This window comes from Lutra lutra, chromosome 7 (genome assembly GCF_902655055.1).
Source record: "Lutra lutra chromosome 7, mLutLut1.2, whole genome shotgun sequence".
Classification (NCBI taxonomy): Eukaryota; Metazoa; Chordata; class Mammalia; order Carnivora; family Mustelidae; genus Lutra; species Lutra lutra.
In genome coordinates this window covers 137,573,442-137,643,784 of record NC_062284.1, presented here as the reverse complement: position 1 = coordinate 137,643,784, position 70,343 = coordinate 137,573,442, and the positions used below count along the sequence as shown (strand labels likewise).

General features: G+C 50.1%; 2 protein-coding genes across 3 annotated transcripts; both read left to right on the top strand.

Moving 5' to 3' along the window:
• The first annotated feature begins 29,129 nt into the window (after positions 1-29,129).
• SERPINA12 (serpin family A member 12) lies at positions 29,130-42,404 on the top strand. Its single transcript, XM_047737860.1, has 5 exons — positions 29,130-29,311; positions 34,733-35,383; positions 37,042-37,312; positions 40,281-40,428; positions 41,897-42,404. The coding sequence occupies exons 2-5, from the start codon at positions 34,750-34,752 to the stop codon at positions 42,086-42,088; spliced, it is 1,245 nt and encodes a 414-aa protein (XP_047593816.1). The 5' UTR covers positions 29,130-29,311; positions 34,733-34,749; the 3' UTR covers positions 42,089-42,404.
• A 9,340-nt stretch (positions 42,405-51,744) lies between these two features.
• On the top strand, positions 51,745-64,673 carry SERPINA9 (serpin family A member 9). Of its 2 annotated transcripts, XM_047738331.1 has the most exons (5): positions 51,745-51,844; positions 54,853-55,503; positions 60,738-61,011; positions 62,927-63,074; positions 64,442-64,673. In XM_047738331.1, exons 2-5 carry the CDS (start codon positions 54,870-54,872, stop codon positions 64,643-64,645), a joined length of 1,260 nt encoding a protein of 419 aa, XP_047594287.1. In that variant the 5' UTR covers positions 51,745-51,844; positions 54,853-54,869; the 3' UTR covers positions 64,646-64,673. The 2 variants fall into 2 exon arrangements, with proteins under 2 accessions (XP_047594287.1, XP_047594286.1); XM_047738330.1 differs by lacking the exon at positions 51,745-51,844 and having other exon boundaries at positions 54,834-55,503.
• Positions 64,674-70,343: the final 5,670 nt, after the last annotated feature.

Below are 70,343 nucleotides of genomic sequence, written 5' to 3'. Positions count from 1 at the left end.
ACCGTGCTCACTCCAGGGACATGGTCAGTACTCGGGGGCCGACACGTAGCAGATGCTCAGTAAATATTTGTTGAAGGTACGCATGAACCCATGTACCCAACTAGCAACAACTCCAGCAGACCTGATTGTTCCAAGGAAGCTGGAAATCTGGATTCTTTTTAATATGAACTAACCCAATTTTTAAAGGCAGGCTCCAAACTTAAGCGAGTTTTAAAATCTGTGCACATGAAATAGAGCCGTTGGCACGGTTCCTCCTTTTTGCTGCCTGTTTGCAGTGACCTTGGTGCCAGATCTTCGAGGTCTTTTCCAGCTCTGCATTTTCGGAAGAAAAAAAAATTTATGACTCACTGGGTCCCATAAAGTATTTGAGGCTGATTTAGGGGACTTGTCCAGATTTAAATCTAAAGGCAAAACATTTAAAAATCAGACTCACAATCAAGAAAAATATAAATTAAGTCAGAATTCTGGACAAAGCAATGGTTAAAAAAAGAAAAGAACAAAGCTGATTTCATGATCCTATAAAGAAAGGCACAGTCAATGAGCAGAAACAGGGTGCCACCCCTTAAAGATCATATTAAGAGCTGGCTTACAAACCAGAAGTTTTCACGTGGCTATTGGCCCCTACACTGCCTAGAGACCACAGTCCCGAAGGTCGTGCCTCCTACATTGTCCCAGCCGCTTGTCTGGGCAGGGATGAAGCCCTGCCACTGGTGGAGACGCCGGCCCTTGGCATGCCTCTGGCTCTGGCTGGCTGCACACCCGCTCATTCCTGCTTCCCAGGACGCAGCGGGCAGGACTGTCAAGATGGGTGAAGCAGGTTGCTAGAAGGGCCTCCCTTGGGGCAGAAGGCTTGGCTGGGGTCAAAACGCTCAAAGGGCATGCTCTCTCTGTCAGCGTCAAGCAGGAGGGGAAGAAGGAGCGGTGTGTTCTGGCCTGTCTCAGCTTAGGGGAGAATCGGGAAAAGGGGGCCCCCTATGGAGGGAAGCCCCAGCCTGAGACGTGGGACCAGAAACGCCCTTCCTCTTTGCTTCGTTGCCTTTGCTGCTGCTGTTCCCTCTGCCTAGGATGGCTTCTCCTGCTCCTGCTGGAGCAGGAGATGTCCTCGATGTCCCCACTAGCCCCCCACAACTCCCAGTGCGAGTAAGAGATGCTCCTTCTAGGGCTTCATATCATTCTGGATGTCGTAGGTCAGAAATGGCCAGTGTTGGTGATTTGTGTGGTGCATTTTCGTATGTAGAGCCTTGTGTCCTGCTTGTCCCGTTCAGCAGAAGACTGTGAGCAACACCCACATTAGAAAAGTCTTTGAAACGTCCATAATATCCCCTCTTCAGAATCTGCCATCATCACTGGTCTAGACAATCCCCTCCCACTGGACACTTCGGTTACTTACGGATTCTTTTTTGGTCTTCTGTGATTATGCTGGGTGTACTTCCTTAGACCAAAATGCCTGCCCATCTCCTATCTCTTCCTTAGGACAGAATCCTAGAAGTAAGATGGGCTTGGATGCTGTGTTCGTCTCCTGGGGCTGCCATAACATAGTACCGCACGCCGGCTGGTTCAAACCAACAAAAATCTATTCTCTACAGTTTTAAGGCAAGGAAATCCAAAATCAAGGTGTCATCAGCATCATGCTCCTCTGAAGCCTCTAGGGCAGGATCCTTCCTGATCTCTTCCAGCATCTGCTGGCTGCCGGTGTTCCTGGGCTGTGGCCGTATCCCTCCAGTCTCTGCCCTGCCTTTACGTGGCTTCTTCTGCAGGTCTCCTTGCGTCTCAGATCTCCCTCTGCCTGGCCCTCTGTTTGCTAGCTGGGGTGCTGCTCCATTCATGGATTGTTTAATAAAGCCAGTTAGATCTTTGAAATTAAAAGATCTGTTCTTTTCTTGTAAGGTTACCTGTCGTAGGATTTAGGACCCACTGAATAACCCAGGATGCTCTCATCTTGAGATCCTTGATTAATTACACCTACAGACACTCCCCCACACCCCCCAGCAAAAGGTCATATTCACAGGTTCTGGGGATTAGGACTTGGACATATCTTTTTGGAGACCACGTTCATCCCACTATGGACACCCTCGGCCAACTGCCCTCCATGGAACACCCCCCCCCTTACATACGAACAGCATGTACCAGAATGCCCACCTGTCACCTCTTACCAATGGCCTTGGGGAAACCCTTTGCTACCTGAAGCCTCAGTTTCTCCTCCATCAACCAGGAATAATAAACCCCGGTTCTCAGAAGCTCAAAGGAGATTGGGACTTTGTGGCTACACAGGGGCCCACTGTGAAGTCTGCAGGTTACCCTTCAAGGGCGACTTTAGGGCACCATCTTTGAAGCACATAGGGTAGGCTGTGAGTGCAGCCAGAAAAGACAGCCCAGTAGGAAGTGGGGCGTCTCGGGGAACTCCCTGGCAGGCAGCCAGTGCTGGGAAGCAGGTGGGGGTCACAGGAGGTCTTGGCCTCGGGAAACAGGTGCAGAGGGCCTGGTCTCAGCTTAAGAGAGGGAGCAGGTGAGAGGCAAGGGTGGCCCTCTGTGGGTGGAGATTCCCCAAAGCTGGATACCCAGAGTGGGGAGGAAGCCAGGACAACCTGCTGGGCCTGGTGGTCTAGAGATTCTTCACTGGCAGCCTTGCTGCCCAATTCTCTGACTCTTAGCACCTCTGCTTGCAAATAAAATGCAAGCACTCCTTCCGATGCGTGCCCGGCCAGCCTCCAGGGCAACATGGCATCAGTGGGGTTCAGAAACTACTGCAGTACCTGGAAATGGGTCACCCCAGCGGTGCCATCAGGGGGCTGAGTGAGTGCCCTGAGGTCACAAGCCTACCCCCCAGATCTGCCCAAAACCAAGGCTACTTGACCAGGCTCACAGAATTCCCACAGAATCCCCAAAGGTGGAGAAACCTTAACAGAGCGATATGAACAAGAGACAAGGGAAGATAACAAACCCACCTTGTTTGTCCTACCTATAGAGGAGACATTTATACCACTGTTGCAAATTCACCTTGCTTGTCCTCAGTGTTATAGACGAGATATTTACCAAGTTCCCTGGTCAGTTTTCTATAAAAGAACAAACATAAAAGCCCCCAGTAGCAACCCACTGGGGACCCCCCCCCCCCCCGGCTCTCGGGAGAGCTTTCTTTCCTTTCGGTTCTCACCTTCCCTTAATAAGCCTTCACTGCACTTCACATTTTTGTGTCCACAAGATTCATTCTTTGACTCTGAGAAACAAGAAGCCTGCAAATTTGCAGCATTGAGGGCTCTGTTGAGAGCATCGTCTGTGGTCAGTTACATCTGGTCTACGTGCACGTCTGTCTCTCAAATCTCTGTCTACATAGACATGGATGCTTTATATTATGGTTTATATTGTATTCGATCAGATTGGGTTTCTCTCTGACGTGCGAGCACATGCATGTCTGCACGCACACAGGGAGGAAGGAGAGAGGATTCAGAAGCCATGACTTCTCCAGACCTAACATCGCGGGGTTTTCCTCCCCCGGAAAACTAGCCAGTGAGTGGGCCTCGAGGATGGCTACCCGACTCCTGTAGGAGGTGTTTAATCAAGGACTGAGGAGATGTCACGCCGAGAGGCACAGGTGAAATCCGTCGGCCACAGGTGTGCAAACACACACAGAGACAACTCAGTCTCCAACGGGCGAGACGGACATCGAGGGACCCCGGTTTTCTGCACGCAGCCTCACATGACTCAAGTACTTGTCAAGACAGTGTGCATGCAAGTCCTTGATGGGGAGAGGGCCACTTTTCTCCAAGAATGTTCCAGACCCTTTTACACTATTTCTTTCTTATCAGACCTTGACCTTGCAGTTTGTCAGCAAGCACCCCTGAACCACTGAGGTTGGGAGCCTCACATCCTCTGCCAGTTGGGGGGACAGGCACAGGGAAGCAGGACTTCCGCATCTGGCATTTCCTTTGGGGGATTTAATCCTGCTGGTGTGCCAGGAAGCATCCCGCAAGACGTGCTGTCCTTCCCGATCACACAGACCATAGGTGCTCTCCACATAGAGGCCACCAGAAGAAGGTGACCCTTCAGCAGGCTTGTCTTGGCGGAGCCCTAGCAAGTTGAGGCTTTGGGCACAAAAGGAGAAATTCCAGATCCTGGAGGGGACACCTCCACCTTATTCCCAAGTGTTCTGTGGCTCCAAGCGGCCACACTATGCAAACTTCCCAGTAGATAGACCTGCCATCAGGTCTGGCCTTGGCACTTGCTGTTTGCATGCCCAGAAGCAAGGAATATCCTGTGGGCCTCAGTTTCCACATCTGGAAAATGGAGACTGCCCTTCCTGCCACAGAGGGTTTTTCTGGGGATTTGTTAGAAGAGGAGCCCTAAAAAGCTTTGTGAACTTCAGGTTCTAGCCCAACATATGGTACATGGTCTATCTGACTCCTTGTCAGCTGGTCCACTTTAGTTGAAAAGTTGAAAAGTTCCCACTAGGTCTTCCTTTTTTTCCAGAAGCTCGGCCCTCACTGGGATCTCCTTTCACTAACTACATCATCAGGTCCCTGAGAGCACATCCTTGGCCACATACTTCTGGACACACTTCTTCCCTCCCCCTACCAGCACCCTGGAAGGGCCACCCTGCTGTGTGTCCTTGGGTTCCCTCCCAGAGCATCAGTAGACTGGACCAGGGAGGCACGACCCTCTCACAGCTTGTCCTCCTTCCCTTGAGGGTTGGTGGTCTAAAGAGGGCCCCAGGAAAATGACTGTCCCAGCCAGTGACCCAGTAACTGTTTGATCCCCTGTTTGAGCTCTCCAGGGGACACAGAGCCTATTAGTGGAGGATGACGAGATCGGGGATCCATAAGGCGGAGAAGGAACTGGGGAGGTAGAGGTAGCAACCGAAGCAGCAGAAGTGGGAGAAGTGGGAGAAGTGGGAGTCAGCTCCAAGGTGGGGACATTTCTCCCTCCTTGGAGCATGGCAGCTGGCCAGTTCCTCCCAAGGCTGTCCCAGTTCTGTGTGGGAGCTGGTAGTGTGGCCGCCAGGCTCCTCCCTCCCTCCCCGATTTCCTTGGGGGCCCTGACAATAAACCTCCTTATCAGAGGTGTCCGTGTGTCTTTCTTCTTCGCCAGTCACCTACCGTCAGAGTTTTAGAAAGCCAGCCCTGGAGCTCCTGCTTTCCAGTGATAGAGCAAAGGTGAAATGAGGTGACAGCTGAGAAAGGGGCTTCACTCAAGGCAACCCCCACATACAGGCCACACCACCAGCCGATATGGCAAACACAAAATTGTTCTGTGGAATCAGCCCAGCTACCCTCAGAGCTTCATACAGCTGGCATCATGTCCATTTCCCACAAGAGGAGACTGAGGTTTCCAGAAGTCAACTGACTTTCCCCCGGTCGCCCAGTGAGAAAAGGCCAGAGCCAGCATTCAAGCTCGGTCTAATTCCAGATTCACAGCTTCGCCCCTCCTCAAAAGCCCCCAGGGAGCCACTGGCTTGTCCACTCAGCACAGGGCTGGGGCTTTGGGAATCACCGTGTAAATGCCCACTGCTGGTGGGCTGCTCGCTTCACCACGAGGGAAACCGACCCTTCTGGCCAGATATAAGCAAGACTGCTCTTGCTCTATTCCCTTCTGATCCCGCTACTATGAACTATTCCAGACTCATTTTCTGTAAGTTCTGGGCCATTCCCGAAGGTTCTGCGGGTGTGTGTTAGAGTGTCTATCTGGGCACCAAGACCCAGGGCCTGTCCCGTGAGGCAAGGAGCTCTTCGCTTAGAGCAGAATTGCTCAGCTCAACACTACTGATGCTTGGGGCTAGATCACTCTCTGTCGGTAGGCCGGCGGTGGGAGGGGTGCTGTCCCATGCGCTGTAGGATTTTTTAGCAATATCCTGGGTCTCTACTCCCTAGGGGCCAGTAGTGCCCCCCCTCAGTTGTAACTACTCCCAAATCCCCCCAGACATTGCCAAATGTTCTCAGGGAGGCAAAACTGTCCCCATTTGAGACAAGTGGATGTAGAGAAGCCTGCAGTTTTCCCAGCCAGGGCCCCACTAGCTTTGGTTTCTGTCCAAACTTGTGAACCTTCTACAAAGCACATACATGAGCCTTTCTCTCTTTGCCCTCCCAGCCATTTCCCCAGGCTGAGCCGAGCTGAGCCTCTGAGCTCCATTTTTCAGGTGTGTTTGCCTCCCACATGGAGGGGCAGACACCAGGCTTGGAGAAAACAAGGCATGGGGGGCTGTCAGCAGATGGTCCAGAAATGCATCCAGGGCCTTTGACGACCCAGATTTTTTCTGTGTCCTGATGAAACACCAAGAACCAGATCATGTTGGGGCTGAGGGGAGCTTTAGTGCCCTGGTTCTCAATCTGGGGTGAGTTTGCCACCCCCCGCCAACATGGGGACCATTTGGCAATACCTTTGAGACATTTTGGGTTGTCACAATTGGGGGATTGCGTACTACTGGCATCTGGTGGGTAGAGACCAGGAAGGCTGCTGAACACCCTGCAGATGCACAGGAGAGCACCAGCCATGAGGAATGTCAGCTGTGCCCTCGGGGGGTGGGTATCCCTACTTTCTGGTGTTATGATGGGTGAACAGAGAGATGGCTTGACTGCAGGGTGGTGTCCTACCATGGTTAGGAGATAGAATGAAAACTCTCTGTGATTTGCAAGTCCAGGGGGAGTGCTCTGGGAAAGCTGGCTGAACTGGACTGTCAGCCCCTCCGTGCCTGAAGACAGGCTACAGGTGCATTTTGGCCCTGCCTGTGGCTGCTTGGAGCTCTGGACTGAGAAGCACGGGACTCAGTAGGCAAGAGCCCTAGGACCCTTAGTCATGGTCTGCCATGGGTACAGAACTAAATGATCAGAAAATCAGCCTTTTTGCTGATCCTAGGAGAGATACCAGAATACAGATTGGGAAAGAAAAGATTCCGTTAGAGAGGATTTTTCTTAGAAACCTTAAGTCCTCTGAATTGATTCATGGAAAACAGATAAACATCAAGATGCATGTAGAGGATCACGGACAACAGTGGAAATGGTACACAGGAAGGCTCAGGGTTCATTTTCCTCACTCTAGCCCTGTCTTTGCAAACCAGTTTGGTATGTTACATTGTTGCAGGATGGAGAACACATCCCGCACCAGAATTACTCTTCTAGGGATTTCTGTCCTTGAGGAAGCCCTGAGCAAACTCTCTGGGCTCTTGCTCAGGTTGGTCTGTCTGGTTGCTCGGGAGCCACCTCCCTTGCTCCCCGCTCCACCTGTGGCATATTGGAAGCTACCCCTCCAATATATTCTGACTTTAGTCTTCACCTCCGTTGAGGTTGGCCAAGTGCTGTCACCCATGCTAGTTTCAGGTTGCTTGTCTGCAAAATGGGAGTGATCATATTCCCCTTTGCAGTTCCGTTGGATGTATTTCTTGAGATAAGGGGTGGGGAGGTGTTTCCTACATTTTGAAGAGCAGAACGGCTACTTGGAATCGTCCATGAACCGGGCAGCAAATTTCCTGCTGTTTCATGTTCTTGTAACAAGCACGGAGGTGAGGGATTTGTTTTGTCTTTGTTCCCTCATCCCCCAAGGCCTTGAGGCTGATAACCCTCTGGAACTTTTAGCCTCAGCCCCCTGCTGCTGTCATTTTCGGCTGTTATGTTTTTACCAGATCAAGATGGCCTTGGCTGGATTAACTTTTCCAGGCAATGCTATTGCAACCGTTGACCTGGGTTTTCAAAGCTTTCCGTCTTCCCTCCTCAGTCTGAGCTGCACGCTCACCCCCATCCCCACTCCTGGAGCATCTGTGGATCTGACTCCCTGAGCCCGCAGGCCCTCCCACGGCAGCTCCCATGGCCCACGGGGGTACTTTCCATTGTGCCTTGATCCAGAGTGGGACCTTTAACCCGAACCACATTTCCGAGGGCATGCGAAGCCTCACGTGGGGATGGGCTGACTGATTCCAATGCTTTGGGGAAACTGAGGCAGAGAAAAGTTTGTGAGGATTCACAAGTGAAACGGGGTCAGGGCCCGTTCCCTCTGCTCTCTCTCTGCCATGGGGTTCTAGGGCCACATCACTGTCCTTTGATGGGATGGGGCTGCAGTGGGGGAGTTGGGGAAGCAGGGGCAGGTGGTGAAGGGGGAGCGATGGAGCTCATCCGGGAACCAGAGAACAGACAACTGCCCGGCAGGAGCAGCGCTGATGAGACTGTGAGGGGCTCAGTGCGGTCTCTCCGGGGAGCAGGCGTCTGAACGGAGGCCTCGGAGGCCAGCCAGTATCTGGGTCCAGCCTGGGCTTCTGGGAGTGCTGGGGTATGCAAACTTACAGAGCTCAGCTCTGTTTCCAAACAACAGGGGACATTTTAAATCTCTAGCTGCCTGAGTTTCAGGGTCCTCCTTACATAAGTGGGGACACTGCCCCCATCGGGTTACTGGGAGTAGATTCAATCATGTGTGTATCATCTTGACACCTCATAGGTGCTCGGTGCATGTCACTCTCCTTGTGTCACACCCATAAGTTGCATTAAAAGAAGAATAGCATGTAGGATAAGGGAGATGAAGTCCCCCATCTTCTGCCTGTTTCCAACCTTGCCTGGAGCCAAGGTTCCCATAGAGGGCAGCCCCCTCCTGCAGGCACAGACAGGAGACCATGGCTGGAGGATAGGACAGGGGTTATGAGGGCTCTCAAGTGGGTGTCTTGAAGCCTGAGTAAAGAGAAGGTAGCATTGACACTGGACAAGAGAGGATGTAGGCGCTGTGCTGAGGGGCACCATGAAATGTTTGAAGGCCAGCCAGCCCTGTACTCACCCAATACTTAGCAAGCATGTCTCCCTGCCAGCAGCATGTACGCTCTGGGGAACAATGTCATTCCTATCTCCCAAGGAACTTGCAGACTCTGCAGACTTCTCAGAGTTTAGGAAGGAGTAGGCTTTGCCACTCCAATGTCCAATGGCCTCTTGTTTCACTTAGGATGCTACCCAGAGTCCTTACAATGCCTGGGAAGGCATAGAATGACCAGGATTCTACCTACTTTCCTGCTTCGCCTCCTACGGCCCTTCGCTCTACTTCATCCCTCCAGCCTCACTACTCTTCTCTCTGTTCCTCCAAAAATGCTAAGCTTAGTCACACCTCAGGACCTTTGCACAACCATCTTATTCCTCCTGACAGAAGCACACTTCCAAAGTGGATTTTTCTTGTCATGCAGGTCTCTGCTCAAATGCAATGTCCTTTCTTTTCCTGCCACCACTGTGACCAGCAGTGTCTAGGAAGGACTCTGGGTCTCAGAGTGAAGACAGTGTGCAGCCAAACCAGCAGCCAGCCAGAGGCTCACATGGGGGATGGTGGAGCCTGGCCAGTGCGGGAGGGAAGGGCTAGTGATCTGGTTTGACAGAGCCACTGGGGAGAACTGGCAGAAAATCGAGAGATGAGACTAGAACAACAGGTTGGAAAGGCATGGAAAGGGACGGTCATGGCGGTGGGAAGAATGGTGCACTAGGTGTGGAGTCCCTGAGGAATCCCAGCGGGGCTGTGAGCCTGGGAGGCCAGCCCAGAGAGTGGTTAGCACATCACACCCATCGACACAGTGGAGAACCAAGGCACATTGGATGGGATTGTGACAGTGTGTGGAGGGTTGCTTACATCCGGGAGCCGGGCAAAAGTGGAAATCTGTGATCTGTGACATCCTGCAACAGTCTGTCTGTCTGTGGCAGTAAACACAGTAGCTTCAACCCCCTTTACCACATCCCGGGCTCTGTAAACTACTTCCCACGGATGGCAAGGATCATGATGCCAGGTAACGTAAGCCCCTCCTCCAGGATCGGTGCCATTAGTCCTCCATTCACAGAGGTCCACAGCTCAGTGAAGCATTTGCGGGATAGACTGCAAACATAGCCCCTGTTCCACACCACCCCCACCCCACGGTGTGCATACCCTCAGCACATAGATTTGCCGTGTCCTCACACCCGATCCTGATTCCAGGTTTGGCCAACAGATTGAGGCAGAAGAGATGGTGTGCGAGTTCTCAGCCGAGACCTTCCAAGTTCCCACTTGGGGTCCCGAGGGAGGACTACAAGAGGCCAGCTCTGGGCTGCTCGCAGAACACGTGGCTAGTAGCGTCCCCAGGCTCAGCTGCCTGCATCAATGCCCTCCTCCCATCGTGCCCTCTCCCCCTTCTTCTTCCTTCCCTCCTCCTCCTTCTCCCCACCTCCTTTTCCTCCTTCCAGTGCTTTCTTTTTCTCTCTTACCAACAACAGGTTTAACCCCCGCTTTGTCCACAGGGCGGAGCAAAGCCACCAAGAGCTCCAGGCTCTTTATTCCGGAGTGCGTCAGACTGAGCAGGAATCAGTTTGGACTCCACATCCCAGGGGAAGGAGGCTGAGGGGCCCAGCTTGCATCTGGGGCTCCCCTGGGACCAGACAAGTATAAACTGAGTTTGGGGACATGCTGTATCACGTAACAGCTGCCAGGGTAATGACAGAGACCCAGAGATGGGGATTGGGAAGTTTCTGGAACAGGGGGTTCTCAGCAGACAGAGACCATAGATGTCAATGATGGCTATCTAATTATTTTAAAGTTAATGAGGCTGCAGCATTTAATTAAATAACAACTTTTCATATCTATGCATAAGTTTTCCACTTATATATATTCTTCCATTTCTCTGTATCACACCTAGATTTTCTCACAAAAGAAAAGAAAATTATGACCTACAAAAACCTCCCTGTTCGTGTTTGTCTCACAACCTAAACCCCCAATTTTCTCTTTTCTATGCACTAATATGTGTAATTGATTGTTATGCCAGTAATAAGAAGGTTCTTTTTCTTTCTCGTGTCATTCAGAGGAAGACACCTGTGATAATGACCCATGGAATTTCCCCAGCCTCCATGAATATCCTGGAAGCCACGGGATGGTGCACACTGAGTGTCGAAGTTGCATAGAATATCAATGATTTCTCTGTAAAGCCGTTAAAAGAAAAAGTCACGCATCCACCCATCCAATAAATATCTGTTGGGCGTCTACGACCCACCCACCAGCATCGTTCCAGCCCTGGAGGAATGGCACAGAGATGCCTGTCCTTGCAGACAGTGAGGGGAGGGGAGACAGACAGCAAACGAAGAAATAGAGTAGCAGGTGCCAGGGACGAAAGTAAAGCAGGAACAGAGGGTGGAAGTAGGACATTAAGATTTGTTACTGGGTCACCAGGGGACACAGTGCTAAAGCTGGTATTTGGGCAGAAGCTCAAGGAAGGAGGACACAGACCTGGGGTCCTAGGGCTCCACTCGGCCAAGGTCCAGGCTCATCACCAAAGATCTCGCTATCTAGCTAGTGTTTCTCCAGCATGCTCCATGGCTCCCCAAACTTCCTCAGGGGCCAGACAGTGAAGGTGCCATGGCAGGGGCTGTCACCTCCAATTTTCACCCCCATCCCTTTGAATCAGAGAACACCTCCGCTCTGTGTTTGTGATGTCAGAGGAGTGTATAAATTATGTTGTTCAAGAATAAATGTGCTACAAAATCCAAGAAAGTTGAAGACCATCGACCTGGGTGTCAGAATGGGGACAGGGAGGGGAGTGGCCCCAGGCGAAGGATATTATGCCAAGGTGTGAGTAAGACTAAGGTAGAGGCGTGACAGGTGTCCTGGGTTGAAAAAGACACATCAGAGGCTTAACACTTCACATCTCAGGATGTGATCTTAATTGGAAATGGGATCTTTACGGAGGTAATTATGTTGAAAAGACATGATTAGAGTGGGTCGTAGTGTAACTGGTGTCCTTCCAAAACAGGGAAAATTGGAACACAGAGGCAGACAGGCACGGAGGGGAGCGGACATGAGCAGACATGGGGGAAGCCTCACTGGATGACAGAGGCAGCGGCTGGCGTGTCAAAGCCACAAGCCAAGGGACCCCCCCCCCCAAGGACTTCCTGGGGCTGGGAAGCTGGGAAGACGAACAAAAGAGATCTCTCCAGAGTCTCAGAGGGAGCCTGGCCCCACTGACACCTTGATTTCAGAACTCCAGCTTCCAGAACTGTGAGGGAACCCGTTTCTGTTGTGTGACGGCCCAGTCTGTGGTTCTGTTACAGTGGCCCCAGCACACAGACATACCGGGTGCTGTGTGCTCCAGGAGTCGGGGGGACTTCAGTCATGGGGCTGGATAGACAGGCACACTGGATCTGGATCCCGAGAGTGAGGACAGTGCTTCCCGATGGAGAAGGGCAATCTGCCAGGTGAGTATACAGCTCATGGCCGTGCCAAGGGCCTGCCAGAATGTCCCAGAATGTGGCACAGAAGCCCTTTGGCTTCGGGGTGTGGTCAGCCCAGGAGATTGGTGGCATTGGGACCTGGTGATGTGGGAGCAGGAGGGGGCGGTGTGACTGTAGGCTCCTGGGCTGGGTGGCTGGTGGACAGGGCTGGGGATCCCTGGGATCAGGCACACAAGCAGAAGAGGGACTGGGGATGGGGGAGGCCCCTTGGGCCACCCGGGGCCTGGGAATGTTTGGTGAGCTATCCAGAGGCTGTCGGACAAAAAGAACCTGCTTCCCCATGGCTGGCTTCCTCCCCTCCTTCAGCACTCCACGCCAACATCTTCTCCATAGAGAAGCTTTCCCCCTCTTTGTCTGGGACGGTTACCCCCAGCTTACTCTCTGACTCTCCCCTTGTGCATTCACATGGCATTCGCATGTGCCCATTCCTGGTCTGGGTCCCTGTGCTGTTTGCTGCCAGATTTCAATTGCCCAGGACAGTGTCTGCACATAGCCAGGGCTCAATCCAGATCTGCGGACTGGAAGGCTGAATGAGGGAGTCCGGGAGAAGGCCTGGTGTTGCCGGCTGGTCTCTCTGAAGCAGACACCGAGGGCAAGTTTGGGGTACAAGAGGCTCGGTAGGGATCAGCACCTGGGAATGGAAGTGGGAGGAGACGGGATGGGCAGAGGGGAATGTAGAACAGCAATGCTGGCCAACGAGGCGTTGGCCAGTTCGCAAGCTCGAGAAGCAACACTGACCAATGGGCTTGGCCCCTCTTGGGTTGAAACAGCAGGGTTTTTCAGTCCCCCCTCACTCAGGCACAGGATACTGCCTGCCTGGGGAACAGTGGTCCCTGAAGGAGTCAACAGCTGGACGCCCTCTGCTGTCACCTTCCTCCGGGCTGAAGGCAGTGCATCTCCACGACTCGGACTGGACACGCACATTCATAGGGTGAAGATAGTGCTGAAACCTGGAGGAGATGCTGAGCCCCAGACAGCCTGTGACCTGTGCCCAGAGACCTGCAGGCCAAACACTGCAGGGAAGAGGATGGTGCAGCCTCTTCCAATCAAGGAATCGGGGAGCCTTCCAGGAGGCAGCAGAATTTGACTTGAAGGGCTCATTTGTGGGGAGGCTGGAGTGGAGGGGCTTCCAAGAGAAAGGGCAGGCCTAGAGTGGGGAGTGTGGATGTTTGTGGGGCCAGAATGCTTGTAGAGATATGGGTGGAGGCCACACATGGAGTGGGGGTGGTGCTGGATGGTGGGCTGTGGGCCGGGAGATAAGCACTTACCCCGAAGTGGAAGCTGCTTTTGCTTCTCTTTTGGGAAGGGAACCAGTGTGCCGAGGGGCTGCTTGGGGAACGAGACCAGGTCGGTGGGGCAGGTGTGCGGGTGGCGGGACTGGTGTGTGGCTGGCGGGACAGGTATGCAGGTGGTGGGCTCAGCCCAGCGGAATGGGACATTATGCAACACTCCAGCACCCAAACCCCTTTGGAAGAAAAGAGAAGTTCAAGTACATGTCGGCACAGGGCATTGTTCTAAAAACTGCCAGGAAGGACAGAATAGAAACAGGATCACAAGTGGCCCAAAAGGGACAGAAAAAAACTGCTTTCGTCACAATTCTCCAGAGGCCGATTGTTTTTATCTTCTGAAAAGCTGCTGATGGCTGTCGCTGTCACCCTCCAGGGTAGCAGATGAGAGCTGCTGACACATTTTATCCCTTCCAACAGAGAGAGAGAGAGAGAAAGTCGGGAAGGCTGGAGACCCAGCGGCCATGCCTCACACCCCAAACACTGCCAAACACTGCAGGGACGAAGAAGGTGCCTGTGCCAAGCCTTGGGGCCTGCCTGTGCCGAGCCGTGGGGCCCTGCCAGCAGGGGGCACTCCAGCCCCCCAGGCCGCTGCCCTCTTGGACCCCTGGCTACACCTGCCTGGTCTCTCCTCCCTAACTCCTTGTCCCAGGCCCAAGTCTGAAGCCGGAAAGTGTCCCAAGACTTGGGCACCCTGGACTGACGTCTCCATTCCTTCGCCAGGCTCCAGCAGCATGCAGTGGAGGAATTATGCGTCTGTTTTCCTTTTGTTAAATTTCTGGAGTGGGGACTTAATTATCTAGATCAGCAAACTGTCAGAGCGGAACTACAGATGCCTTCCAGGCACTTCTCTGAAGTCCAGATGTAAGCAGGTGGTGCCACTGTCCCTCCCCTAGGGGGAACCAGATCGGTGACAGCCTGTGGGAATTCTCTGAGCCTAAGACAGGGCCAGGCACACAGACACGGTCAGTAAAAGCTTGCAAGTAGATGAATGAATGAATGAATGAATGAATGAATGAATGAATGGTAGTGGAGGGCAGGCCAAGGAAGGGAGTTCCATCTTTGCACCCAGAGCCCTGTTTTCTGCCCTTGTCCCACTCCAGGAACCCTCTGCTATTTACCCTGCCTATTCTCAAAGGCCACCCAGCTACCTCTAGGGCCTTATTCCCACTCAGGAATGGGTGACCAGAACAGGTTGAGCAGAGGACCCTGAAGATTTAAGTGTGTTTTAATGTTAAGATGAAGAAAGGGAAGGGGCACCTGTGTGGCACAGTCAGCTGAGCGTCTGACTCTTGGTTTCAGTTCAGGTTGTTATCTCAGGGTCGTGAGAAAGAGTCCCCCATTGGGCTCTGCACTCAGTGTGGAATCTGCTGGAGATTCTCTCTCTCTCCCTCTCCACTTCTGCCCCACCCCTCTCAAATAAATAAATGTTTTTTAAAAAAAGAAGATGAAGAAAGGAAAAATAACAAGTTTTTCTTTTTAGTCACATGACAATTGTACTTAAATAATTATTATCATTGCCACTTCCACCTCTACCATCACTGCCACCATCATCCTCACCATCACCATCTCCACCATCACCACTGCCACCATCACCATCTCCACCGTCATCACCACCACCATCATCCTCACCATCACCATCTACACCATCACCACCACCACCATCACTATCTCCACCAATCAACACCACCATCAACACCACCATCACCATCTCCACCATCAATACTGCTGCCATAATCATCACCATCACCACCTTTAACATTATCACCACCACCATCAACCTTTTCTACCATCATCACCACCTCCACCAATCATCAACACCACCATCACCATCTCCACCATCATCACTGCTGCCATCATCATCACCATCACCACCTCCACCACCTCCACCACCATTGTCGTCACTACCACCATCATCACCACCATCACCATCTCCACCACTACCAAGTTACAACCTATGTGAAGGTCAGGACTCTGGTGTTCTTGTGAACTATTGTATTCTTAATGCCAAGTAGGGATTAAAAGCTTGGATCATAGTCACTGAGGGGAAATGAGAGAATGAGGAAGGGAAGGATGAAGGAAGAGAGGGAAGGAGGGAGGATGAAAAACAGGAAAGGGGAAGGAGAAACAGAGAACAAGTGATGTCTCATAGCCTCAATGTGGATACAGACCTGGATCTCAGTAACTTTTCAATGCAGAGAGAAGCGCAGTGATAAGAGCAAGCCCCAGGGCCACAGACCAGCTCAGGGAAGCCCAGTGCCAGGAATGATGAGCTCTGTTTGAGGAAGGAAGTTCCGAAAAGCCTGGAGGAGGTCATATCTAAACTGAATGGTGGAGATGGATCAGCATTTCCAGATGGACAAGAAGCAAGTATGGCAAGCCCAGGGTCCAGAGTATAAAGACAGGAAGGGCTTGTGAGAAGGGAGGAACCTTATACTCTGGGCCCTGGCAGAGTATAAAGACAGGCCCAGAGTTTAAAGACAGAAGAGGCTGAGCTGGTGGGTGGTTGGAGGGCATGAGAGTGGTAGGTGTTGACATTACAGCAATACTTCGTAACTATTGCTATTTTTAAAAACTTGGATTTTCTTTCATAGGCAAAGGGGTTTTGATGAAAAAAAGGACAGTTGCTCAGTCGCTGTTTTATTCATTAATTTATCCATTGGTTATTTATTGGGTGCCTTTTATGTACAAGGTCCAAGGGCTTATAGCAAGGAATAAAGCCACAGAACCTATTTAAATGATCTCATTGACTCTCACCATAAGCCCAGCTGGTCCTGACTGTTTACGCCCTTGGTTATTGTGGATAAAAATAGCTTCCAAGCCCTAGAGTCAGTATTTCCATCATTTTTCTTCATGAGACACTCTATGTGGGAAGCATATAGTCCATTTTCAGCTAATAAAAACTGTAGCCAGAATTCGAAGCCGAGCTGATCTGCTATCAAAACATGATCTTTCCCTTTCAAAGTGTCTCTGCGACAGACAGATGAGCTATAATGCTGATGCTTTTGACATCTCAGCCATTAGATGGGTTAAGAGCATCAAAAATTTTTGTGTGTGATTTTTAAAGTTTCTTAAAGTTTTTATTTAAATTCCAGTTAGTTAACATCCAGTGTAATATTAGTTTCAGGTGTACAAATAGTGATTCAACACTTCCATACAATATCCCATGCTCCCTACAACAAACGTCCTCCTTAGTCTCTATCACTTCACTCGCCCATCCTCCTCTCCCCCTCTCTCCTAATCATCAGTTTGTTCTCCAGAGTTGAGTCTGTTTCTTGCTTTGCCTCTTTCTCTCTTTTTCTCCTTTTTAGCTCTTTTGTTTTATTTCTTAAATTTCACATATGAGAGAAAACCTATGGTATTTCTACATAACATAATACTCTCTAGCTCCATCCAGATCATTGAAGATGGTAAAATTTCATTCTTTTCTATGGTTGGGTAATAATTCATTGTCTATATACCATTATTCCATTGTATATATACACCCCATCTTCTTTATCCAGTCATCAGTCAATGGACACTTGGGTTGTGTCCATTATTTGGCTATTGTAGATGGATGCATGTATCCCTTTAAATTAATATTTGTGTATTCTTTGGGTAAATACTTAACAGTGTGATTGCTGGATCATAGGATAGTTCTTTTTTTTTTTTAAACTTACATTTAATTAGCCAACATATAGTACATCATTAGTTTCAGATGTAATGTTCATTGATTCATCAGTTGCATATAACACCCAGTGCTCATCACAGCACGTCCCCTCCTTAATGCCCATCACCCAGTTACCCCATCCCCACACCCACCTCCCCCTCTGCGACCCTCAGTTTATTTCCCAGAGTCCAGAGTCTCTCATGGTTTGTCTTCCTCTCTGATATTTTTAACTTTTTGAGGAACCTCCATACCGTTCTTCTGAGTAGCTGCACGAGTTTGCATTCCCACCAAAAGTGCAAGTGGGTTCTCCTTTCTCCACATCCTCACTGACACCTGTTGTTTTTTGTGTTGCTGATTTTAGCCATTCTGACAGGTGTGAGATGATATCTCATTGTACTTTTGATTTGCATTTCCCTGATGACCAGTGATGTTGAACATCTTTTTATGTGTCTGTTAGCCATCTGGATGTCTTCTTTGGAAAAATGTCTATTCGTGCTTCTGTCCACTTTTAATTGGATTATTCATTGTGTGGGTGATGAGTTTTAGAAGTTCTTTATATATGTTGAATACTAACCCTTTACCAAATATGTCATTTGCAAATATCTTCTCCCGTTCAGTAGGTTACCTTTTGGGTTTGTTAATGGTTTCCTTCACTATGTAGAAGTTTTTATTTTGAGGTAGTCCCAATAGTTTATTTTGCTTTTATTCCCGTTGCTTCAGGAGTTGTATCTAGAAAAAAGTTGCTAGGGCTGATGTCAGAGAAACTACTGCCTGTGTTTTCTTCAAGGACTTTTATGGTTTTAGGTCTCACATTTAGGTCTTTAATCCATTTTGAGTCTGTTTTTGTGTATGGTAAAAGAGAATGGTCCAGTTTCATTCTTTTGCATAGAGCTGTCCAGTTTTCCTAACACCACTTGTTGAAAAGACTGTCTTTTTCCCATTGCATATTCTTTCCTGCTTTGTGGAAGATTAATTGGCTATATAACTGTAGGTTCGTTTCTGGGTTTTCTGCTGTTTTCTGTTGATCTATGTGTCTATTTTTGTGCCAGTACCAGACTGTTTCGATGACTACAGCTTTGTAGTATAACTTGAAGTCTGGAATTGTGATGCCTCTATCATTGCTTTTCTTTTTCAAGATTGCTTTGGCTATGCAGGGTCTTTTCTGGTTCCACACAAATTTTAGGATTGCTTGTTCTAGTTTTGTGAAGAAATGCTGATAGTATTTTGATAAGGATTGCATTAAATGTCTAGATATTGGTTTGGTTTTGGTAGTATAGACATTTTAGCAAGATTCGATCTTCCAATCTATGAACATGGAATGTCTTTCCATTTCTTTGTGTCATCTTCAATTTCTTATTTGTTTTATGTTTTATAGTCTTATAGTTTTCAGAGTACAGGTCATTTGCTTCCTTGGTTGGGTGTATTCCAAGGTACGTTATGGTAGAATTGTAAATAGGATCAATTCCTTAATTTCTCTTTCTGCTTCTTTGTTATCAGTGTATAGAAATGCAACAGGTTTCCGTACATGGACTTTGTAATCCTGCAACTTTACTGAATTCGTTTATCCATTCTAATAGTTTTGGGGGGAGTCCTTTGGGTTTTCTACATAGAGTATCATGCCATTGGTAAATAGTGAAATTTTTACTTCTTCCATGCTGATTTGGATCCCTTTTATTTCTACTTGTTGTCTGATGCTGTGGCTAGGACTTCCAGTACTATGTTCAATAGAAGTAGTGAGAGTGGACATCCCTGTAGTGTTCCTTAGTTTTCCCCATTTAGGTTGAGACCAAGGGGATATTTTTAACATTAACTTGGATGTACTTGCGTGGACAATTCTTTGAAGCTCCATTCTTTTTCCCGTGCTTAATGCAATGGCAGTGCTAGTTCTTGCCAGTATGTTCCTATTTCCCTGGAGAGCTCCAGAGGCTCTGGGCCAGAGACACTGAGGCTCAGAACCTACTCATGGGCTTTTATTCCCTCCCAGTCCAATGCTGGAACTGTCTTGGGACATGTGGGGCATCATAAGTGGGGAGGGACCCTGGAAAATTAAGGAGGCCCCAGGCACCTGGGAAGACAGTCCTTACCTCCTCCCGGCTGGTGGCATGCTGACATCTGAGAGCACTGTATCCCATGGGCCCAGTCTGTCAGGCATTTTTCTTAAGTCTGGAAAATCACTCATCCCCAGGAGGAAACAAACAATGCTTCCAATACTGGGATGGGGAAGGGCCTTAGGAAAAACATGTCAATCTGACTGTCGAAAAAGAAGACCATCAACTCACACACACATGCAGGGAATCCAAACACACAGAGGACTGGGCCAGCGGTCGTCACCTCTCTCCCTGACCCCACAAGGATGTGGCTCATGTTGGCCTTGCTTGCTGCTGTGGCCCAGGGTCTGGTATACAGTCAGTGTCAAATACACGTTTGTGAATGGATGGAGGATTAAGTGAAGAAGGATTAACCCAGAGAGCAGGAAATGCCCTCCTGGAGGAAAGGAACCCAGGAAAGCTGTCTTGTTGGCTTTGAGGAGGCAGATGCTGAGTTTTGAGACACAAGCCTCCCAAAGACGCACTGAAATCCTCTGCTGCGCTTCTTCTATGACAGGGTGCTGCCTGTGGCACTGGCTGTTCCAGACTGCCCCTGGCCCTGATGCCCCAGCCCAGTGAGAGGCTGAGCCTCACCAGGACGTTTGCATGGAGACTTGTGGAGCTACAGCTGGCTACAGGTCCTTCCTCGCTGGGTCCTTGGCCCCGGGACCTAGATAGCCTGTGTTAGGCCCCAAAGGGCAAGTTCACGGACATATGGCCAGCACACTGGCTGCCCACCTCTTAATGCTGTTTCTTCCTCAACATTGTTCTATTGCGTTACTTTAACCTGTGTGTGTGTGTGTGCAGGTGTGTATGTGCACATGCATGCTTGTGTGTGTGCATGCATGGGGGCATGTGTGTGTGTGTGTGTGCATGTGTGTGTGTGCAAGCTTGCTTATGTGTGGGTGTGTGTATGTGCATGCATGGGGTACATGCATGCATGTGTGTATTCTTATGTGTGTGTGAACGTGCTGGTGGGTGTACATGCATGTGGGTGTATTGTGTACGTGCTTGTGTGTATGCATATGTGCATGTGTGGGTGGGTGTGCATGCATGTGGGTGCATGTGTGTGCATGTAGGTGGGCATGTGTGTGTGCATGCTCGTGTGTGTGCACATGCAGGTGGGCATGCATGTGTGTGTGGTTGTGTGTGCATGTGTAAATTTGTGTAAGTGTGCGTACATGCTTGTGAGTATGGGCAATAACAGAGGTGCCACCTGTAGTTCCACCCTCCCTGTCCTTTTTATGGACACTGCCCTTCTCTGGGTGGTAGCAGGAGCTGTCATTTTATCCTCTGTCCTGCCTCCATGGGGCCCATCATCCAGGCAGGGAGGGACTGGGCCCTAGGATCAGTGAGTGGGACCCAGGAACATTAAGGCAGTGAGTCTTTTTTTTTTTTTAAGATTATTTATTTATTTATTTGACAGAAAGAGAGATCACAAGTAGGCAGAGGGGCAGGCAGAGAGAGAGGGGGGGAAGCAGGCTCCCCGCTGAGCAGAGAGCCTGATGCAGGCCTCGTAAGACACTGAGTCTTGGTGGCAGAAGATAAGATGTAAAGCTTGGAAGGTATTCAGCACGGTGGTTCCAACGGGTGTGTCCATTTAGCTGAGAAGGGAACCCCAAGGTGACGAAGGAGCAGAGAACCCCAGGACAGAGAGAACGGCAAGGAGAGAAGCCCCTGGGCCAGAGTGAGAATGGAAGAACTTGGAATGGAAGTCTTTGTGGCAGGAGATGGGCTACAGGGTGGCATGTTGGCAGCCAGAGCGGTCCTCGAGGTCCTGATGCATTGATTCTTCTCCCTGTCCTGACACTGAGGCTCACTCTTGTCCACCTGCTCAGACCCTATGCCCAGGAACCCCTGAGGCCTTGACTTAAATGACTGTGGCCTCAAAGCCCCACCACCTGTCTGTCTCCAGCCACCAGCAGCCACCACCTCAGAAGCCCACAAGCTCTGCACTTCCCAAAGGCCCCCTTGATGCCTACAGTGGCGCAGAGAACACCCGGGCCCACCAGCACTCCCCTGCCTGGTCACTCACATGGACCCCAGCCCCATGGTTAGCCACCATGCCCACACTGAACCTTTAGAGCCAACTTCAGGCTTGCACCCAATCCCATCCTCCCCCAGTCCTGCCCAACTTTCCCCTCACCCCACCCTGCCTGGAGTGCTGAACATTGTCCTCCCACCTCCGCCAACTGTAAACTGACAGGTGACTCACAGCAGCCAGGAGCTGGCTCTGTGTGCCTGCCCAATGGCTCTGGCATCTGGGTCTCCCCACATGCCTGTGGCATACGCCTCCCACCCAGCCCGGCATGCCCAAGGCTGCTGGAGTGTGCCAGGTGGGACACAGCTGTGACTGGGGGGTGGGGTGGGTGCGGCACGGTGGTGTGGACATGTCTGTGGCAATGTTCCACCCTCTGTGGCTCATCTCCATTACTGGTGTCATCATGAAACAGTCACAATTGCATATAATAATGACAATGCTAATAACAGAACAATAAGACCAGCTCCCATGGAGTGCCTCTGGGTCCCAGGCACCATGCAGGGGCTTTGCATGCGGATGTGGAGGGCACGAGCGTGCCCATCTTCCAGGCGAACAAGCTGAGGCACAGAGACATGACGAGATTTGAGGTGGCACTGGGAGCCTGGCCCTGCTCAGGTGCATTTCCCTGCTCAGGCTGTGAGTCCTCTGAGAAGCCACCAGAACGGCGTGGCTGATCATCTGGGGGAGGAGACATCCTTTCTGGCCCGGGGAAGAGATACAGAGGTGCTGGCAAGCCCACGCCGGTTGGGAGCCGCTGGCCTTGGGAAGCTTGACTGCGGGACGTTGGTGGTTGGTTGGTGTGGGGTGTGAATCCTGGCACCACACAGATCTCAAGCACAGCACACCGAATTTGTTTTAAGTTTACACCAGAAGGGAATTCTATGAAAGCCCTCAGGCACCTCTTCCCGTCCAGGGTCATGGGTCCTCCCCATGGGTTCCTCTAGCATTCCCTGCTGTTAGGGTGAGGAAACGAATATCCTTCAGGTGAAGTATAACTTGAACAGGGTAGTCCAGCTGGAGGGGGCCGCTGGAGAGCCTGGACCCAGACTTGCTGACTTTGGATCGAATGCTCTGGTCCCCACCGTTCCGGGTCCCTGTTCTGTCCGCCACTCTGAGGACTTTCCTCCCTGCTTCAGATCCCTAGGAGGCTACTGTTTCTTTCATTGCCCCAGTTAAAGGCATCCGGTATCAGTCATTCACACCTTAGTACGAGTAAGTTTCAGTCAATATATTCTCTCTCCAAGAGTAATTGTCCTTCATTTTGTCTCAGATGGTAGAGACAGCCCTCTGTAAAAGGTCTTTCTTGTATCAAACAACTCAGATTATACCCTTGGGGTTAAAGGGGATCTGCTTACCAGCCCACACGTGGTTTTGTTGTTGTTGAAGATTATCCACTTGTTTATTTAAGGGGGGGGGAGAAAGAGCAAGCAGGGGGAGCAGCAGAGGGAGAGAGGGACAAACAGACTCCTCACTGAGCGGGGACCCTGACGTGGGGCTCGATCCCAGGACCCAGAGGTCATGACCTGAGCTGAAGGCAGACACTTCACCAACTGACCCATCCAGGCGCCCCGACACAGGTTTTTCCCCAGCCTGCTTTCTCTCATTAGGGAGGAGTGCTAGAAACGTGGATGAACAAGGGAACCCCCCCTTCCCCATTTCTGAGCTGCCTCGCGCCTCTGGCCCCCTGCAGGGTGAGCCCCGTGCGGCCGGGATCCAGAGCTGTATCTCTCCTCATTCCTGCACCAGTCCTCCGTGGAGATCTGGGGGATGGCACGGACCACTCCTGGAGAACAGATGCACCGTCTTGACTGTTTTCTCACTGCTTCCACACCCACAAGGCTCAGGTCCCCCAGTCCCGTGGCTCCGGATCTTAGGTTGACAGCCTTTCTGTTTCCCCAAGCGTCTAAATGCCCAGAAATGGGTGTTTCTCATACCTAACTGCACTGTAGCACATACAACATCTCGTATTTTCCCAAAAAGAGACATCCTTCCCTGTCTTTACGCTGGTAAATAGCTAAACTATTTACAGAGCTCAGCCTTCCTTCAGATTCTGCCGTTGCTGTCTGCTCTGTTATTTATGGCACGTTTTCCCCAGAGTGGGAAGAGCTACCGGCCACTGGGCCTCCTGTGGCATAAAACACCCAACGCTCCCTCTGCAGATGCCAGAGGATGGACGCGATGAGTGCTGTGTGACAGGGGTAAGCGGAATCAGGTGTTCCCCGGGCTCACTATTACTATTATTATTATTATTAATTATGCTGTTACTATTAATTATCATTCATGTACCGCCCTCACATTGATTATTGCATTTCAGAGGATTACCACCCACTCAAAGTGGGCTAAGCAGGGGCTTCTATGACCCCACCGAACAGATAGAAACGGGGGCCCAGAGAGGTGGAGTGGGCTGAGTGAGGTGGCCCAGCTCCCACGTGATTGACCAGGACTAGAACCCAGGCCTCTCTGACTCCAGGACCTGTGCTCTACGTCGACATCATGCCTCCTTGACAGGGGAGTGTTGCTTTTTTTCGGAGGCTTTGCCTTGATTCGATGTGCATCTCTGATGGTGACAGGTAATGGTGAGCCTGACCCACCCCAGCATCTTGGGCTGTTCCGTCTACGCTCCTTCCCTTGTCCTAGGCTGGGGCAAGTCCCTGCCCTCTCTCCCCCTGCTGTCCCCAAGCCCGGTGTGATAAGAGTGTGACAAGAATGCAGGAGAGGGGGATGGTCAGGTCAGGTGAGACCACTCTGCTTTTCCCTCTTGCTCACTGTCCCGCCGCCAAGGAAGCATCTGGAACTTGGAAAAGCTCCGCCTTACTCCTGGGCCCAGTTTCTAGGCAGGTGCAAAATGAATAAAGCATTTTGCAGAAAAGCCCACAGAAGCTCTGTGGGAAGAAGTAGGTAGGATTCAGCTATGTGCCTGGTACGCATATGCTGAAATTTTCCCTCAGCTCTCTCTGGGGGACCTGGGGGAGGGAGCACTCCCCAAGGCCAGCCTTCACCTGGGCACCTTCCATACGTTCCTGTGGCTTTGTTATGGCCACACTTTCTCCAGCTGCCACCATGCCGGTGTTGCTGGAGCAAAGGCTCAGACCTCCTTTTAGAAAGACAGGCATCACCGACTCCAGGAAGCCTTCCTTGCTCTCCCGGCTGGCTAAGAAGTTTCTCTCCACTGGAAATTAGGAAGGCCTCAGTCACAGAGCTCTCTTGGGGGGCCATCCCCCTCATGGCCTGTAAGCTCCCAAGGGAGGACGTGGGTCCTTTATCCCTGCACAGCACCTGACACCTTGTAGACACCAATCGGTGTTTCGACCCAAGCTCGGGCATTCAACCACAGACAGGAGACTGCTTTGGAAGAGGGCAGGAAAGGGGGTGAGAGGTGGAGCCAAATGACTGGCTCGGAAGTGGAGAAAGCGGGGGGTGGGGGGGACGGCATGAGGTCTCCTGTGGCTGCCGGGTCACGTGGAAGCAGAAGGGCCACTGGGGCAAATTCTGCAAACATTTAAGCGATGGTTTTACACGCGGCTGCAGACTGCCCCTGGTTTTTCTCAATCTCTCCCAAACTTGCTCCACAAACGGTATCCACAGTAATCTTTTTCTTTTATATTAAGATACTCTGATGAGGTTGTCCATCTACTTAATAACAATGTGATACTCAACACATGCATGATCTCTAACCTCAATTTTTAAATCTACATAATGGGCATTCTGACAGTCATAAACTAATAAGAATTAAATGTGTGTGTGTGCGTATGTGTGTGCAGTGGAACATTAAACTAGGGACCTCTTTTTCTTATTTCTTTTTTTTTCCTTGCAGTTTGCAATTATCCTTCCATAAAGATTTTTCTGAAACATTCTGCTTCTATACCTTCTGTTCTGCTGTTACACCAGACCCTAGTCCTGGCTAGAATGTCATTTCTCTTTAAAGATTTTATTTATTTACTTATTTATTTAGAGTACACATCAGTGGGGGGAGGGGCAGTGAGAGAGGGAGAGGGAGAGAGAGAATCTCAAACAGACTCCCCAGCTGAGCATGGAGCCCGAGGCAGGGCTCAATCCCATGGCCCTGACATCATGACCTGAGTTGAAACCAAGAGTGGGATGTCTAACCCACTGAGCCACCCCGGCACCCCTAGGACATCAGCACAGACTCAAGGTGTGTTTAAATGCAACTGACTCCAGGGTAACTGCTAAGAGATTGGCCTCAGGCAACCAGAGATCTAGGGTACCCCCTGCTCCCCCACTGAATAGGTGGGTAAACTGAGATCCAGAGCCAGGTATGGCTTCCCCAGTCACCTGTGCATGACAGGTCAACAATCTCTGGATCCCAGAGCACAGACCCAGGCCTGCAGGTTCCAGACCTCCCAGAGCTCCGGGGAGGCCAGGGTGTGGGAACTGAACCCAGCCTCCATCTGGGAAGTGAGGCAGCGGCCAAGTAGGTGTGTGTGCGGGGCAGCTGGGGATCCACAGCTGTGCCAGGCCCCTCCTGCCCCAGGGAAGGAACCTGGGCAGGATGGTTCTGTTCAGAGACCTTACAGAGATCAGGCCACGGAACCAGGGCCTGGAATGGAGTGCATCATCCTGATTTCTGAGCAGCGTACCCTCGCCGTGCTCTCTGAGTTCACCTGGGTGCCAAACACTCAGGTCCTAGCTAGCTGGGCCTCTCTTGGTGGACCTACAGAGCTCCCACAATAGACCTCGCGAAGTGCTAGGTGCTGTGTGGGATGGCGGCAGAAATGTAGGCCTGGGCTCTTCTAGGCAGGGAGGAAGGGAACTCTCAGGCAGTTGGCTCTCGGGATGTTGACCCAAGAGGGGCCTCCTGGCCAGGCTGGGCCAGTGGGTGGGGGAGGGAGGAGGGGACAGACACAGGTGTGGCAGGTCCCGAGCCGAAGCCCACCCAGGTTGCAGATGAGGCTGTGGGAACAGGGAGTCTAGAGGCGCCTGCTTGAAAACCTGGGACTGTAGGACCAGGACACGAAGAGGGCTCGCAGCCTGGGAGGAGCAAGAACTGTGTGTGCACGTGTGTGTGCATGTGCGTGTGCATGTGTGTGTGCACGTGTGTGTGCACGTGTGTGTGCACGTGCGTGTGCACGTGCGTGTGCATGTGTGTGCATGTGTGTGCACGTGCGTGCTTGTGTGTGCACGTGTGTGTGCATGTGTGTGCACGTGCGTGTGCACGTGTGTGCTTGTGTGTGCACGTGCGTGCGCATGTGTGTGTGCACATGTGTGTGCGCATGTGTGTGCATGTGTGTGCACGTGTGTGTGCATGTGTGTGCACGTGCGTGTGCGTGTGTGTGCACGTGCGTGTGCATGTGTGTGCGCTTGTGTGTGCACGTGCGTGTGCATGTGTGTGCACGTGCGTGCACCTGTGTGTCTTAGGGGAAAGAACCAGGGGCCGAGGCTACCATTCAAATAGATGTTCTGTTCCCTCCTCTGTGCCTGGCCTCACCGCCTGGAACACCTGTCTGGGCTAGTTGTGCAGATACTGTGGCCACTGATCTCATTTATGTTCTTCCAGACCTGTGGCTAGAACAAGGGATTAGGAACCAGAAGGTCTGAGTCTTTAGTCTTGGGTCTGCTACTAATCTGGCTAAGTGAACCTCAGTTTTCTCACATGGGGAATGGGTCTAACAGCACCCAACTTACAAAGTCGACATGAAAAATACATATCAGCAAATGTATTTTGTAATAATGCATTCTGGTAAGCCTTCACTGAACTTGGCTCTATCTCTGTGGCCGCCCATGTTCCAGCAGACCTGTGATGTGGGAGTCACGGCTTGTCATGGTCACTACCTGTTCCTAGGTCCCTCACAGGCCTGGTGTCTGGGACAGCCGGAGAGCAAGGGGGCATCTGGAAGCTCCCTGCTCCCCCCTCCTCCAGACACATGGCTTTGCACAGAAACACTCTCAGGCCATGTTCCAGCCGCACACCACTGTCTCTCATCTGTCTGCTCGCCGCAGTGTCCCCAAACCCGACAATCACCTTTACCTCCTAGCCCTCGATGGATGCCAGGCCCAAATCCATGGGTGTCCCCAGCTAAGGGTGGTCAGGACAGCCCCGAGTCTAGGCTGTGTCCCCTTGATGGGTGCTGAGAGGGGGCTGTGCTCTCCACTAGCACCCACCTCCATAAGGCTCTGTGGCAGCTGATCAGGAACCCCGGCTGGCGTGGGCAGCTGGTCACTAAGATTCAGGGCCTGGCCTCCCTTGGGGGTTCCCCTCCACTGTGGCCTACTGGTCTGAACTGAGGCCTTCCCAGCATAGTCCCATATTGTTCAGCAACCAACCCGCCTGGCCCCACCCGTTGTCCCTCCCCGGCCTCACCCGTGCGTCTCCCATGGGAGTCTGGCCCGGAGCAGAGTGGGACTGTGGCAGGCCAGTGGGTGTGAGCCGCAGACTCACACGGGTGTCACCCTGTCATTACCAAGCAGGGTTCTTCCCTCCCAAACCAGGGCACAGCCCCAGGTTCTAGGTCAGCGTCTGCCCCGCTGCATCTCAGCCTCCATCGCGATGAGACCACGGCCCTCGCCTCCGCCGCTCCTGCCGCCATGGCCACATTCCCCAGCCCATACCCCTCAGTGAACAGAGCCCAACAGTGAGGCCTCCCACCTTGGCCAGTCACTCAGGGGATCTGGCCCAGATGCAGGCCTCCCTGGCAGAGGGAAGGTGGCGGCTCTGGCCTCCCGCAGGAGCTCTTCCTAATCCTGGCAGCTCAGGATCACCTACGTCTCCACGGCCTGGGGCGGGGGGGTCTGCTCTGTGAGTGGATCAGAATGTGGCTGACCCAGGCCTAGGGCAGAGCCAGTGTCCCCTCTTTTCCAGAAGGCTTCGCTGGGCCATCTTCTCTGTACGGCTTTGGGGATGCTCGTCATGTCTCTTCTAAAAGTCGCATCCCGAAGAAAGAGAAACACTGTCCACCCCTGCTGGTACTGTGGTCACGTGGGACCTGTTAGGGAATGTCACCAAGCAGGGAAGGAATATTTGCATGATTTTCCTGCTCATTAGAATTAGAGAATGCCGAACTGTAAGCAGGTGTGGGGGCACCTGGGCAGCTTGGTCGGCTCTTGATTTCAATTCAAGTCGTGATCTCAGGGTTGCGAGATGGAGCCCTGTGTTGGGCTCCATGCTCAGTGTGAAGAGGGTTTGAGATTCTTCCTCACCCTCTGCCCCTGCTTGCATGATCTCTCTCTCTCTCTTCCTCTCTCTTTCTCTCTCTCTTTCTCTCTCTTAAAATAATAAAATAAAATAAAATAAAATCCTTAAAAAAAAATAAGCAGGTTCATTGGGCTCATCACTCTTCCCTCCTGGGATCAGAGGGTTTGAAGGATAAGAATTCCAGTTTATTTTAAATCTTTTAAAAGTTCATTCTTAGGGAATACCTGTTCCTTAAAGCCAAATTGGAAAACACAGAAGAGTCAGGAGGGGAAACCAACCATCTTCTCATTACTCCAGTGCAACAGGCAGGCAGAAAGCAATGTGTCATTTTCTTGAATGATCGCAAACTCTGATGTGAGTGTTGGAGTCTTGCTTATCCCCAACAGAAATTATTTCATTGTTTCTCTTCCCCCCCCCCAAAGGACTCCATGCCAGCTGAAGTAATGGAACTGATTATTGTAAAGGACTGGAAAAATAACAAAATAAAGAAATGGGGGAGAATGGTAATGACCCCCAAGAAACCCAGCTATCAACCTCTTCCCATCAATGACAGCAGCGGTGCTTGGGTTGGCTATTTAATAGTAATCTACCTGTGGAACAGTCCAGGTTCCAGACCCACAGTGATTGGGAAATGCACTCGTTGCAAAAGTTGTAAATAGACTTCATTAGAGAAGCCACAGCCCAGCAGGCGTGGTCTAAATATCACGGGGCTGCCTCCGGGGATGAGGAGAAGCCCCCGAGGAAGTGGTGTGGCCATTGCTCCCAGAGTCCCCATCACCTGCCCACTCAGGCCGGCTAATTTTATTGGCCTTTGGTCTACTTTACCAAGAGGCTATGGAAGTATAAATAATAAAGCAAGAAAAACAGATCCATTTGGCTGCCTCAGTGGATTTCTCCTGAATGTACTGTGAGTATCCGGTCTTGTCGGTTGGTTGGTTGGTTGGTTTTCTTGTCTAACCCATGCAAAGCTGTGGGAGGATAACCTTCAGTCCCAGGGTGGGTGTCTTTCAGGAAATTCTGGAGGATCTCCAAATCAGGGAAACTCCCCTCTTGAAGAGTGTGCTGGGCATTTTGGTGAGCCCTGATTCATTTTCACGGATTTTGCCCCCCTAGTGCTTTTCTAAAGGAAAATCCTTGGTGGGAGTGGAATAGGGGTTGTCCCAGGAGAAAAAGGAGGTCCTTCCCATTCAGGTCTGCCCCTGCCCTGGGGCTCAGGCTATGCTCATCCTTGTCTATGAGCTGTTTGTTTGTCTTTATCTCTAACCTTGGTGAGAAGCTATAGCTACCAACACATGATTTGGGGGAAGAAAGGAAGGCGGAGAAGCCAGTCCCACATGCAGTTGTAGAATTGCCTTAATTGAGCTGATTTCCACTCTGATCCATCAAAATGCGCAGCGTGACCTCAGAGAGCTCCCTTGTCTGCTGGGTCTTCCTTTCCCCTTTATGGCATGAGTGGCCGCAAATTTGACAATGGCTCAGCCTTCCCAAACCATGCACTCCCTCATCCTGGAATGAGGTCACTGAAGGCAGGAGGAATGGGCCATATAAAGATGTGGAAAGTGCTCGAGGATTTGGAGAAGTCTGTGGGTCTGGCTGGGGACACTGCCTCTCAGGAGAAAGAGCTCCAGATGTGGGCTCCAGGGAAGACTGTGGGTGGGCCCCTCGTGAAAGCTTCAAATATTTTTTAAAAGAATGAAGGCAGAAATCTCCAGGGCAAATGTAGGGATAAGACGATGGACTCATACCCCACCCTCTTTGTTTCCCAGAAAGGAGGACAAAGTCTATTGCAATCCCCATTGGAGTTTGTTCCCAGGTCTTCTCCTCTCATGTCCTGCAGGGGAGGGAGGATCTGTCTTACCACCACTTCATTCTAAACCTGTTTCCAAAAAATAACGTCTAATAAGTCTAGTGCGATCCCCCCTTAAAACAATATCCATCCCTTAAAATAGGCGGACCCCAGTGCATAGCTGGGATACGTCCACAAGACCAGGGCTTCGGTGCTGGTCTTTTGCAGGTGCCAAGGTACATCTTTAGGAAGGGGCCCTCGGACCCTGCAATCCAAGGGTGGGCACTGAGTTTATGCAAAGGCTGTGACCTCTGTGGAGAGCTCTGGAAAGGACTGGAGGGAAACTGGGGTCTCAGAGGGCCTGGGGCTTCTCAGGGCAGGGCACCGCTGTCCAGCCTGTGCAGGGAGAGACCGCTCACTGAGCGAGGGGCACTGTGTCTGGCAGTCACTCATTACGGATCCAGCCACTAGGGAGAGGAGCTTGTCCAGGGCACCCTAAGCTTTTTAGTCTTACTGACTTGAGGGCGGACACTGCATAAGATTTTCCCTGCCCGGCAGGAGCGTGGAGCCCCAAACACCATGCACGGAGTGATTCTGATTCCTGTGTGTGCCCCATTTGCTGCTCTTGTTTCTCCAAACTACCAGGGAGAATAAGGACGAAAGGAATCCTGGCATTCGTGTTGAAAGCGCTATCCTATCCCTCTCTCCCCATGCCTCATCTCTTTGATCTCCCATTACAAAGCCCACTGGGACAGCGTGGGAGGCAAAGGCAGAGCTCCTCCCCGGGGACCCCCTCCGAGGGCAGACGCAGGGCACCTGGGCTGCTCGCTCAGAGGGCTCCTTGCCTGGCTTGGATCTGTCTTCAGGAGGACCATGCTACTTCATCTGTTCGTAAGAGGAAGGAATTGATACCCCAAATGGAAAGGGAATGTGGGAGCAGGAGAGTCAGAGAGGCGTGGCAAGGCAGGTGGTAGCTTTACCGCCCCATGTGGCCCCCACCAGGCTCAGGTTCTGTCTTATTCTTTTTCTTCCCAATTGTGTTTATTTATCTTACTAAGATCACAACCACACACACACACACACACACACACACAAAACCACACACACATGTGCGCGTGCACCTTCCAAACTAAAAACCAACAAAGAGTTGCTCAACGTGGGCAGCCTATCAATTTATTGGGAAATAACCAGTTGCTCTGCTATTTTAATGAACGGAATAAAAGTTAACCTCCTCAGGTATCTGGGGCTGGTACACATCTGACAGGTTTGAATTGAGTTTAGAGCCTGTGATGATGGGTGGAGAGTCCCAGAAATGGGGCCAGTGTGGGCTGCTTGGGGGAACTCCGTGGGGCAGATGAAGACACTGAGGCTTGGAAGGCTTAATAGACTTCTTCTGGGCCACCTCACAGACGCACAAGCAGGAGAGGACCAATATCCAGACTTTTAATTCCATAATCAGTGCTTGTTCCAAAAACTTGGAGAAGTGGAAAACACTTTTAGGGGCCACTGATGGGGCATCACTATAAAATGTGTGTGTGTGCGCGCGCGCGTGCGGGTGCGCCTAAAGCTTCCAGCAGCTTCCCTCCTCTGCTCCAAGTTCTGACCCTGTGCCCGGACACACACACTGCTCCCAGAAGGTTGTCCAAAGGCTTTGCGTCTCACCTAGCTGGTGGGGAACCTACTGCTGGGGATGTTCTCTGCGCAACTCGACGGAGGTAGCTAACTTCTCCACTCCCCAGTGTCAGGAATTAGCTCGCGTGCAGGTAGCGATCTACTCTGAATACAAGAAGCTTCTACTTTTCTTTCTCTTTTTCCAAATTTTTATTTAAAGTCTAGCTAGTTATCATAGAGCGTTGTATTGGTTTCAGGAGTAAGATTTAGTGATTCATCACTTCCGTACAACACCCAGGGCTCATCCCAACAAGTAGAGTTTCTATTTTTAAACCAGGCCGACTCTGTAAACAGTCCTGCCCAGTAACCTGTGAGAGCAAATCCTTTCCATTTTTAATTTTCTTCCTTTATCTGAAACATCCTCAGGGGCTTCACAACCTCGTCTTCTATAACCTATCTTCACACAGCCCCCAGAGCTCTTGTCCATCACCAGCTATGTTTAGTTTTTGCTAGAATCTATGTCATTAGGAGTGGAAGGTGCTGAGAGATCACCTGAGCTCAGAGAGGGGGCGTCCTTTTCCGGTGTCACACAGCAGAGAGGTGTGTGGGATGAGAGCCCGGAGTCCTCCGTGCTTGGTAGTCCTGAGATTTTTTTATATGCACGTGTATTTGTTAGGATGATTTCGGCCTCCAGTAGCTGACTGTGTAATTCACACGAGCACCGCCAGAAGTCTAGGGGCTGGGTGTGCTCTGGGTTCACCTACTCTGTGGCCCCAGATCCAGTTTCTCTGCAAAACCCTGCCTGCATCCATACCTTCCTGCCCGGGACAGCCAGAGAAAGAGAGAGGGCAGCACCCCAATATGCCAGCAAAGAGCCCCGAAATTCACCTTCCTTGGAACACTAAAGTTATGTGCCCCTCCCTGAACCGCTCTCAGAGCTGAACCTCACTATGACCTAGTAGGACTGGGCCCAGCTCTTGGACCACCCCCTGGGAGCTGGGGTGGGGGTCCTGGCCCTGAGCCACATGGGCTGTTTGAGGAGATGGAGGCCCCTAGAGAAATAAAGGTCCGTTAAGAAGATGGAAGCAACAGGTAGGCTCCACAAGAATTCTCAGACCCTGGGTCAGAGTCTGCAGACCCTGTCCGCTGTGCTGAGGGCTGTGTCCACAGGACCTGGCATAAAGGGTTTGAGGGCACAAAGAACTTGGGGATTTGGGGCAAGCCAGACATGGGTCCCATGCCAGTATTCATTCATTCTCTCATTCAGTCAACTGGAAAGAGCCTCCTCCATGTCGGGCCCCAAGGATTTAGCTGCGTGGACCCTGTTGGTGGTGGGCCCATTTCCCCCAGGCTGGCAGGGATGTGAGGGTTAGTTGCTAAAAGCTCACAGCTTCCCTCCCCAATCCAGAAAACTGCCTTTGCTGGGTAGGAGCTAATTGACCCCAGAAGTTCTACCCGAGCCCTGGTCTCCTGGGCGGCTGACCATAGTGCCTGAGCGCTGTCCAACAGGCCTGCGCCCTGGTCTCACAAGGTCAGTGCTGCTCTATGGCTGATGCTCCAGGGCCCTCGTCTGCAGATCAGGCCAAGTCTCCATATTATTTGGAGCCACAACTTTGCTCAGTTCCTTCCCTTTCTGTTCTGCTTTCCTCACTTCCTGAGGAGCTTGTCCCGTACAGGCAATGCTAGAATCCTCATTGCGAGCTCTGTTTCTCAGGACCCCAATCTAAGGCAATCACAAACAGCCTTTACTGTTGAGATTGCACTGTTTCCCATGGATTGCAGGTTAGCAGAGACGTAAATTACAGGAGAATACATAGGGATAGCAAAGGATCAAGCAAAGAAATCTGCTTTCATTTGACACAGAAATTGGTGTAAAAATCATTGACTGTGCCATGCCCAACTAGAGAAATGAACAGATTTTTTAGAATATCATAATTTTGGCAGCTCTCTATATCCTTAGGGCTAGAAATGAAGGGAAAACAAAAAAAAAAAAAAAGAAACTTTTGCGCCCCCCCCCAAAAAAAAAACTCAGTTTTGTTGGGAGAGGCTGAGCTGAGAAGTGGCAAAAGGAGCAGCAATCCTAGAGCCGGAAGATTTGGCTTTTCCTCTCTACAACACTGCCTCTCTTTCTTGGAAAATGTGTAGGGAAAGAGGTTTATTAGAGACCTGGGTTCTCTCTGTACAAAGGGCTTTATTTCTACAAATTAGTCAGGATTCTTTTAGTTGTAAGGAAATAATCCAACTCAAACTAGCCAAACCCAAAAGGCAAATGTATTGATTCTTATGACTTGGAGAAACAGAAATGTGTGAGCTTCAGGTAAAGTTTGATCCAGGAATTCCAAAGATGTCACCAAGTTTGTCTCCCCGTTTCTCTTTCCATCTTTCTCTCTCTTCTGTCCTTCAGTATATGGGAGCCATAACCACATTTGGTTCTAGGACTATATCATTAAGCCATACACTCCAGAGTTAAGAGTCCTGTGCATTCTCAGGGAAAGACTCTGACTGATCTGATTCTAGTCACTCTCATTCCTTAACCAATCAGTGTGGCATTGGATGGATTATTCTGGTGGCCTAGCCCCAGTCACATACCCATGCTATGGGGTATTCTTACTATGATCCAATGGGGTGGAGGGAGCAGTTGGTCAAAGGAATTGAGATGCTGTTACCATAAGACGGGGGAGAGGAGTGCAAAATCAAGAGCTATCTTCTACACCCAGCCCTCTCGATGAAACAGGAACAGCCATTTCTAATTGCCATGGTGATTGCAAAGCATAAATGCTAAGATGGGTGCCAAAGAATCTAGAAATCACTATGTATATCACATGCTAGTCACTGTATTGCTGCCTTCATCTGGTCTTCCTTGTAGGTAATATGGGGCAGTGGGGTTGTTTTGTTCTTTTCTCTGCTAACCTCAAGTCTACTACTCAACAGGACAATCTCTAAGGAAAATGAACCCCATGCTGGGCCTGGGCCTACTTTTGGCTGGCCTTCTCACTGTGGAAGGTCTTCTGAAGTCCGACTTCACTCCTAAGTATCGTGGACCTGCAAGCCAGATCCAGTCATGGAAGGGAAGGAGGGCAGCCCAGGAGCTCACAAAGAGAAACACAGACTTCAGTTGCAACCTTTATAGGAAGTTGGCCTCTAATAGCCCCAACAAGAACATCTTCTTCTCCCCCTTGAGCATCTCTGCAGCCTTCTCCATGCTGTCTTTGGGTGCCCAGGACTCCACCCTGGATGAGATCAAGAGAGGCTTCAGCTTCAGGAATATGCCAGAGAAAGACCTTCATGAGGGCTTTCATTACCTCATCTACAGGATGAACCAGGGGAGCAAGGACCTTGAACTGAACCTTAAAAACACTTTGTTCATTGACCAGAAGCTGCAGCCACAGAAGCAGTTTTTGACAGAGGTCAAGAACCTGTACAATGCAGACACTGTCCCCACCAACTTCCAGAACTTGGGAGACACTCGGAAGCAGATCAATGACTATGTCAGTCAGAAAACCCAGGGGAAAATCAATAACCTGATCAAGAATATAGCCCCTGGCACTGTGATGCTTCTTACAAATTGTATTTTCTTTCGAGGTAAGGCTTGGGGCATATTGGTATGGAAAGGACAGGATTTCTAGTAGACTTGGATTAAAGATCTGGTTGGCCATAGGCTTGCTCTGTGACCTTGAATTCATATGTAATTAATCTTTCAGAACCCTACCTGTCCCATGTAAAATGAGTGCCTTTATATGCAACTCATAGGACAGTTGGTACTCAAAGTAAAAATGCATGAGAAATGAATTTGGGGAAGTCTCCATTATTCTTCCTATGTGCCTTTTCATTATTACTGATTATCCTAACACAGCACTGGTTGTAGAGGTTGGAATGACATTCTTTTCCCATTTCTTAAATGAGGAAAGTTCCCATTTCTTAAACATGGAAAGACTTAGAGTTGCAAAGCCAGGACTAGAACTCACTTCTCTTGACCCATAGGCTGTGCACTTTATGTTACTCCAAGTAGATACCTAGGATGGTGATGGTGTTGATGATGGTGATGATGTTCACTTTGGTGGATGCATAGGTCTTGTCACATTGCATAGATTTCCCCAAGTCTGAGGGTGTGAGACTAAAAAAGGAAATGGAAAAATATTCCCAAATCCAAGCTTTATCCCTCCCTCCACCCCCTTGCCCAACCACACACACCCACTCTCCTGCCCCATGCACACACAAAGGTTGGCCAGCATGGGTGAGAATCAGAGGCCAACAGCCCTCAGGTCAGGCAAGATCACTGCTGGGCTGTCAGGGACATGGTCCTGAATATGGAAGTTCAGCTTCCCCAAATCCAGCGAGACTGATGACATAGAGGAAAAGAGCAGAGGGAAAGAGGAGAACCTGGAAATTTCCAAAGTTGCTGCATCACCTAGATTGTAAAAGCAATGGCAACAGTGGTGCTATTGATGACTAGCATGCACTCAACACTCACTGTACAAGATCACTGAGCTGTACTGCCTTTCCCACTCAGACACAAAGCATATGAAGTACCCATCAAAATCTTCATTCTTCAGACAAGGGCACTGAAGTCCAGAGAGGTTAAGACACTCATCTAAAGTCATCCTTCTAGAACAGTGAAACCAGAGTTGAGTTCAGGGACTTGGCCCTCAAGTCCCCCTACTGGGGTCTCTGAGGTTGGCAGGTGTGAAAAGACCCAGGTCAGAATTTATGTCCAATGGCATCAAAGAGTTCTCAGGGTCAAAAAGGAAGAGTCTAAACACCCAGCTTTGAGTGTTTGCTGCTCTTCAGCGGGTCCCCAAGGGCAGCCTATTCCTTTGGTTTTCTCATTCTTACATGAGAGCAGCTACTCCAGGACTAACTTTAGAATAGAGTTTTTTTCACTCACACCAGACCCAAATAACTCCCACTAAGTATTACCCAGGCCCTTCTGCTGGAACCCAGTCCACAGGCTCACTCAGCCTCAGGAGCAGCTGGGCTTCAGGCAGTCCATGGGTCCCCTCTCAGTTTAGCAATCCTGGTTGTGGATTCTTTGGGAACTGACAATCAGACCCATGACCATCTTACCAGGAGTTTCCAGGGCACGGCACAAAGAGCAAGGATTCCTGGAGACCTGCCCTCAATCCCAGAGTATCCAAATGCCCTCCTTGAATCCATGTGGACAGAGACCAGTGGTTAGCTAGGCCCAGTCAGCTCTTCCCTTTCAGGACACTTATACCACTTTGTCCTTCTTCAATCCTAAGCCAGGTGGCAGCAGGAATTTGATCCAAAAGCAACTAAAGAGGAAGACTTCATTCTGGATGGAAACGAGCGAGTGAAAGTGCCCATGATGTTTCATGGGGGCATGTATGAGACAGGCTACGATAAACAGCTGTCCTGCACCATCCTGGAAATGCCCTACCAGGGCACCATCACTGCCACCTTCATCCTTCCTGACGAGGGCAAAATGAAGAACGTGGAGGCAGCCTTGAAGAGGGACACTCTTGACAGATGGAAGAAATTAGTCACGCGGAGGTACGAGGGTGTCTGGCATAGGCAGCTTCTTCCGTCTTCCTGCCTTCCTTTCCACTCTTTGCTTCTTCTGGTCCGGATTTATTGAGCTCTGACCCCATCACCATGTCCTATTCTGGGCTCCGTAATGAACTTGCATTTTGGTAGGAGGTAGACCAGAAAACAAGTCACAGGCATATAGTGAAGCACTTGCTGTTAGAGGGAGACACATGTGTCATGAAAGTGGAGTGGACAGACCAGAACCATGGCGCTCAGTGGTGGTGGCAGAGGGAGCTCCAGGAACAGGTCGCATCAGAGCTCAGTCTTCAAGGTTGAACAGTGGTGTGTGTTGATGGAAGAGCAGCGATGGAATCCCAGACAGAGAGGAACCACAAGGACAAACACGGGCTGTCAGAGGGAGTTGTTTATTGTACACAGACTCATGTTCCAACTCTAATGTCAAAACAAAACCATCAAAGCGTGTCCCAAATAAGTTTTACTAATAATAGTTGAAGGACGAAAGTGAATCAATATTTTAAGTGAAACAGATTTAAGATGAGCCAACAAAATTCTTCTCAGGCACTTGCTTACCAGTCGATTGTCTTGAAAGGGTCAGGGCTGGGGACTTGGCAGTGTCAACTTGGGTAGGAGCAGTGTCAGGGTAACCTCCTCCCTCCTCTGCACTCTCTTTCGTCCACCTCGCCCTCATCCCTGTTCTCCACCCAACAAGACTTTACCGAGAGCCTCCACCCTGGCTGACACACTGTCAGGAGCCGGGGAGGGTTATAGGGGAGGTAGATCGGATGCTAGGATGGAGCTAGGCTGACATGGGTACTCTGCCATCAAAACACACCCTCAGAGGAACAGCAGAACCATCTCGGATATCTCAATTGGCCCAAAAGCTCCATAAAAGAGAAATTCCATTTCTGAATGCTTCAGATAAAGTCGCTGTGCTGGGGGAATGGGGAGAAGCAGCAGGCTAAGTGGGAGGTCATCATCCCCTGATCCTCCCCGCTACAAACCCAGTCTGGCGGTAGCTCGGCCCCGAGGGCTGCAGAGGGGCTTGGCACAGACAACGTTAAGCCCCACTTGTTAGCCCCAGAGCTGCACCCCATAGGAAATTGGCAGGAATAACTTGGAGATGAGGATGCTGAGTCCCCCAATCCAACTGTAGGGTCTCAGTTCATCATAATTTGAATACTAAAGGAAATGTGACCTTATGGAGCCCACATGACATGAAGCCAGGACTTCTGGGTAAACTGGGGGTGGAGGGCATGGATCCCACTCTTCCTTCACCTCCCATAACCCTCATTCCCCAAGATACTTCTGTGAACTCGGAAACTGTAGGGCAAAGCCTGGAAACTGCCAGTCTCCTTGGCAGCTCATTTCACTGAGAAGAAATGACCCAGCTTGCCTGATGCCTTTGCCTTCTTCAGAGCTTCTCAAATCTTCCTGTGCCCCAGAGTTGCTGATTCCCCAAAGCTGATCTGTATTTTTCTCCACCGCATGCCCTATCTGCTTATACACAGACTCCCAGTTTATGCACCAATGATTATGGGATACTTTTCATCATATGGACCTTCTTGTCTGTCTTCCTTGCTAGAGCACGCACCCAAGGGCACAGGTTTTGCCTCTTCTGTTCACACATGCATCTAAGCATCTGATTTGTACAGAGGAGGCACTTAATTTGTTGAACAAATGAATGAGTGGAAAAGTAAGTCTGGGAGTCATTGGGCCCAGGGCCGGTATTTAAAGCCATGACACTGTATGAGTTTCCTCTGGTGGGAGGAAAGACAGAAGAGAAGAGGACAGAAGGGTGAGGCTTGGACCATCACAGACAGTACAGGTACATGAGGAGATGGTTCTACAAAGGGTGAGTGAAGGAGTGGCCGGTGAAGGAGGGGAAGGCGGACTTGGGTTGGAATGCTTCAAGGTGGAAAAAGGGGATCCTTTCTCTGAGAGCTGTCTCTTGAGTCAAGTGAGCAGAGCTCAGCTGTGACCCTGGAAAGTGGAAGGTTGAGGGCAAAGACCCAAGTGGAGTGGGCTTCGGCAGTCGTGGGAGGAAGTGGAGATCACTGGCAGAGAGACAACTCCTTTCTGCTATGAAAGGAAGAAAAGGAATGGGCTGGAAACTGGAGAGTTGGCTCGGGGCCAGCGGAGATGTGTTTGCTCCTGTTTTGTAGGGTATCAGTTAACAGAGAACATGGTCTGTCTTGAAGGTGATCAGGCAGACACCGTTTGTGATGGATGGTGCAGAACAGAAAGGAATGCAGGCAGGGGCGAGGTCCTGGGTAGGCAAGAAGAAACAGGGCTCAGGGCTGGGGGACAGGAACGTGGGGCCCACAGGTGTCCCAGGACTGCTGATCCCAGCCCCCAAGCAGGGAGGCCCATCGGGTCTCACCCACAGAAGATAATTCAAGGATGGAAGGAGAAACACCTGCTGGTCAGGGACTCCTGAGCGCCCGTGTGCATTTGCTTCACACTCTCATGGCCCCGCCTGCTGGGACTCGTGCCATCATCTCCCCAAGTGGTTTGGGGGAGATGAGATCTTTTGCTCCAGGTCACAGAGTTCATGAGAGTCAGAATGAGTTTGAGCTCAGTTTCCCTGGCTTCGGCTCCCAGGCCCTAGGTGTCTCCGGCATCCAGCCTGCTGGGTCAGGACAGGCTCAGGGCTTGGCCAAGGCCAGGACTGTCAGGGGGATGACATCTCCATGTCTGCAGCCACAGGGGCCCCGAAACAGTGGGGACTTGAGGGCATTTCTGTGGGTGATGTCTTTGGGGCGGGGATGCTAGGAAGAAGGGACACAGTTCAGAGAGCATAAGTGTTCTGAAGCCAGGCTTCCAGGGACCGAGTCCCTCCTTGTTGTGGGGACAAAGAGAGGGTCTGAGACCTCCAGGGCTGGGAAGACCAATGTCCCATTCATCACTTCCCCTGCAGCCTGACCGGGAAACCAAGGAGACAGCTTCTTACCTGTCCCTCCCATCTCCCCAGGGTCGTAGACGTGTCCCTGCCCAGGTTCTCCATCAGTGGTAACTATGACCTGAAGAGGACGCTCTCCCACCTGGGTATCACCAAAATCTTTGAGGAGCATGGTGACCTCACCCGGATCGCCCCTCATCGGAGTCTGAAAGTGGGTGAGGTAAGCCTGCCTGGCCTGGATGCCCCCCCACCCCCCGCCACGGAGCCTTCGCACAAGCGTGGGCTGGAGCCACTGTCCCAGCAGCTGAACCAGCCGGGTCTTGTACCGCTGGTCAGGCCAGGCACTGATCCAGCTCTGTCCCTAACCAACCTTGTCATCCTGGGACAATCATGTTGCTTCCCCAAGCCTCATGTTTCCATTCTTTAAAGTTGGAAATATCAAGTTCCTAGTTCTATGTTAGAGGTCAGTTCTGGGCAACAAACCAGTGATCAAGGCCTGGCACATTTATCAGGCCGAGAGCCGGTGTAGGTCTGACCCAGGGCCTCACGGGCTGGTTGGGAGTAAGCTGAAAACATGTGCTTGACCAAGAGACAAACAAGCTACGGGCCCTGTGGTTCCCAGCAAGGCAGAGCACCTGCCTGATATGGGGAGAGAGGATGGTGGGGGGTAGGGTCCCCAGGCTGAGCAGCTATAATACAGGACACCCCGTTAAATTCACATTTCAGGTAAGTGACCAATTTCTTTAGTCCAAAATATTGCCTAGAAGAGACTTACACTGAAGATACTCATCGTTTACCTGACATTGAAATTTAACGGTCCATCCTGCATTTCACCTGGCGGCCCGACTTTTAGGTTAAAAGGACCTTGGGGGTGAGGAGATTTGCAAGGAGCAGAGACAGGTGTGGGGAGTATCTTCCAGCAGGAGGAGCAGCACAGCCGGAGGGAAGAGGCCAGAGGAAGAAAGACAGAATTGTCTTCCTTTTCGCTTAGACCTTCCATAGATCATCAGAGCCAACTCCCCCTTTCCTGGGGCCTTTACTCAGTTCCATGGCTCCTCTCTTTTCCGCAGTTAGGTGTGCGCATGGCTGTGATTCCGAGTGTCGACGGCTGCTGGCTGCCCACTAGTAAAATTGCTAGGATTTTGTAGAATGGAATGAAATGTGTCAGTATGAGCAGAAAAGCAGGGTGGATCTCCACGTCCCAGATGTGGGTGCCCTGGGGTGGACCTGGGGTCTCAGTCATCTCTGATGCCCACCGCCCACCCCCCCCCAGATTTGGTCCCTTCCTTGTCATCCCCCAGGAAGCTAAGAGGAGTGTGTACAGGACTGGGGGCTTCCTGGTGGGGACATCACGCTGTCCCTTCCATCTAGCTAACTTTCTGCAGACCATTTCTGCCATTATACCTCTCAGCACTTTCCTGTCATTCACAGAAGGATAGCGACCCCCACTCCATCCCCCCTGCTGCAGCCGATGCTCCCCCCGCCTCATGGCTCCCCTCACACTGCCTCTGCTTGTCCTGAGTCCTTCTGGCGACGCAGCAGAAGATCCAGGAGCCTGGGGCGGCCAGCACCAGCCGAGTTACCACTCTGCTGGGCCACCCTGGCTGAGGCCTCTCCTTCTCAGGGTCTCTCACTATGCGTGGCCCAGAGTGGTTCGGCGACCCTGACCTTGATCCTGATTTCCGCAGGCGGTGCACACGGCGGTGCTGAAGATGGACGAGAAGGGCACAGAAGGGGCGGCCGGCTCCGGAGCACAGACGCTGCCCATGGAGACGCCGGTCTCCGTCAAGCTGAACAGACCCTTTCTGGTGTGTATTAGGGATAGCGTCGTGTCCACCATGATCTTCTTGGGAAAGATTGTTAACCCTACTGGGCAATAAGGGGGTGTTTCAGCTCGCTGCAGGCCCCAGATTCAGCCTGGGGCTGAAAATGTTTCATCTGCCTGAAATCGGGATCCCAGGACCTCCTAATCTTACTCCACAACTTCATAAACTCCCAAGACCACCATCCGAACAGGCAGTGCTCCTGGTTCTGGGGATCCTGTGCGCCCCAACCCCCACCCTGTCCTCCCTCAGCCCCCTCCCTGCAGGGTCCAGTTTCTCTGGGCTTAGATGTCCCAGCCCCACCCACTTGGCTGGCTGTGATCTTCTCTCCCCAGAGAGGAGGAAAGGGGGCTTTGTGATTTAATAAACACTCCCTCAGTTCTGCTGGCTGTTGGTGGATAATTTGGGGAAGCTGTGAAACAAGGCAAGTACCTGGGCTTTAGAGTGAGAGAGACCTGGGTTCAAATCTTAGTAACAAAGTGTCTTTGGGAAAGACATGGGGCTCCTCCGAGCCTCTGTTTCTGTGTTCCTGAAATGAGGACAGGGATACTCCCCTCTGGGGCTCTGCAGAAACTAGCACTGCTAATACTGCTTGGTGAGCCCTTAGCCTTGGGTCTTTAGTATGTGAGCTACAAAGTCATATCCCCCACAGGGTCCCCTGGGAGTTCAGGGTTCAGCCAGGCATCCAGTTGGAGGGCAAAGCAGCGGTGGGGCTGGTCTGGCATTAGAGGGATGGAGCCTGGAGTAGCAGCAGCTAGGATTCATTGCCTGATTCCAGAGCCCCCCAGGATGAGTCTGGGGTTCGGCCCTCTTAGCAAGCTCAGCTGAAGAGTGAAAGGGGTCCCTGTACCTGCCCTGGAAAGCTTGTCCCTGCAGGGTCCTCCCATGACCACTAGGGGGCACCTAGATAACGACAACGGGAGCCCTCCTTTCCAGTGGTGGATTCCTTTGCTTCCCGCTGTGAATTCCTGCTGTCCAAGTGTTTGAGAGGAGGGGTCCTGACTGGCGTGGCACTACGAAGCCTGAGCCGGCATCAGCTGTCACCCTGGGGGTGCCTAGCAACTCACAGCTCACTGTGCTTTTTGTGCTCTGGTCACAGCTCCCCGGTGTGTGGCCAGAATGGACATCCATGTGACAGATCTACATGCAGGGCAATGAGGTGACTGTCCTAGGGCCTCATGGTTAGACACACGCTGTAAACACTCCTCTGTTGGGTTCAGGCAGGGAAGGTACCACATGGACTTGGAGGCCCAGTTGGTCCTTCCTGAGCTCCTCTCCCAGATACAAGAGCCCGCCCCCCAAGGCCCTTTTGGCATGTGTGTATTGGGCATATGGCTGGGTCCTGAAGACCCAACCCCCCACAGAGGCTGGCAGAGAAGGTTAGTTACAGTGCGGTAAGGTCTCAGAAGGGGGAGTACAAGAGTAAGCACCCCTCTTTGAGAGGGAGGGGGACAGAGAGGATTGGGACACTGCACAGACACTGTCTGTGGGCAGACACCTGACACACACGGAAATGCTATGCGGTCAGCTCAGGTGTGCAGCATTATCCACCGGGGACATGGGACAGTCCAGTCAGCCACCAAGTAGCTGGGGACTTGGACATGTCATTCGACTCCTCTGAACCACATTTATTGAAAGGGGGTAGTCATACCTACGTCTTGGGGCTGAGGAACTCTGAGGGCTCCACGGTGTTGCATAGATGCCTCGCTGGGCAGGTAGCAGCCGTTCCACGGAGAGCTGCTGCTACGGTCTTCTGCCGTCCTCACTCACATCTCGGAGGCGACCAGCTCTTTTCTAAAAAACAGTGATCCAGGCACTTGCTTGTGCTGTCCCCCTGACTGAAGATGCCCTCATCCTGCCCGATGAGCTCCTGCTCATCCTTTAATGCCCCATCAACTATGACATCTTTATGAGATCTCCCCTACCTTTCTGGCATCTTCCAAGCAGCCTTTAATAAAGCACTCACCTCCATGGTTCCTGGGTCTGAATTTCCCCTCCACCTCTACGTCAGCTGCGATCGATCCTGCGTTAAACAATAATTTATGGGGCGGCAATCCGTGCACTGGTTGCTGATCCAAACAGACCTCGCTTCTGCCTTCATGACATTAAAATCTTTAATATCTAGTGGGAGAAACAGCTGTGAGTCACGTCGGCACATCTTGGCATTTCTGTTCACAAGCTCCAGGGAGCATGATGAGAGATAGCCCTGGGGGCCTTCGAGGGTACGGAATGGGGGTCTGACCCATGTTGGGGGCTTCAATAAGGCTGAGAGAGCTCTGACTGCTGGGAGCTTATCTGCTTGAACTATGAATTAAACCAGCACGCAGGTATGTTTTTCCAGCGTAGTTCTCAATCTAAAAAATCCTGGCTGGTCTTTTGCCAGCTCTAGTGCTTAACTGATCTTCCCTTTAACCAACTTTATTCTAAAAATGATCACTGCACAATTTTAAATATTTTGTATGTGATTTCCTACCTTTACAGCCATATATTCATTCTGCACTTCAGAAATAAATTCTATCCTGGGGGAGGGGGAAAAAAAAGAGGGGAAGAACTTGGAGTAGCAGCAGAGAGAGACTACCAACATGTGCAAAGGTCCTGGGGTGGGAAGTTGGCAGGGACGAGAAACTAAAATGAGATTAATGTGAACAGCAGAACAAAAAAGTTCAGGAGGAGGTGGGCAGGGAGGCTGGAGAGGTGGGCTGGGGTGTCGGGGGCCACGGGGAGAATGCTGGTCTTTAACCAAAGAACTATGGTGAGCTGCCACTGGTATTTCATTGGAGGATGACTCAGACACACTTGTGCATTGTAAGTGTCCCTCTTGCTGCAGACAGGGGGTCCCCCAGCCCACTTCCCAGGCTGGGCTGCAGAGAGCATGCTCAGTGTGTGTTTGCTGAAAAGAAAAACTACCACAGAGGTCACCGTGGCTCCAGACGTGGCCAGCTCCCTCCCAGGGTTCTGCCGAGCACAGGCCCTGCATCGTCACCTCCCTGCACCTGCTCACATCACTTCCACCCTACCCTGCCCAGCTGCTCTCCCTGCTCCCCATTCTCTGCCACGCTTGCCGGCTTCTTTCGGAGTGGTACTCCCGCTTCCAGAAAGATCGACTCCTACCTCTTCTAAGAAGCCTTCACAGGCCCCCTGTTGTGGACTGACTGACCTCACGAAAGAATAAATGAGTACATGGATTTTGCCTTTGAAATAAGCAACCCTTCCTATCGACCTCCCACAGGACTCGCACTGCATAGGTTTTCCCACCTGCCGGGTTGGTGGGACCATTCCCCTCTACTGATGAGAAAACTGAGGCTCAGGAAAGACCACATAATTTGCCCAAGTTCCCATGGCTGGAGAGCCACAGATCTGAGACTAAATGCCCCGGAGATGCCCACCACGAGTGTACTTAATGATAGGAGGATTAGCCGCAGCCAACGTCAGAACCCCAGGGCGGAACCCCTTGGATATGATCCAGCTTGACCTTCCACATAATGCAGGAAGCTTTGGTGCAGCTCCCGAGCAGACGGCTTTCCAAACGCATGCAGGATGTCAGGAAGCTGGTTTCCCATCGGCCCAGGCTGAGGTCATTCGTGTGAGCACATGCTGGAGGCGACAAGCTGGTGCGCTGGTGAGGATAGTGACAGGAAGCCCTAGTTCCTGACCCTGCTTTGCCCAGATGCTATGTGATTTGCCCACTATGTGATTTGGGCAAACACCTTCTTCCAGGGCCTTCGCTGCCCACCTGTGCAGTGATGGGATTGCCCTGGCTGATCTCCAAAAGCCCTTTGATCTCAGACCACACTTTGATGTTTGTCTTGAAAATGATAGTATCTGCTGCAAAGTTTCATCTTCCTTTTCCATGCATTCATTTGTCCAACAAAGACTTATTAAGCATCTCCTGTGCACCCGGCAGGGGGCCCAATGAGAGTTTGGGACCCATGGCCGGCTTCCTCCCTTTCAGGCCCAGGTGGGTCAGGGCAGTGCTCAGGCATGACAGTAGGAGTGTGAGGCCAGGGCTCCCTTCTCGGTGGGAAACACACTCTCTATGTCTGCAATTCCCCAAATTTCTTTCATTCCCAAACCACTGTTGATATTGTGGCTTTTGTGCCCTTAGGCACTCAAGAGGGATCTTTAAATCAATTTATATTGAAAAAAATTTGTTCAAACAGAAAATTTAATATCACAACCATCAATAGAAAACCAGAAAACAGGCCACGGGTAGGAAATAACTAAAAATACACACAACACAAACGACCTGGTGATTCAGCTCCACCCACACCTGAGCCTAAAGCAAGTCCCGTTTGGTTAAAGAGGAAAGAAAGCAGGCAAGACAATGGCCACCAAGACCCTTGTTGGCTCAAGGCTCAAACTCAGGATGCCATGAGGTCTGGGGTGGTCGTCTTTCATTCCAGGGACTTTGTTGGGGGCCTCAAGTGGTGGGAGGATGGCAGGAGGCCCTGGAGTCCAGACAGATTCAAGTTCAAATCTGAGCTCCGCCATGTGTTGGGTTGGAGACATAGGGAATCCTCTTCGTTGTGCCCAATCCTGAGTTGTCTTCTCTGTGAATCGGGGACCATCCCATTCATATCATTGACTACTCACAGGGGATTACGTGACATGATGCATGTGAACCTGCTAAGCACTTGCTGGGCACCAGAGCCCATCAGTGATGCCCAGTGTAAAGGCATCCAGAGCGGGGAGGAAGGCACCTGAGGGGGCTTCTCTGAAAACTGCGTGCCCTCCCAGCACGGGTAACCTTTGCTCTGCTGTTTCTCTCCGTGCGATGTGAACAAAGGGATCTCAGATTCCAAGACTGGGCTGGGAAAAGGTCCCTCCAGGATGAAGATCCGTTCTGGAGCAAGAAGCCCTCATGCCCCATAATGTTGAAATAGTGACCTCTTTGCCCAAACCAACAGAAAACAAAGGATCACCCAGACAAAATTCCTCAGGGCCGCAGGGTCTGTCTGGATCTACCCCCTTCCCCATCTCCACCTTCAGCTTGGCTCAGATCCTAGAAGTCACGTGGGCCCTGTGGGCAGGCTAAGGAATGAGCACTGTTGCAGCAAACCAATGCAGGGAACCCTCCCCCCCGAGACAGGTGCTCACGTCCACACTGGGCATTGTTGGGTCGCTCTTGGGGAGCTTCTGGACGACAGCTTCTGGTTAAGACTACATGGCAAGTCCAGCCGGGACGTGTCCAACGTGCTCCACAATTAGAGCAAGAATAGGGGAAATTGAAAAAATGTATATTAAATGTATTAATTAAATATTAAATATATTAATTAAATATTAAATATATTATATAAGACATATATTATATATCAATTACATTATTACTTATTAATCAATCATAGTAATATAGTATATTAACCATATAATTATTTTATAGCATATTTATTAATATTAATTAATTATATATAATATATAATTATGTATTATATATTATAATTAATGTTATATATTGATTATATTAGCTAGTATATAATATTGGTTAATTATATTAATATAATTAATATTAATAACAATCAATATTCTATATTAATTAATTATATTAGTATATTATATTAATATATAATTATGTTGATTATATATTAATATATTAATACGTAATAATATTTATCTATATATTAAAAGAGAAAAGTATAAAGCCAGATTTAAAGAGTGGCGTGAAGATCTGTATAAACCAGAAATGGGCAGGAGCATAGAGATGCGTTAGGCAGGCAGAACGTGTAGCCAGGAAGAGAAGAGTCCAGAGGAGCCCAGGCACCGCGGGAGAAGGTCTGTGGAGAAGGATGGAGACTTGGGCTTGGGCTCCATCTCGATGGGACCTTGGATGGACCCAGAGGACCCACTCCTGATCGCTGCGGTGGCAGGGCTGGTCTTAGGAATTGGGGAGAAACAGGTCTTTGCTTTCGCCATGGCCTGAGGCACTCAGAGCTGGGGAATCGTCTCGGGGAGCTGCTTTCTGGGGCCCCGGGCAGAAGTTGCGCAAAGAAGAAACCCCCAGCTCCCCTCATTGTTAAGTCGGCTTGCCGTTCTCCGGAAAGTCTGACTCAGTGGCTCTAGGCGGGGCCTGGGAATGTGCATTTTAATGAGAACACAGGTTCTCCTGACAATGAGCCACGCTTGGGAAACTCCGCACTTCGGGAGGCCGACCTGTTTCACAGACCGCAGGCCTTTTTACAAAAACGCCTGGGTGTGGCCAGTTGAGCTGAGCTGGGCCCTTGGGGTTCCCTGCCTGCCTCCCACTGCCCTCCCACCTCCTCCCCCGTCTTCGTCTTCCCTTTATTGTTCCTCGGTCCCCATCTCTCACGGAGGAGAGTCCCTGCCCCGGAGGAAACCACACAAGGTGCAGCCTGGGCACTGGGGGAGACGGACACGTGAAGAGGTAGATTGTTGTGGTTTGCTCCAGTGTTTGCGAAGGGAGGGCCCGACCTTCCGTGGGATCTGGAAAACTCTGCGGCGTGGGAGGCCTGGAGCTGGAGTGGGCAGGGTGGAAAGCAGCTGCTGGTCAGGAGGGGAGGGATGGAGAGCCGTCTAGACAGACTGAGAATTAAGGTCTCAGGGTACAGCCCGGGGGGAAGAAATGTCAGGGCTGAATCACTTTATTGTATCGCAGTTTACATAGAGTAAGTGACGCAAGTATTTCTGGCCATTACTTCTTCGGGACTTTGTCTCGACCACCCTCTCCGTGCCCAGGACTCCAGCTACCCATCCATGAGACCACCTGCTTTCAGTTCGCAGATCCCTGGGCTTCTGTCATTTCTCCCGTCTGTTCTCTTATGTTTGGGCACAGCTCCTGTTGCTGTCTTTTCAAGCTTCCCGATCTTTCCTTCTACCACTTAAATTTTCCCTTACAATTGTTCTGGTCTGGATTCTACTGTGGTGACACTGGTTTTAAAAGCCACCTAACGTATTCACAGAACTGTTGTTTTAATCCTGTCAAGGATTTTATCACCTCTTCCTGATAAAGTGTCCTATTTCAGATACAATGTTGTTAAGGTGTCTAGGACAGTGTAGCCTTAATGTCAAGATGTGCCTCTTGTAGGGTCTCTCCTGAATACCTGAGATGTTCCTGGAGGTCCCCTAGCTCAGCCCGGTCCGAGCCTCCCTCCCTCCCCAGCTACGTGAACTCTGGGCGTTCCGCCTACATCTTTATGGCAGTTCGGGGTTTTCCTGTTGCATCAGGACCATCCTTGTGGAATGTCTCATTATGCATGCAGAGCTGAGCACTTAGCTTTTGCACCAAAGCGAACCCTCACTTTCCTGCCTGAGCTTTCCCAAATTCTGATCCCTGTCCCCTGGGCTCAGCTAGCACACCAGCCTTGGCTTGGGTTTCCCAGCCTGGAGCCAGAAAGTGTCTTTGGACTGAACAGCAGGACAATCACAGGGTTCCCCTGATCTGTCTGCCTTCTCTGCCTACCGTCCAATGCCTGAATTATTTCACATATTTTTTTTCAGGGTCTCAATTGTTTCATGTATTTTGTCCAGTTTTCTGTTTACAACTGTTCATAAGTTCAACGGCCAAAAGTGTAAGTCAACTCACGTGTTATGTGTATACACACGCCTGTGTAACTAGCGCCCGAATGAAGACCCAGAAAGGTCTTTCTTGCTCATTTCCCGCCAGTATCACCCCTCAGAGGCAAATTGCCCATTTAATTGATTTCAATTCACTCCTTCATCAAACACTTCAAGGGAGCCCTTTGTACTGGCCAAACAGAGGTGCACGGGGAGAACAGAGAGGCGAGTTCCCTGATTCTTTTCATTTTCCATCAAGCAAATAACTGTGAAATTATGACCTTGATAAGTATTTCGCTAAGAGGTTAATGGTACTATAAAAACATTTAAAGGGGGGGGATTTTCCTGATCTGAGTACTCAAAGAGAGCTTCCTTAAGGGCGTGACATGACAGAGGACCTAAGCAGTGGAAAGGAACTAATTCAGGGAAAAAGTCTGGTGGGAGAGGGGAGTGGGGCATGACAAAGATCACCCAGGAGCGTCCTAAAAATGCACAAAACAGCTGGACACAGCAGTCCAGAACATGGCTTTGAGGTCTGTAATGAAGTTAGAAGGGCTGGCGGAGCCCCACCAGTGCTCGTTGGATGAGATGCCGGTACCCTCTCTGGGAAATGGGAAGCTACTGGAACAGTTGAAAATAGGTAAATAGGTAAAATAGGTAAGTGATGTGTTGGTGTGGGGAATGAGGAAGAAGGAGGTACAAGAGTGAGTCCTGGGCTACCTAAATGAGGGCAGTGCCACGGATGGAAATGTTGAAAGAAGGCCTCAGCCGTGACTTTGATGGGAAGACGGTGCTTGGGAAAGAGTCTGAGTTCAGTCTGGATGTTACTGAGCTTCGGCTCATTTGTGACATTGGGAGGAAATATCAAGGATGTGGTTAGAAATATGGAGTTCAGAGGAAAGGCCTGGCCTGGGAATTAGAAATAATAAGTGATGGGTATCTCAATAATGAAGCCCAGGGCATGATAAGATCTGCTGGAGGTGGAGGAGAGCACCAAGGAGAGGGCGCCAAGGCTCAGGGTGGAGGGGACACACCAGGACCGGGCACAGGAGGGGACACACAGAGGTACTAAGGAGGAGGGATGGAGGGAGACGGGGTGGGGGGAGAGGAGAAAGGCAGGAGACGGTGGTGTCACAGAGCCACAGGGAGGGACTGGAGAAGCCCAGTGTGGTGTCCAGGGTCAGCTGCTTCTGGGGAGGCAGCTAAGATGAACCTGGCCACAGTCACAGGCTGGCCGCCTCTGTGGACCTGGAAGCCAGACTGGAGTGGGCCAGGGGTGAGCAGAAGTGAGACCGTGAGGACCATGAATACAGAGCTGGTAAAGATGTGAGCCAGGAGGCAGAGGATGGAGACAGGGGGCCAAGGGGGCTTTCCATCGTGTTGTTGGGAGTGGTTTGTTTGTCCTAGCGGGCAAGCCTTGACCATGTTTAAAAGCCAATGGCAAAGATGAAGCTGGTGGGCACCTGGGTGGCTCAGTGGGTTAAAGCCGCTGCCTTTGGCTCAGGTCATGATCTCAGGGTCTGGGATCGAGCTCTGAATTGGGCTCTCTGCTCAGCAGGGAGCCTGCTTCTCTCTCTCTCTCTCTCTCTGCCTATTTGTGATCTCTGTCTGTCAAATAAATAAATAAAAATCTTCAAAAAAAAGCAAAAGATGAAGCTGGTAATACAGAAGAGACAGGCATGAGAGTCCTGGGATGGGCTTAATAGATGCTCTCCAAAGTTCTGGGAGGAGTGGTGGGGAGAGGGGGATATGTTCCTTTTCTGATGGTCTTTCATGGGAGGTGGGAGGCAAGGTGGTCTGATGTGTGTGTGCACGCACAGATGACCTGGTGGCAGGCTGAGGAGTCCAACTTCGGGAAATGGAAGACTGAGCTACTCCCTGCAGTGAATAGGAGAGTGAGGTCATCGGTGCTCTGTTGCTGGGCACATCAAGACCGGTGACTGGGAAGTCACCGCGGACCAGACTGCCTTGCTGAGCCACCCTCCCTCCAGCACTTGGCAGAGAAGGAGCAGACAGGTGGGTTACTCTAGGTTTGGGGCTTTGCCAGAAGTGCGTCACCAGGCGCGTAGGGTTTTTGAATGGAATGAAGCCCTTTGGCGCTCAAGCTAGACAAGGATGCAAATGAAGACAGGGCAGGGTGGGTGGGAGGAGGGCCATGCAACCTTTCCAGGAACTGGAAACAGCTACGTGCCTGAGGATGAAGCCGGGGAGGTAAGTCAGAGCCCAGCCGGGAAGGACCTTGAATGACAGGTACCTGGCCATTCCTCCGGAGGTCAGTCAGGAGCCACTGAGGAAGCTGAGTAGGTGAGTGACAGTGGGCTTTGCATCTAGAAAGTTTCCCCTGTCTGTGGTACGGATGAGTGTCCCAGCCAGGAGCCCAGTGTGGGACAGAGCAGGGTAGAGAGGATGAAAGGTGGGGGGAAGACAGTGGCCCCCCCAGTCGAGAGGGGCCCAGACAGGGGCAGGTGCAGAGAGGACAGAGTGTCCCTCTTATCAAGAAGGGCAAAGCCCACTGGCAGGACTCACCCCCTACCCCCAGCGCAGTCTTGTCACAGCACGGAGGCAGTGGGGGGCCTCCGTGGGAGAGAGAAAGGGCAGCCATGAGAGGAAAGGAGCTGGGGGTGGGAAGAGGCCAAGTGCAGAAGGAGGTTGGATTTTAAGAGCCGAGCGAGTAAGATTTCATCAGAGCTTTTCCTGAAGAGCATAAGGATCTGCCCCTTGAGGCCCATGGCCGTAGAGCCCTCCGAGGTCAGGTCCCCAAGGCCCAGAGAGAAGCTGCAGCTCGCCTAAGGTCACATGAAGGCCACGGCCATGAGGGGCCAGGATACTCACTAACGTACTGAGTGGCTACTGGTCCAGGCTGGTCTCCCTTGCTCAGCCCAGGATGTGGCGCATGGAGTCGGATGTCCTCTGGCAAGGCCATGTCTGCTGATGGGGTGTGGCTCCTCTGGGAGGTACAGCTGGTGTTAGCAGGTGCCCCGACAGCCCCACTCCCACCCCTACCTGCCCCAAAAGGGATACAGGCTCCTGACTCTCCATGGTATCTCATCGAGGGGCCCGGTGGTGACTCCCTTCCCCTCCAGAATGGCTGGTGTTCTCTTCCCCAACTCCATCCCTTCCTGCAGTCAGGAATACCGCGGAACAAGCCTGTCCCTTCCCTCTGCTTCCAAGGGAGGAACGCAAAATCACAACAGCCATGAGGGAGAAGAAGCAGCTTTGACTTCATGCCATCTGTGGGCCTGGCCCTGTGCTGGGTGTCACACTGTGTCCCTTCTTCCTCGGGGCCACCCCCTTTCGCAGATGGAGTGGGGTGTGGGGGCCTGGGAGGACACAACACAGAGGTGGTCACACGAGGCTGCCATTCTTTACCTGGATCCTGGTTGTGTAGGAGAGCAGGGGTGTTGCTGAGGCTCTGATTCCTAACTGCCTGTTGAGCTCAGGCCTCCTGCTAATGACAGTCCCACCGAGGAAAATTTAAAGGTCTGATTGGCTTTACTGAGCAATCCATGACTTGGGCAGCAAACAGAGGGCACTCCGAGGAGGTGTACGAAGTGGTGAGTTTTCACAGAAGGAGGGTTGGGCAAGGCCATTATTGGCCAACTAAAGAGACTTTTCCAGGCCAGGGGTTTTGCCCTAGAGGGAAAGGCAAGGGGTCTTCCCACGAGGATGACCTCATCTCCCTTAGGGGGACAGGCCCCATGTGGCTGACTCCCTGGCCTGATGGAAAGATTCCTGACTGACTGGTTAAGACCACATTTCTGGGGGAGGCAGAACCTGCGGTTGGATGAGGTTTTCAGCCTGGTTGGGAACTTGGCGTGAGTGGCAGCAGGGTGGGCCCATGGTTTCCTCTTTCACACGACCCATGCTAACACCAGAGCTGTCCTACAGACCCCGCATTCTCACACGGCGTCCCGAGCACCCGCAGCCTGTCACAGAATTCATCAAATAGGAGGAACTCGGGGTTTTCGTCTCAAGTGCCTCCTTCTTTCAGTCCCTTCCACCCTGGTTGAACACCCTTCCACATAGGCCTGGGCACAAAGCGTCTCCTGCCACCCCTACATGGGGCCGTGTGCCCGAGGCGGGTGGAGCAGAGAAGGACACATGTGGCTCCCAGAACAGTCCTTGGACATTCCTTTTGGACAAAAGCACTCCTCAGCATTCCCTCTGTGGGTCTTGTGGGCAGAATCAAGTCTGTACCTCCTGCCGGTGGCCCCGTCTCTGCAGCCCGCCTCACGTGCCCCTGCCTATAAGACAAAAAATCGCCCAATTAGATAAACGGCAATGGGGATGGTTTTGCAGTTTCGCCAAAGAATTACTCACTTGGCAAAAAGATTCTTTGTATAGTTCCTTCTGCTCTTCATCACATCTGGTATGATCAAGTATTACTCAATTTACGTAAATTGCGTTTCGACCAAAAGGTTGTTGGGAGCGTGGCTAGGTCCTTAGGACTATCCCTACAGGGACCAGTGACCTCATCAAGCTCGATCCTCTGAATACCTAGATACGGTACAGACCATCCCCTCAGAGCCAAAAAAGAAAACCGAAGTCCAGGGAAGCTAAAACTTGCCCATTGTGAGCCTCAGAGTGAGATGTAGCCCAGCCCTGCCCCACTTCAGAACGACCGGCATTTCCACCTGCCTCCAGCTCGCCTGTCCAAAATGCTCCTGGTGCTTCAGTCTAGCTGGACGGGGTGTGCAGGGGCCAGGCACTCACGGCTAGAGCTAGCAGCCCACCAGCAACGAGGCACCTGTCCTCAAGGCCCCTGAGGACTATGGTCCCCGGCCAGCCTGTTGAAGGACAGCGACCCTGCCAGCAAATGCCTGTGGCTAGGAGAGGGCAGCCACGGCAAGGAAATGATCAATTCAACACAAAAGGGACCAAGAATATCTCGAGGGATCTCTGAGGGATAAGAGGATGCCTTATGGTGGCTGCTAAGGTTGGCACTTTGCAGCCTGGTTCCACTGTCTTCCTTTCTGAACAGGAAGCCTACCAAGCAGAAATAGCCAAGAGCGTGGGAGCTGAGATTTGGGATTTAAGACCTGACTTTGAATCCCAGACAGAACACAAACTAGCTGGGTGGCCTGAGATCAGTGACACAACGTCTCTGAGGCCTGTTTGCTTGTTTGTAAGCTAAAGACAACGATACTACCTGCCTCTCGTTCATGAGAGCCAATGAGATTACAGAGTGAACTGCCCGGTTCACCGTCCCTCCTGTCCCCATTCTGTCTTGAATAGGGAGGGGTGTTGCGAGGTCTCGGATTCGGCGGCCAGACGCTCCGCTCACCTTCCCTCGATGGTTCTTTCTCTTGCAGACTTACCCCGTTCCAAAATGGCATCGACCTTTTATGGAGTTTTCCTCATTGTCAGCATCTGCACTGTAATCCGCTGTGTGCCCCCACCCGGGACCCCCAGCAAGGGATCCCTCTGCCTGTCCTCCTCAAGGAGCACCGCCACCTCCCGGCTGCTGTCCTCCAGCAACACCAACTTTGCCTTCCGCCTGTACCGGAGGCTGGTTTTCAAGACTCCGGACCAGAATGTCTTCTTCTCCCCACTGAGTGTCTCTGCTTCCCTGGCCATGCTATCCCTTGGGGCCCGCTCAGCCACCAAGACCCAGATCCTCCAGAGCCTGGGGTTCAACCTCACACACGTGCCAGAGCCCGCCATCCACCAGGCCTTCCAGCACCTGCTCCAGTCGCTCAGAGCCCCCAGCGAAGACCTGGACCTGAGGATGGGGAGTGTCCTCTTCCTCAAAAAGGAGCTGCAGCTGCAGGCAAATTTCTTGGACAACATCAAGAGGCTGTATGAGTCCAAAATCTTTTCTATAGATTTCTCAAGCACCTCCACTGCCCGGGAGAAGATCAACAGCTACGTGGAGAAGGAGACCAAAGGGAAGGTGGTAGACTTAATCCAAGGCCTTGAACCTCTGACAGTCATGGTCCTGGTGAACCACATTTTCTTTAAAGGTAAGGCTCCGAGGGCTTGATTTTTATTTTAATCTTGTTTCCCCTTCACTCTCCAGTTGAATAAGCAAGCTAAACAAACCCTAGACAGCACAGTCAGGGAGTGGGGTCTGGATTCGGACCAGCCTCGTAACAAGCCGGCTGCATGACTGTGGTCACATCCTAGTCCCTTTCTCAGCTTCCGTTGATCGATGACGGGGGCTCGTTCAGCTCTGACCTTGGATAGTCTGGTTATGTGTCCCGAGGGGCTGACATTGGGCTCAGTGGGCAGCCCACGGGGAAAGTCTTCTGGAAATGAGCTTGTAAGGACCTCATCTCTTGCTACCACCAGCATCCTTGGTGCCTCCAGAAGGTTTCGAGGAGGGGTGCAGAGTTCTCTGACAACCCCGCTTCAGAGGGAAATCCACAGGCCAGAGCACTTTTATAGGTGTGCAAGTGCAGACAGGCCTGGATGATTGCCATTGACACCCCCCCCCCCAGCGCATCAGTCTAGAACTTTACAGTTTACAAACACACTGCTGCCGCAGAATGGACATGGGCTTTGAAGTCAGACAGCCCTGGGTCTGAATTCTCCATCTTCCTCTTACTTGCTTCATGATTCTGGCCATATTGCTTTAAAAGATCTCTCCTATATTGACAGCCTGATGTGTGCGAGCCTCTGTGCTAACAGGATGGATGATGACAGAGCCAACTTTAGCAGAATCGTCATGGACACTACTGTATCATCCCTCTCTCCTCCCTTTCTCTCTCCTTCCCTTCCTTTCTCCCTCCTGCCATTCATCCCTCCCCCACTTATCTTTCCCTCTATCTGCCTCTTCACCTTCCCACCCGTATCCGTCCATGGTGTAAGGAGGGAGGGGAAGGAAAAGGAATTAACATGCCGTGAGCCCCTTCTAATTTTCCTGTGCTTTATATATGCTATTCCATTTAATTTAATCGTATTTTTTTAATGAAATATAATTCACATACCACAAGATCTGCCAAGTTAAATTGCACAATTCAGTGGGTTTGGGTTTTGGTACATCCACAAGGTTGTACAAATACCTCCACTACATAACTCCAGAACATTCTCATCACCTCCAAAAGAGACTCTCTATCCATGAGACTCGCTTCATTTCTGCTCTTCCTTCACCAGAAACAAGCAATCTACTTTCTGTCTTCATAGATTTGCCTATTTTGGACGTTTTCTATAAATAGAATCATATAATACATGGAGGGTTTTGTGTGGACGTAGTTTTCAATTCCTTCTACCAAGGAGCTTGCTTGCAGGATTGTATGGCAAGAGTGCTGGTTTGGAAAGAAACCACCAGACTGTCCTTCAAAGTGCCTCTACTATCTTGCATTCCCACCAGCAGTGGGGGAGTCCTGTGGCTTCCCATCCTCTCCAGCATTTGGTGCTGTCAGTGTTCCAGACGCGGGCCGTGTGAATGGGTGCATTGTGGTTGTTTCAATTTGCATTTCCCTGATGACATAGGATATGGAGCCTCTTTTCATGTTTATCTGCCATCTGCCTATCTTCTTTGGTGATCTATCTGTTCAGGTTTTTGGCCTACTTTTTAAAATCCTGTTACTTGTTTTCTTATCTAAGTTTTAAGAGTTCTTTGTACATTTTGGATAACAGTCTTATCAGGTGCATATTTTCTCCTAGTAGGTCATTTGGCTTTTCATTCTGTTGACATTGTCTTTCACGGAGCAGAAGTTTTAAATTTTAATGAAGTTCAGCTTATCACTGATTTCTCTCAGGGATCGTGCCTTTGGTGTTCTAAAAATTATTGCCATACCCAAAGTCATCTAGTTTCTCTCCTATGTTATCTTCTAGGTGTTTTACAGTTCTGTGTTTTACCTTCAGGTCTGTGATCCATTTTGAGTTAGTTGTGTTTTTTTTTTTTTTTTTAGTTAGTTTTAATGAAAGATAAAAAGTATGTGTCTAGATTCTTTTTTTTTCTTTGCATATGAATGCTGTTGTCTCAACACCATTTGTCGAAAAGACTATTTTCACTCCACTCCTTTGTGCCTTTATTCTTTTGTCAAAGATCAGTTGACTATATTTACATGGGTCTATTTGTAAGCTCTCTTTGTTCCATTGATCTGTCTGTTCTTCACCAATACCAAACTGTCTTGAGCACCATAGCTTTAGAGTAAATCTTGAAGTTGGTTATTGTCAGTCTTCCAACTTTGTTCTTCTCCTTCAATATTGTGTTGCCTATTCTGGGTCTTTTGTTTTTTTATATAAACTTTAGTATTAGTTTGTTAATATCTATAATACAACCTGCTAAGGTTTTGATTGAGATTGCATTGAGTCTATAGATCAAATTGGGAAGAACTGACATTGTAACAATATTGAGTCTTTCTGTTCATGAACAAGGAATATCTTTCCATTCATTTAGTTCTTTGATTTCATTCATCAGAGTTTTATAATTTTCTTCAATCGATCTTATACATATTTTGCTAAATGTATAAGTTGTTTTTGGATGCAAATGTAAATGGTATTGTGTTTTTAATGTCAAATTCCATTCGTTCACTGATGGTGTATGGAAAAGCATCGACTTTTGCATATTAACCTTGTATCTTGCAACCTTGCTTTAATCACTTACGAGTTCCAGGAGTTCTTTTGTTTGTCAGCTCTTGGATTTTCTACATAGACGATCATGTCATCTGTGAACAAAGACAGTATTATGTGTGCCTTCCCAAACTGTATACTTTTTGTTTCTTTTTTTTAATCTTATTGCATTAGCTAGAACTTCCAGTAAAATACCGAAAAGGAGTGGCAAGAGGGGACATCCTTGTATTATACCTGAACTTAGTGGAAAAGTTTTGCATTTCTCACCATTAAGTCTGACGTTAGCTATAGGCTTTTTGTAGATATTTTAAAACAAATTGAGGAGGTTCTCTTTTACTTCTAGTTTACTGAGAATTTTTACTATGAATGGGTGTTAGATTTTGTCAAATGCTTTCACTTCCTTTATTGATAATGATTACTTTTTCTTGCTTAGCTTCTTGATGATGGATTACATTAATTTATTTTCAAATGTCGAACCAGCCTTACAAACCTGGGATAAACCCCATTTGATTGTGGTGTATAATTATTTTTATACATTATCAAATTTGATTGCTAATATTTTTGTGGAGCATTTTTGCTCCACATATCATGACAGATATTGGTCTGTAGTTTTCCTTTCTTGCTATGTCTTTGTCTGATCTGGGTATTAAAATAATGCTGGCTTCATAGAACAAGTTAGGAAATATTTTCTCTGTTTCTATCCTCTGAAAGACATGGTAAGAATTGGTATAATTTCTTCCTTAAATGTTTGGTAGACTTCACCAGTGAATCCATCTGGACCTGGTATTTCCTGTTTTGGAAAGTTATTAATTATTGTCAATTTCTTTAGTAGATATAGGCCTATTCATATTGTCTATTTCTTCTTATGTATTAACACATTGGAATATCTCATATAGGTTATCAAATTGGTGGGCATAGAGTTGTTCGTAGTATTCCTTTCTTTTCCTTTTAATGTCCACAAGATCTATGGCATTGTTTCTTCTCTTATTTTTGATATTAGTAGATTGTTTGGTCTATACTTTCTTTTTATGTCTCACTTTTTTTTTGTAAGAAGTAGATTTTTTAAATTATGTAGTGCAACAACTCTGAGAATCAGATTCTCTCCCTTTTTCAAGGACTGATTGTTTTCTCTTGTTGCAATAGTTGTTGTTTGTTTAGTGATTTTTCTGAAATAATTAAAGTCTATACTTTGTGATGTGTGACCACCGAAGGGTATTCTTGTTTAGTTAAGTGGCTAGCTATGATTGGGCAGAGATTCCATATGTGTCTAAAACAAATAAATCTCTTAGTCTTTGCTGAGGGCTTTTGTGTACATAGCAGAGTGTGCCATCACCCAAACTCCCCCAGCCAGTTTATAAATCTGACTCAGTCTTCACTTTCTGTTTATGCAAATCCTCAAAGTCAGCCATAAGTAGGAACTTATAGCCTTCTCACATTTTTTCTCAAATATACATACAGCTATATACATGCATGCAGCCTCAAAATGCCCAGTATATAGTGGAACTATCCAAATGTCCTAAGGACATCTTATTCTTCAGCTTCTCCTTTCAGAACTTTTGATCACTCTGTGGTTCGTCCCATCTGTTATCCTCACCCGGACAACAATGAAACTAAAACACCGCCTGTAATTGTTTCTAACAAAAATTTCCAACCCCCTGAGAAGAAGGCTTTAGCACTGAGTGAGCACCAGTAAACCTTGGAAATGGGGGTCTTCCAGATAACTACAGAGGTGAAGCGATAAAAATGAGTCTTTGAAAGTTATTCTCTCAATGATTTTGGGAATATAGGCTGCTATTTTTCAAGGCTACTGCTAAGCTGGAGAGCAGAGAGTGGAACTGGCACAGGTTAAAATAACCATGAAGCCGACTATTCTTGAGATTCAGCCATTTTTCTTGAATTAACTCTCCCCAGGTAGCTGTAAGCCTTTGGTTAATTTCCAGAGTTCCAAAAAAGTTGATTCTGAATATCTTTGCCAGTTTTTCTTATTGTCCTAATGGAAGGGGAAATATACAGAGGTCCTTACTCTGTCATATTTGCAGATGCCACCCCTGCTCCCAACCCATCCTGTTAACCTTTTTGATTAATCTGTTGATTGTCCCAACTCTTACCTACTGCCTCCAGAAGCTGCAAAATTTATCTTTACCTGTGACTGTTTTTGACTAATTTCCTCCAAGGAATAATCTTTTTTGCCTTGGTTGAACTCCAAATCAGATCAAACACAGGGAATTTTGCAAGTGATGCCTTCCAGGGAAGCACAAGATGGGTCAAATAACAGTTCTCTGGGAATGAGTCTTTGAGTGGGTTCCAGCCCTATTTTTTCCCCTTCAGTGGCTCCAGCCTGCTGGATTTCACTGCAAATGCAGGCTATTATTTTTCAAGGCTATTATTGAAGGGTTAGTACAAAAGGAATGGAACTAGGGCAAGTTAAAACACCACAAAGCTCAATTTCTTACCAAGATTTAGCCGCTTCCATTTAATAAACTGTCCCATAATCTGCTTAAAGAGTTTGTTTAATTTCCAGAATTCTAAAGAAGTTTATTCTGACCATTGTGGGCAGTTTTTTTCATGGCTTTTATGGAGGAGAGAGTTTTCAGAGATCCTTACTTCATCATTTTCATTGTCCTCCACTTACTATCTGTACTTAGACGTAAAGACCTCTCTTCTCTCTCCATGCTAGCCAAGTGGGAAAAGCCCTTTAACCCTGGCTCTACGAGGAAGAGCTCCCCATTCCTAGTGGGCAAGAAGACCACTGTGAAGGTCCCAATGATGCACCAGGTGGAAGAGTTTGCCTTTGGAGTGGATCCAAAACTGAACTGCTCAGTGCTGCGGATGGACTACGGCAGACACACCACAGCCTTCTTTGTCCTCCCTGGCCAGGGCAAGATGAGGCAGCTGGAACAGGCTTTGTCAGCCAAGACACTGAGGAATTGGAGCCACTTATTCCAGAAAAGGTGGGAATCTGTGTCAGTCTCCTGGAGCCTGAGGCAGCTGGTGGGGTAACTCCAAGGACAGGGGAAAGACCATGATAGCAACTGTTGAATGCCAACTAAGCCCCAGCTGCCTGCTGGATAGGGAACTTGGGGCTGTGGTCTCACTTGAACTTCACAATCACCTGACAGATGAAGAGTGCTATCATCCCCATCCATAGATAAGGAAGTAGAGTCTCCAGGAGGGGAGGTGAATTGCCCAAGGCCGTGTAGCTAATATGTCCCCACAACACTATTATGTCCTTGTAGTGATTCCATCCCAGGAGAACTCACTCTACCAGCCAATGTGATATTAAATTCCATGGAATGATTCCATAAAAACAAACCAGCAAAAAAAAAAAAGCACCAACATTCACCTAGAAAATGAGGGTAATACTGCTACTCAACCCAGAAGCTGTTGAAAAGATAAAACAAGTTACTATTTATAAAGTGCTTAGAACAGTGCCAGAAAGATCATATGTGATCGATAATGTTAGCTAATAGTAAGATTATTATTAGTTCTGTATCTATTATGGAGACCATCAAAAGACTATTAACCATAAGATAAAAAGGAAAGTCAAAGTCTTACATACAATCTCTGAGCAATATTTTCTTGGCCTCGTTGGCACCATTCCCGGGTGCCCAAGATCCAGGGAGAAACAAGACAGGATCAGGAACTAACTCAAGAAGACAAAGTTCAGTGCCCCAGAGGAAGCCCAGGCAGTGTGCTGAGGAGCTTCTGAGCAAAAAGAGATAGCTTTTAGCTGGGATCCATGGTGGGCTTCAAGGAGGTGGTGACGTGAGTCAGGAGCATAGGTAGGACGTGAAGGTACAGATAGGATTGAGAAGGGCACTCCCAGTAAAGGAAACAGTGCTGGCAAAGAGGCATAGCTGGGAACCAAGGAACACTATAGGATGCTTCAGAGGTTTGTCCTCTGACTGCCACCACAGCTGGACAGAGGAGGCAGCATGGAGGCTGGGGCAGGGGGCAGTGTGTGAAGAGCGACAGGTGGACCAGGGAGGAGATGGCCGGGCCAGCACAGGAGACCCTAACCAGGAAGAGAGAGCTGTCCATTGTGCTAGATGCCCATCGGTGAGGATGTAAGTGTCCACCCAGCACTTCTGTGCTTTCATTTCTGTGACTTACCAAGTACATGACCTTGGGCAAAGCAATAAAACAATCTTAACATCTTTAAAATGGAAATGAAGCTCATGAAAGTGCCTGGGACGGTGCCTGACACACAGTAAATGCTCAGAAAATGTGGGCTTTTCATTCTTGGTTCAGGGAAACCATTGCAGAGGAAGGAAAAAAATAATGCTGCACTCCAGGGCTGTGCTGTCCAACTACTAGCCCCACGCAGTTTTTTAAATTTAAATGAATAAAAATTGGTAAAACTACGGATTTTTCCCCATCATTGGCACTAGCCATATTTAAAGGGCTCGATAACCCCGTGTGGCCAGTTTCCAATATCCTGGTCAGCACAGACAGAATCTTTCCAACCTTGCAGAAAGTTCTACTGGACTCTGCTGCTCTCAGTGTTTGTCAGGGTTTGTCTCAGGAAGGGCTAGGGGAGACGGTGGACACAATGTCCATCACTGCCTGGTGCCCCACACTGATTGTTGCCACAGGACCCCTTGCTGGGCCCCTGTCTATGGTCTGTCCTTTACTTTATTACGCACCCCCCCCCACCCTTCTTACTTCTCTATGAAGCCAGACCTGCTCATCCAGGGGGCTTACCTCCAGAGCAACCTGGGTTGGATGTCTGGGATGTGTTGACTACTTTAACAGCAACCAGCAAAAGCTAGAAGAAGAACAAAGTCTCCCAAAATGCCTCCAAGAAGCAGAGCTAGAGACCAAAGGGCTTGTGACCTCACATTGTCCTTTTCCCCATCTCCACAGGTGGATAGAGGTGTTCATTCCAAAATTCTCCATTTCTGCCTCCTATGACCTTGAAACCATCCTCCCAAAGATGGGCATCCGGAATGCCTTTGATAGAAATGCTGATTTTTCCGGAATTACAAAGAGAGACTTCCTGCAGCTTTCCAAAGTGAGTTGATCCATGAGAACATTTGCCTGAGCTGAAGGGACTATGGCGACTGGCTAATCGAGCCCTCACATCTCATTGATAAGGAAACATTGACCCTGAGAGGCAAAGTGACCTCTCTATGGCAGAAGTAGGGCTGAATTTCAAGGTTTCCAGGCCTGTGGCTTTATGGCCATCATCCTTCTGATACACAGGCAACTTTTATCCCTCTTCCAATTAATGTTCCTAAGATCCAGCTACCGTTCCTTGAAAACTAGGCCTGTGCTAGGAAGGCAACACTTCCACCTCAAGACCCGCTACAGATGAACAAATGCCCACCTGGCATTCGGCCTCACCTCCCTGAATCCTGGGGCCTCACACTGAAGTCACATCGGCTGCCCAAGGGCCATTTTTACCCTGTAGAAGTGCTGTGTTTGGCTTGCAATGTTAAAAAGAAAAAGACAGAGCCTATTTCTACCATGTAGGCTACTGTACCTCAAAGGAGAGATTTCTGATTGTCTTGAAAGAAATCACTGAGTCCAATTCCCACACGGCGACAGTGAACCCAAACCTCTATGTAGAATCCATCAGCCAGACCTGAGCTGTGAGCACCCCTCTTAGGGAGAGGGAACCCTCCAAGGGCCCTGTGTGCCTGCCCCCTGCTCTTCCAAAAGGTCTGATTCTTGTCTGCTTAGGAGTTTCTGATCCCTGACCGAAAAATGTATCTTGATGATAGACTAGAATGGTCAGAAGTGGTCCTGGGTCACTGAAGGGGGTTTTGTCATTGGGGTCCGGGGAAAGAATACAGAGGTCCCAACGGCATATGCTGAGTGTAACGGTCATTTTCCCATCATGTACTTATGTGCATATACGAACAGCAGCAGCTGTAACTGCCTGGAGTTCTCAGGCCCCCTGAGGCTTGGGAGGGCATGAGCCCCTGGTGAAGTCTCTTCTCTAGAAGACCCAGAAGGGATCCACTATGTAATGACACCACCCTGCATCTCCTGAGCAACCTTGTAGCAATACAGTGGCACCCATACTTTGCCTGATCTCCTTTAATTCACCCATGACCTTGTGGGAAATACACCAGGATGATGACCCTTTCAGAGATTTGGAAAGTGACATCAGCAGCCCCTAAGTAACTTCCATGCCAATAAAGTGGCAGAACTGGGACACAACCCTAAGCTTTCTGGTGTGCATTTGCAACCACTGGACTCATAGAGATCCAGTTCACCATCTCAGCGGCAGGTGCACACCCCATGCCCGGCATCGGAAGCAGTGAGCTGGAGGTCCCTGGAGGGGGCATCACCATCCCCGAGGCAGAACCCCGAGGCTCAGTGAAGTAGCGCTGCCTCTGTGGGGGCTGCTGATGTGTGTTTTTCCCTTGGCAGGCCGCCCACAAGGCTGTGCTGGATGTCAGCGAGGAGGGTACCGAAGCCGCAGCGGCCACGGCCACCAAGCTCATAGTCCGCTCGAAGGACGGCCCCTCTCACACCGTCGTCCGCTTTGATCGGCCCTTCCTGCTGCTGCTGATCAACAGAGCCACAGAGGCCATTCTCTTCCTTGGGAAAGTTGAAAATCCCACGAAATTCTAGGTGGAAACCTCTTGCTGACGGAGTCCACATTGAAAACTCCCAGGAAATAAATCGTGTTGTGATGATCTCAGGATGACTTGAAGATGTGTCTCCTTCTGCTCTGAGGGTCTGCCTGACCCCAGCAGAACTGCATCTGCTCCTGGGACGCCCCTCTGAGGGCTCACTCAGTGAAAGTCAGCAGAGATATGGGTCACAACCCCCAGTCACAAAGCCCGTTCATCCCTCCGTCGCTTCTCTTCTCTACAAATCCTCCCGAGTAACTAGCCTCATGGACGTTTCTGGTGGGCATATTCCTGTTCCTCGAAGCCCCCAGGAACAGTAATCTACAGGGCAGTCACAGTATGACAGAGTTACAGGAAAGAAGTCAATAGACCTAAAATGAGGATTTGGCCAAGAACGATGCTCCCACGTGCCTTCAAGGCCCAAATCTGATGGTTATGGGCTAACTTCCAGTGGCCAGGTTGTCATGATATGACATCTTAGGAGCTGACTGAATTCATTCATCCATTCCTTTCCTTTCCTCTCCTTTCCTTTCCTTTCCTTTTCTCTTCTAAAGATTTTATTCATTTATTTGACGAGAGAGAGAGAAAACAGGGGGTCAGTGGAGGGAAAGGAAGAAGCACTGAGCAGGGAACCCAACGCTGGGTTCCATCCCAGGACCCTAGGACCATGACCTGAGCCGAAGGCAGGTGCTTAGCCGACTGAGCCACCCAGGCACTCCTCATTCATCCATTTCAACAAAATCTCACTGAGCACCTCCTTTGTGCCTAGAGTGAGTGAGTCAGACAGACAAGGTCCCTGCCCCACCTCGGGCCTAAACGGGGATGATGGACCCCCATGACAACCACATAAACTTATAAGTAAATCAATGACGAAAGCTGTGAAGATATAGAGGAAGGTGCTTGTGAGTAGGGGGTGAGACAGAAGAGGGGCCCTGAGAGCACAAAGCCTGAGTTAGCAACGAGCAGTCAGGCAGGGACAGAAAGAGGTCCCTGGGGCTGGCATGGTATAACCAAGGCCAGAGAAGTCCAAGGAGGTTGGCATCGTTGGTGGGTTTGGTAGGGGCTCCACAAAACCAGGTGAGTGTCTCAGACTGGAAGACAGAAGGGCTAGCGTCTGGGTCGTGACGACCTCTCTGGGGCGGGGGGTGCCATGGCTCTCCCGCCAAGCTTCATCAAAGCTGGCTGCCTTCCTGGCTCTGATGCTGTCACGCACACACACAGCCCTCTGGGTGCCCAGCTTCCTTTCTGCTGACTCCTGGGGACCACAGCCTGGCTCCCTGACTCTGAGTCCCAAAAGCCCCCATGTGGTGCAGCAGAAAACAGTGGGACCGGGCAAAGACAACCCCACCATCCCTCCCTGCTCTCTGCCACACAAGCTGTCCTGGCTCTTTCTGCTTCCCCTTTCATTACCAGGGCCTCTCCTGCAGCCTCTGCTGGAGGCCCCCAGGCCATCAGATCCAGAGATTCTTTTGGGGGGGGAGGGCACTGGTGCCCTACATCACCTTACCATGCCAGGGCCCTTGTGCTGGCTTTTCTGAGCCCTTCTACCCAGGAATAAAGCAAACAGAAAGGGTTTACGCTGGATAGCTGGAGAGGAGCTTCATGGGACCCCCGATCCTCCCCACCCATGCTTCCACCTTCTTTTACAAACAGGAGAACAGAGAGCAGAAGCAACTAGTCCAGGCCACAGGGGCTCCCTGGGCAGAATCAGAACCAGGACCGGAGCCCAGGTACTGGGGTCGCCAATGCTGACTTTCACCATGCTTGCCATATGCACCGTGCTCTGCCCGTGGGCATGCCAGGAAAGCACTGTGCAGAGCCAGCCCTGGGTAAGGCTTGGCTCCAAGCATGCACAGCATGGGTGCCCTACCAGGGCACAGGTGTGAGGGACTGGGAAAAGACACACTTCTGCTGGGCAGGACTACTAGCTCTGTGGCCATCGGGACCCTCTGCCAGCCAGGGGTGGCTGAGGGCCACCAGCCTCCTCCCCCCTCCCCAGCCTTGCCCCGAAGGGGCCCACGGCAGTGAAAGTCAGGCTCCCAGGCTTTGCAGAGCCCATTCAGACTTGCATTAGCAAGAAGACGTGAGAACAGTCCTGAGACAGATTTTGCCAACTTGGCAAACTCGCTTTTTAAAGAATCTTCTGTTAGGCTTGTGAGTGTTGACTCCTAATCTTGTATTCTAGATCAACTTGTGTTGACTCTAGTTAGCCAGAGCTTGTGGTGGCCCCCTCTGCAGTATGGGTTTCTGAGTAGAGTCTTTCAAATACTAAGTACCCCCCACCCCGACCCCATGTGAATTCCTGATCCATCAGCTTCTTAACTCACTGTCCCTTCCTTGTCAAAGGAAGTAATCGCCCCTTCCTTCACGTCTGTGCTGGAGAATTTGAAAGTGCTTCAGAGTCAGAATGTTGGCAGACCTCCCAGCCCCCACCTACCCCCCCCCAACCAGGCATCTCAGTTGTCCAAGTAGGCATCTCTTCACCTGCCCAGTCACCTGCCAGTGAACCCATGCCCGGCCATTCAGGTGAACCGAGCTGAGTCTGAGGCTTCAGGGACTACCTGCTTCGTGGTGTTTACAGTCCAGAGAAGAAGAGAGGAAGATATTGCCAGCGTGACCCTTCAATAGGGCCCTTCACCAAATGTCAGGACCACCAAATGAAACTCTTGATGTGGTCAAAAGTACTCACTTGGTCTCCAGCACCGAGAAAGTCCCCCGAGTGTAGGGAAGTCACCCCAACTGGTGTCATTGCCACCGGGGAAATGGTGGCCACTCCCATGCCAAGGCAGGCAGAAGCTGTTCGGGGGGAGGAGGATGCAGCATTGGGGACCCCACTCACAGGATAGTCACAGGGCTCAGAGACAGAGGGTACAAGGGACAGAGCTCAGGAAAGAGGATTTCACAAAGCTTCCCGGTCCAGAAGCCCAGCTCTGCCATCACGTAACCACGTGACCTTCAGGGTCTCAGGGAAACCCTTTGTGCTGCTCTCTCCTCCTCGGAAAAACCTCACAGCTCCTGCGTCATGGGTTGTCCTGGGAGTAAACACAGAAAGGTGCTTAGGACAATGCCCTGTGCATTGTTCGTGCCCAGGAAATGCTAACCCTAATGTCATTGTGTTTCTTGTTATTCAGATTGGAAACCTTTCCAAAAAGAGGTGTTCCTTTCTAGCCCATGTCCCCGCTCTTAGCTGGGAAGAAAATGCAGGCATTTGGGGCAGAATGTTCCCTGCCACCCACCCTGCCCCCTGAAGCATCTCTCACATGGTGTGGCCAGCCTCCTCTGTCCCACGCATCTCAGAACCATCTGCGAATGGAGGCCCCCATTTTGTTCCCTGGGGTGTATCTGATCTCTGGTACCAACATGCTCCCTGCCCATCAGCCCACCGATCCCATGCAAAACAGCTTTCAATGACATACCATGGAGCGCCTGGGTGGCTCAGTGGGTTAAGCCTCTGCCTTCAGCTCAGGTCATGCTCTCAGAGTCCTGGAATCGAGCCCCGCCTCGTGCTCTCTGCTCAGAGGGGAGTCTCCTTCCCCCACTCTCTCTCTGCTTGCCTCTCTGCCCACTTGTGATCTCTCTCTGTCAAATAAATAAATAAAATCTTAAAAAAATAAAATAAAATAAAATGACACACCACAGTGCCTGTTTATTCTTAACTGTTAAAAAATAAATTCTCCCTGCACCAGGGCACTTAAAATAGGATGCTGACATTGTGACTCTTGATAACTAATATAATTACCATACAGCATACCACACTTATAAAGTCAAGAGACAGCATTTAAAGAAGTTTTAACAGATCTTACCTGTAAAAGTTTGTCCACTGCCCATCTATTTTAGAGACTATTACCAAAGAGAGATCTCTGGTCAGGGATCTCTGGGTTAGGAGCACAGCTGTGGTGTCATGGATGTGGGTGTGAGTCCCAGCTCTGCTCCCTGCTAGCTGTGTGACTGTGGCTATGTTACTGAACCTCTCTGAGCCTGGATCCACACCTCTAAAATGGAGTCAGCAATAATAGTACCATCCCAGCGGGACTGTCATGAGAAGGTTAAGTGAGACCTTGCCAATCAGGGGTGCCACACAGAGCCCAAAACATGGCACCATTACTGGTCCACATGACCCCAGGCCCACCATCTTTCCAACAAAGCTTGCTGCCACTGCTCATCTTTTTTTTTTTAACAGCTTTATCAAGCGAATAATTTGCATGCCATAAAATCCACCCATTTTCAGCATATAATTCCATTTTTTAGTAAATTCAGCCTCATTCCAACCCAGTTTTAGAACACTTCCAATACCAAAACCTGTCCTCAAGCCCATTTTTAGTCTGTCCCAGCAACTTCTCTCAGCCCTTGACAACTGCTGATCAGCCTTCTCTCTAAAAATTTACCTTTTCCGGAACTTTTCTAGAAATAGAATCCAACAGTGCAGTCTTGTGAGTGGCTCCTCTCTCTCACTAGAATGCCGTCAGAGTCCATCCATGCTTTAAAGGTTTCAGTGTTCTGCACTCCAACCCACAAAGAAAGAGGATTCCGGTTTCTCCATGTCCTTGCCAACACTTAGTATTTTCTGTCTTGTTTATTACAACCTTTCTAACAGGTGTGTAATGTTATGTCACTGTGGGTTTAATTTGCATTTCCATGTATTTATTGGCCATTCATATACGTCCTCTTTAGTGAAATGCCAGTTAGAGTCTTTTGCTCATTTTTAAATTGATTTTTTTTGTCTTATTATTATTATTGATCTGCTGTGAAGTCTTTGGTGGCTAAATTCAGTATCTGGGGATACTCAAAGGCTATTTCTATTGACTTCTTTTCTCCTGAGTAGGGGTCACACTTTCTGGTTTCTTTGCATGTCTTGTGATTTTTTCTTGAGTGCTGGACATTTTAGAAAACACGTTGTAGTAACGCTGGATTCTGAATCTTCCCTCCTGGGCGTTTTTGGTTTTCTGTGTTTATGTAGTAATTTGCCTAGACTAAATCTATAAAACATGTTTCCCCTGCAACTTCTGGCCACTGGAGTTTCTTGTTTTTACTATTTTATGTCTAAGCCTGCCTCCTAGAGGTCACCCTTGTGATTATATTTCTTATTGTTCAACCCCATATTGATCAGAAACTGTGTTCAACCACCTTGAGCCAATAAAGTTTCCACTTGCCGCTAATGGATCTGTATGTGGGCTGATGAGCCCATTCAAACCTCAGGTAGTTCAAGTACCACCCAGATTTGTCTCTCCACTCTTCTTTCTTGCTTCTCCATGGACCAGAGAGATGTGTGTAGCTTGTACCCTCTCCAGTCTCTGTTGTACACATGCAGAGTCTCCCCTCTGCCTGGGATATGCAGAGGACTCATCAGACACCTAGGCCTACCACACCTTTTGGGCCTCCCTGTTTAATCTCCTGTTACTTCGCTGGCCTATTTATTGCCCCAAACCCAACCACAAACTATCAAAACCACTGTCCCCTCCCCAAAAAAACCCAGCCCCTGCATACACACACACTGCTTACCACTAAGATCATCACTTTAATAGGCAAGACTCCAAATCAGGGGAGTTGGCTCTCCTCTGGTTTGACTACCCACCAGCAGAGCTGGGTCAGGAGGAAGCAGCCCCAGACAAAAATGCCACAGGCTCACTCTGCACCTCCTCAAAGTTTAGTACTTTTCATGAATGAATGCTTCTATGTTTTTCATAGGCCTATGGTAT

What these genes read in the sequence shown, in the direction of transcription:
- SERPINA12 (XM_047737860.1), top strand. Translation starts at nt 34,750, where the DNA reads ATGAACCCCATGCTGGGCCTGGGCCTACTTTTGGCTGGCCTTCTCACT. An exon ending in AAATTGTATTTTCTTTCGAG is followed by an intron (nt 35,384 to 37,041) that starts GTAAGGCTTGGG and finishes TTCAATCCTAAG; the next exon opens with CCAGGTGGCAGCAGGAATTT. An exon ending in AAGAAATTAGTCACGCGGAG is followed by an intron (nt 37,313 to 40,280) that starts GTACGAGGGTGT and finishes CCATCTCCCCAG; the next exon opens with GGTCGTAGACGTGTCCCTGC.
- SERPINA9 (XM_047738330.1), top strand. Translation starts at nt 54,834, where the DNA reads ATGGTTCTTTCTCTTGCAGACTTACCCCGTTCCAAAATGGCATCGACC. An exon ending in GAACCACATTTTCTTTAAAG is followed by an intron (nt 55,504 to 60,737) that starts GTAAGGCTCCGA and finishes TCTCCATGCTAG; the next exon opens with CCAAGTGGGAAAAGCCCTTT. An exon ending in ACTTCCTGCAGCTTTCCAAA is followed by an intron (nt 63,075 to 64,441) that starts GTGAGTTGATCC and finishes TTCCCTTGGCAG; the next exon opens with GCCGCCCACAAGGCTGTGCT.